Source organism: Panicum virgatum, chromosome 1K, assembly GCF_016808335.1.
Source record: "Panicum virgatum strain AP13 chromosome 1K, P.virgatum_v5, whole genome shotgun sequence".
Lineage (NCBI taxonomy): Eukaryota > Viridiplantae > Streptophyta > Magnoliopsida > Poales > Poaceae > Panicum > Panicum virgatum.
This window is the reverse complement of record NC_053136.1, coordinates 47,922,063-47,990,258: the sequence shown is the minus strand read 5'-3', so window position 1 is coordinate 47,990,258 and position 68,196 is coordinate 47,922,063. Positions and strand designations below refer to the sequence as shown.

Here is a 68,196-nt window from a genome sequence, read left to right as displayed (position 1 = left end):
ATAGTAACATGTGCATCTTGCATCATACCACCTAATTAATAAACAAAGTTGAGCAAGAATGTAGTCTTGGTGCCCTCTCTTTCTGATTTCCATTAGTCCCTCGAAGCTTTCAATGTGTAGGTAATGATTCATGTTCCAACCAAGCGAGAATTCACTCCCTTTAAGAATCGACTTGATCTATGGTTATTAAGAATAACGTCATTATTCTTAAAGTATAGAAGGATGAAAATATGCCGAGGGTTTAACCGTGGTAAGTTTGAAGTTCATAGTAGGTCCCCCATTAGCGAATCCACCATGAGAAATGTACACCGGTTTTGTTGAAAAGAGACGGCAAGTAGAAGAAGTCAACTTGACCTAGCTTAGAACCTCTCTTCTCTACAGGATCCTATTAGACAACCAGCCCCTTTTCAGCTGACTTTGATAGTGATTGAGACCACACATATCAGCGGCACGGTTAGTCTCCAGTTAGGTAATGACAATCTAGTTGCTATAAAATTTGTGTCTTCCAAAACCATGTCGAGGGAATTAGTAAATCAGCTGGCAATGTTTATACCATTAAAACCAGCTACATTGATTAATCTTGAAACTAGCACCCTCTGGAACTAGGTCCTTAATATCGCAAAGTTAAAAAAAAGGTATTTAAGAATTCGAATAAATGTCTTAACTACGAATATCAATCTCTTAAAAATCTATCTATGGAACCTGTTAGCAATCTGATCCTCGCCATTCCTTTCGCAGATTAAATCTCAGGACGGTCCGCTCTGGAGCGGCGGACGGTCCGCCCAGGTATGAAGCATCCCCTCATGAGAGAATACTTAAAAGTGATACAATATCAGTCCCAGGAGGCTGATAACACTTTTATTACATCATATGGTACATCATCGTACAACTCTACGCGGAAGTGGGCAGTGAAGCGCCACTATCGCGAGGATAACAACTAACACCCACACAATGATATTAACTATGAAGAGGGGGTCATCAGAGTCTTGCGCCATATGGAACTTCCTACGGGTGACCCTATCCACAGGCAAGGTTGGGTGCAGGACGGAACCTCTACTCAACGTCTTCAGGAAAAAAGTCTGGATCTTCCTCTGTAAAAATTAAGAATGGGGTGAGTACAAACGTACTCAGCAAGTCCAACCACACCCACGGAGGGGGTATAAACAGAATATAATGCACAGCGTAAATCAAGGATGAGGCTAGGGTTTTATTTGCGGAAAGCAAATTTTGATGCAGGGGTTGATTTAAAAGAAATGATTTTCAAAGCAAGTTTTCTTGTACCAAGTAACACGTAGTGTTGATCCACACAGGATCCAAGTTTTAAGTTGCTACCGGACTCCTCATCCGCCGTAGCACACGGCACAACTGCCGGACACTTTTCCCAAAACAACTCACGCCAACCCGTCCATTCCCAGAAGAAACACTAGTTATGTGACCACACCGTAACTCGCCCAATTCCGTGGGCACGACTATTCGAATAGATTTTAACTCTGCAGAGGTGTGCAACTTTACCCACAAGCGGGGTACCACAGCTCGATCACCGTAGTGTCGGTGCAGATCCCAACAAAGCCATTACCCACCTTAGCTAGACCTGACTAGCCATCACGGGATCCACCAAGGGGTCATTGACCTATCACAGAGGTTTTAACTGGGGCATAAGTCATACAGAGCTAATCCCTTCTCCTTGATCACCCGTTGCTCTCAGCTCTCCTGATGGCTATCAGACTAACTAGTGGGGTTTATACTAAGTCGTTGCCCAGTCAACGGTCGAGTGGTTTGCACGATAATAGAGTTAGGTGAGATGACACACCAACTCAGTCCTTAGTTGTGACAAGATGGATATCTCCCTTCCTTGCTTAACCACACAGGTACAAGCACACCAATCGGCAAATCACACAGAAATGCCATCCATCCTGTCTAAACTCATCTTTCGAAATTCCACATTTCTCCCTTCCCACACACGCACACATTTTCTTTACAAAACAAGTTGTATTGTGTATAAGGTCCTAAGCGTTCTAGCAGCGATTAACGTCCAAACAAAACACATTCAGACGTTAATCTAGGTGGTCAAGGAATGGTTATAACAAATCAAGGGGTGGCTATCCAACCATGTTTTCAGCAGGCAAAATATATGCAATTTTATAAAATAGGCCAATAGGTTGTGTTTATAAAAACTAGGATAAAATACGCATCAAAGGATGGGATTGAACTTACCGTCTTCGAACCCTTCCGGGAGGTCCTGGTCGAAGTACTGTCCTTCGGGCTCGGAGTCGCGGAACTGATCCTCGTTCGCTTGATCGCAGTAATGCTCATCGACGGGTTCTCCCTCGTTCACACAGTGGTCGACGACGCATACAAACAAACACACAATCAAGAAAAAGAAATAAAAGTTTTATCATTGAGCTCGAATCGGAAACAATTGAGATATGGGGGTAGAAGTAATATTTTTGGGCGGTTTCCTAATGGCATGGCCAAAACTATGTTAGAATTGGCGTGGTAGAGTTTCGGGTCGATCGGAGATTGTTTGGCACATGAAATGATAGGTTCTATAAAGGTTTAGGGGTTACACCGGAGTTCAGGGACTTGTTTGTAATTATTTGGGGAAGGCAAAGGACTTGATTATAATTTTTTGAAACATCTGGACTACTCTGGAAAGGGGGGGACGGGGCATGTAAGCAAACCGCGCGCAGTTGCACCCAGGGTTTACAAAACCGGTTCCGGTTTGGGCTGGTACCAAACCGTCCCAAATTCAAATTTGAATTCACAAAAAAAATGAAAAATTCCCAAAAAATTCCTAAAAATATTTCAAGTTGCGACGAATCTAATGGTGTCAAATTTTCTCAAAAATTCATTTGTTTAACATACTTTTCGTGCATTTAAAGTTAAACCAAAAAAAAAAAGAAAAAAATGAGACGGCCCATTAAGGCCCACTTGGTAAACCGGCCGGTATACCGTTCAAAACCGGTGACACATGCGATTTTAAATTTGAATTTGAATTCAAACCGGTCAAACCGGTCGTTAAACCGGTCTAACCGGCCGGTATACCGGTACGAACCGGTTGAACTGAGTTTTTTGAATTCAAATTTGAATTCGACCGATACCGACCGGTTTCCGGCCAAACCGGATCGGTATACCGGTACCGGACCCCGGCGGTTTGGCCGGCCCGGTCGGTAAATGAAACACTGGTTGCACCCGACGGACTTGGCCCGGATCGGACGGTGAAACAAATCACGCCCCAAAGGTCTTAGGCCCTATTTAGATTTTTACCCGTAAACTCCGTAAACACAAAAAAACAATCATATCGAATGTTTCGACACATGCATGGATTACTAAATGAAATATATTTATAAATTTTTTTGCATAGATGGGCTGTAAATCGCGAGACGAATCTAATGACCCTATTTAATCTATGATTTGCAACAGTGATGCTACAGTAACTATCCATTAATTATTGATTAATCATAGATTAATTAGTATCATTAGATTCGTCTTGTGATTTACAATCTATCTGTGCAAAAAAATTTATAAATAGACTTCATTTAGTACTTTAAATTAGAAAAATTCCAACGTAAAAATTTTTGCGCTAGAACTAAACATGGCCTTAATTGGATCAGTTGATTATAACGAAAGTGCAACGTCCTGCGTCCTTGTGGATGCTGCCTGGTGGGCCGGGGTAGGCCAGTAGGGTAGCACCAATAGGACTGACAGGTCGTTGTCTTGTCACTGAGTGGGCAAGTGGCCCCACCTATCCGGTGGCTCACCCAGCTGGCTAGCTGGATGTCAAGTGCACCAAACCCCTTCTCTTTCCTCTGGAAAAGTAGTAAAGTCTCGTTAGTGCCCTGTGACTCCCCTCCATTGGACGGTCTACCGCCAATCTTTGGGTTGGTCGCAGCTCGCGAGTCGCGTCGCGAAACACACTTCGCCACTCGCCATCCTAATCCCTGTGCTGCTCGTACACCTTGTTTGTCGTCGCACTCACCGCGCCGCATTTTTACGAGTAGTAGTAGGGCATCCCGTGGAGCAGTAAAAACCTGAGTCCCTGGCCGCAGCGGGTAAAAGACAGGGCAGCGGAGGACAGAATGGCCTCCACTGTTGGCCATGTTTTACCTGTAGCCATGGATGTCCACATGCACGTAGACCTGCGTGCAGCAGCCGCACTACTCCGAAGGCCAAAGCCCCCCAAACATTACTGCGATACCGTTCCCCCGGCGCGACACTGCTCGCTCAGGCAGGCTACTCATCATCTACGTACTTGGCCGCTCGCCCGCTCAGATCTTTTTTACTCCCTGGGCGCCCAACAGGCGCCCCCAGTCTTTCCTCGTAAGCAGGAGCGGCTGGCTGCAGCTGCACCACCAGGCGCCAATCCTCGTCACTGCTTCACTGTTCCTCTTCAAACCTGCAAACAAGAGATCCACGTCTTTCTCTCTGCCGACTTTTACGGTATGCATCCAAAGTCCCAACCGTCTGCTGGAGTCAAAGCGACTCTACACTCTACAGTGCACACTGCAGAAGCCGATCGATCATTACCGCCAATAATGGCGCAGGAGAGAGAGAGACGACGGGGCCACCTGCCAGCGGAACAGTACGCGGATGTGGAAACGAGCACCGGGAGAGGCGCGGGGGCGCGACGGAGGGGACTGACTGGAGGGGGGAGTGCCTCCCCCGTGCCGTCACGTGCATGTGGTGTCCGGTAAAGGCACGGCCGAGCAGGCCGCCGGGCGGAGCCAGCTAGGGCCTCCCCGGTGGCCCGGAACGGAGCGGCCCGGGGTCTACTTGTTCTTGCCACCCTGTCCCGACTCCTGAGGGCCATCCCGCGAACACGTAGCCGCTTCTTGGTTGCGCTGCCGGGTTTCATGACTTTGTTGACGGTGCCGAGGCTGCACAGTTCTATTGCACAGGATGCACAAAAGAAGAAGAAGAAAAGTTCACGTCAGGATGCATATTATACCGGATCGACCCAGTGATCCAATACCCAAAATATTAACTTTGGTGTAAATATTCACCGGGCCGACCCACTAAATTGTAGTGTCAATTAGTCTTAGGCACTATGGGTCATTGGGTAACCCAGTCCTATACCTCCTCCCAATGCGACAGTGGAATATCTCACCTATCTCCCCTATCGCCGGGCCGGTCGATCGCCCCAGCCCACCATTGATTTCCAATCCACACCAGAGGAGGAGGAGAAGAGGAGCAGTCACCTCGGGTCCTGGCTGCTCGATTCGCAGCAGCAGAGAGAGCGAGCATATGTCTCCTCCGGCGAGCCCAGCCCAGCAGCTCCCGCGCGGCCATGGCGCCCCTCCCCCTCGTCCTCCTCTGCCTCATCCTCCCCGTCGCGCCTCTCGCCGCCGCGCCTCTCGCCATCGACGCGGCGGGCCGGCTGTGCTGGTTCGACGCCGGGAACGGCACGGTCTGGTCGCCCGCCCCCAACGCCTTCGCGAGCGCGGCGGCGCTGCTGCTCAACGACACGGGGAGCCTGGTCTACGGCGCGGCCTGGTTGAGCTTCAACGAGCCCACCGACACGCTCATGCCGGGGCAGGCCATCCGGGGCGGCAACGGCACCACCACGCTCCATCAACGGCCGCTACACGCTGGTCAACTCCGCCACGCTGCAGCTCGAGGTCGGCGGCGGCCATCAGTACGCCAACATCAGCAGCGGCAGCGCTCTGCTCGACCACACCGACAACGGCAGGCTCGTCCTCAACGACGGGACCCCCGCAGCTCATCGCCTCCGACTAGGGCGCCACCAAGCGGGTGCGGCGGCTCAAGCTCGACGACGACGGCAACCTGCTCCTCTGCTCCCTGGTGCCCAGGACCAGCGGTGGAGCATGGTGTGGCAGCTCGTTGTGACACGTTTAGAAGCAGCAGAGCCCGTTTTGATTCATTTCAGAAGCAGCAGAGCTCGTTTTGCAGCAATAATCACCTAGTGTTTTTTGGGTAACCCAACAATTTTTGGGTAACCTTATACTAATATTTTTGGGTCAACCCAGTACCCAAATTTTTTCCATTGGGTCTAGTGGGTTGGACACTGGTTAACTCAAAAATGACCCACTTGCATCCTGAATTGCACGGATTGGGTCGGCAAACGGCTTGGGTAAAACGTATTATTACTAGTCAATGGTTGCTAAAGTTACCCATTTACTCTGCGGTCAACATTTTTGTATCTTAGTCTTGGTTACTTCTATATCGACGTCAGTTGATGCATTTCGTTGACCGTGGTAGCTGGAACCGTGCTGACTTTGCTGACCAGCCAACCCCGGGGGTACGGCGCAAGCTGCCGAGTGAATCGCAGACGCCAGCCTCTCCCCATGCACGGTCGCAAAGCGTATCGTTCTGTCACACGCAGCAGGAGCCAAAATGCGTATCGATCGCTCGTGAACGATGGATCAGGGGTCAGCAGAAAAACCCAGCGAGCTCGGACGGCACAGCCTTTTCAGTTCCGTCGCATGCGGTGTCCCACGGGCAAAGCTTAAAGCGGAAAGGTCTTGGTTCTCCTCTGAATTGTTATCGTAACACGACACGCGAGAGGCGCGGTGTGGTACCAAGACCTAGCCGCGTGCGCGCTCGTGTGCCTGCGCTCCTGCCCGGCAGTTCGGCAACCTGGACCACGCAGGGAGCCGGTCCGGTCGCGCGCCCGGCGTTCCGACGTGCGCGCACGAGACGACGGCCTGCGCCCAGCAGGCTGACGGCGACGCCGTCCTCTTGTGCGGCCGCGCCGCTGCCTGCTGCTCTTTCCTGGGTGTAAAAAATCTTCAGCTAACTTGCAGCAGGTAGGCACCACGTCAACCAGGTCTTGTTTAGGGTGAGTTTAGTTCCCTTGAAATTCACTGTAGCGCCATGGAAAAAACACTGCAGCGCACTGTAGTACTTTTCGTTTGTTTGTGGTAGATATTATCCTACCATGACCTAACTAGGCTCAAAATATTCGTCTCGCAACGTACATCAAAACTATGTAATTAGTTTTTTTATTTACCTACATTTAGTACTCCATGCATGTGTCATTTGCTACATTTAATGTTTCGATGTGATGGAGATGTGATGGAAAGTGATGTTTTTGTGGGGGTTTTTGGTGTATCTAAACACAGCCTTAGTTGCGTTCAAATTTCCAAAACTTTATAAAATTTCCCATCACGTTGAATGTTTCAACGCATACATGAAGTATTAAATATAGCTAAACAAAATAACTAATTACACAGTTTGTCTATAATTTACGAGACGAATCTTTTGAGTCTAATTAACCCATAACAGGATAATAATTACCAAATACAAACGAAAGTGATACAGTACTTTACACCCAAAAGTTTACGCATCTAAATAAGGCTCAGGTGGGCAAAACTCAGCAGGGCTGTGTTTAGATCTGTAAAATGGTGGTAAAAAAGATCACATCGGACACTGTAGTACACTGTAGTACTTTTCGTTTGTTTGTGGTAATTGTTGTCCTATCATGACCTAACTAGGCTCAAAAGATTCGTCTCGTCGTGTACATCAAAACTATGCAATTAGTTTTTTTATTTACCCACATTTAATACTCCATGCATAAGACAAAAAATTTGATATGATAGGTGAATAGTGAAGTTTGGAGAGAAAAAATTTGGAACTAAACACAGCCCAGGTCTCGCTTTGCAGTTACAGACGGCATTGTCACTTCGGTCGCTTTTGCAGTAAAGCCTTTTTTTTCCTCCTTACAAGATCGCTTTTCTGGACCACTCTGCAATAGTTAAACGGATTGAAGTTACGGCTCTTTGCTCTACTAGTAGCAGGCCGGAGCTATTCAAGAGAGCAATGGCTTCCTGGCCTTGTTTGGATAATTGGATCATTCTTGATCCTAGAACGCACGTTTTTGGAGAAAAGAATTTCGCACGTATAGAGTACTAAATGATGTCTATTTGCGAAATCTCTTTAGCAATGATAATTAATTCATAATTAGCTACATCAATACTACAGTAATCATCCTCTAATCGTGCGTCAAAGGCCTTATTAGATTTCTCATGTAAAGTTTGCAAACTGCCTCCATTTGATACCAGCAATTAATAGTCAAAGTTTCCTAGCACAACTTGTGCTAGGGAAACTGTGCAGAGCTTGCATAGTTGGTCAGTTGCCCTGCAAAGAGTGCTAGGCTTGTGTCAAGTGGTCTTATCACCATGATACGAGCAGCCAGATCAATGGGTGATCGCGCGCAACCAGTGGCGGAGGCAGGATTGAGTTGAGAAGAGGCTCTCCTTCTTTTCTTTCTCCTGCGACCTCTCCTTCCCTCACCTTCTTTCTCAAAATTTACAGGAAGAGACTTAGGAAGAGTTTCGTGGGATTTCCAGCAGTAGGAGGGGCTCGAGCCCCTCCAGACCCTCCAGACTCCCCGCTGATCCGCCACTACGCGCAACTCCGAACCAAATCGAGCCCGGAAGCCATACGAAGCTTCTGCGCTAAGCAACGCACCGCGTCCCAGCAGCATCACACGAGGCCAGCTAGCGAACAACTCGCTTTATTATCCAATCGATGCTCTTTGGAAGCAACATTAGCCGATCCCGATTAACAGCTGTAGGGATGAAAGCAGGAACAGGAAAATCCCGTACCGATCGACAACGTATTCCGATCGAATACCGCATTTTCGGGGAAAAGTGAATTCGGGAAAAAATTCAGAAAAATTCGACGAAATCGGGAGGAGGTTTTTCCTGACCGAATTAGCGGATCCCGTTTTTTTCACGGGATTTTCTCGCGGTATTCCCGAATTTCAGCCCACCTACACCCAGTTCATGCCACCACCGGCCCACCCGGCCACCCGGCCACCCCCCTCATCCCTCTCCCCCAAACCCTAAGCGAGAGCCGAGAGCCTGGATCGAATCAATCCCTCCCCACCGCGCCGCACAACCGCGCACTAGCTGCCTGCGGGCGCACACGCCAATCGCCCCCTCGGCCGCTCCCCTCCACACCGCACAAGCACAGCAGCAGTGCAGCACGCCCGCAGGCAGTCCGGCTCCGTGGCCGCGCACACGCCGGCGCCGTCCACTCCCACCGATCCGTACCCTCGCCGTCGTTCACTCTCCCCTGCGCCGAGTCGCCGTCGACGCAGGCCCGCCACTGTCTCCTCCTCCCCATCCACTGCACCGCCGGCTCCTGCCCCCCACGCGCCATGGGTCGTCGCCGTGGATAAGGCGCGGCCCCTGAAGCTGTGCCCTTGCGCCCATGCGGCCTGCGCCCCTGCCCCTGGCACTTGAGATGTCAAGAGGCATGAAGCCGTCATGTTCTTGTGTGTGTCGGTGTGATTGTTTGTGGACAGTGCACCTGTTATTTTATTTGCTTGAGTGTGGATTTCTGTTGTCGTTTATGGCATATTATTGGTTATGACAATATGAGACTATGTTATATTATCGGTTATATTAATGACTTAATGTTATGTTGTGATGCTATTTACCTATCTATGGATTATAGTTTTACTTCTCTTTTTATTATGTATGTATGGTTGAATCTATTGCATTGAGTTCAACATTTGAAGTGGTTACATGTGTTGATGTTTCCGCTTTTAAATACCGTTTTCTGACTGTTACCGACATGGTTCCGATCGAATTGTTTCGATTTCGATTTCCCGTGTAACTGATTTCATTTTTCCGACCGAGCACTCCTGTTTCCGTACCTGCTCCCGCATAAAAATATGAAAACAAAAATAATTAGGGTATTTTCCCGATCATTTCAGACCGCTTTGATCCCTAAACAGCTGTACTAGGGCACGATGCCATGGCACGCCATGCATCCATGCCCCCCCCCCCCCCCCCCCCTAAAGTGACGGTGCCTGACGACGCGAAAGGCCCCGGGAGCCTGCGGCCAGGTACGCGGCAGCGGCAGGTACGTGATGTGACAATGGCATCCACGCCCCATCCGGCCGGCCCTTGCTAGGTGCGCGGGGGCTACGGCGGTAGCTGTGGCTAATATAGGGAGGCATGCGCCCTCCCGCCCCGTCACATGCACCAGCTGTCCTGCAAAGCCCAACCGGGCCAACGGAAAGCTATGCTAGGGTTGCCAGCCGAGCTGAACAGTAGATGCTGCCTGGAACCGGGGACGGAGCCCGCTTCCGCTAGGCCCTCCCGCCACCTCCCGCCACCGGCCCTGCCGCCTGCCTGCCATGCATGCATGCAGGGGCCGATGCTGCAGGTGTCATGGCGACCGAGGCGGCCGGACGGGCCGTGCCCCTACCGGCCATTTACTCCCCGCTCCTGTCGCTCCGCCAACCGAATCGCCACCGGTCGCACTGTTCCCCCCATCCGGCGGCCTCCGGGAGATTCTCACGTCTCGATTCGTACCGATCCCTTGCCTGCCGCCCACGCGCGCGCCGGGGGCCTTTTCCTCGGTTCCTTCCTTCCACGCGGCCGTCGCGTCTCGTCTTTTTCGCCCGCCGTTTGCACGGAAGACATATGCCGGGCGCCGCCGGGCGCAGCCGTGCTCCGTCGATCTGCCATGCCATGCCATGCCACGCACGTCCCATGCGTGCTTGCTGCTTCGTGTCCGCTCCTTTTTTTTTTTCCTTTTATACTTCTCTGCAAAGCTGAAAATTGGACGCGACCGACCGACCAGGGTCTCTGAGGATATCTCTTTTACTCCTACTCCGGTTCCGCTGCTCGGCTCGTCGCCGCTGACGTATGGTCAGCGCGGCTGCGCCTCTGCGGAGCAAGCGTAGACTGTACTGTACACCACAGTTCTGCTTCTGAGTTCTGACAGAGATGGTGGCAGCGAGCGCAGCAATGGCCAGCTATTTACGGAGTAGTTAGCAAGATGTGATGTGACAATGAAAAAGTAGAAGAGAGAGTAGTCACTAGCGACGAACAAATAGTATATCTATTTCACATAGTCCAAAGATATAAGAGAGAAGCATGTGGGTCCAATAGTATAAAATAATTTTTTTTTTCTCACCACCACATCACATACTACATAGTTAGTACTACCTATTACTATTTTGAACGCCCTTATGGATCGAGACATCGAGTCGACGACGTGCCACACGCCGCGGCTAGGAATGTCGACACGGATGTTGACACGTGGACGACACGACACGACTCGCCGGGAGTTGTCTCGCGGCAGCTTCCAGAGATGCGCTCGACCAGTCGTGATGGACGCAAGGCAGGGTTTTAATTTCCGACCGGTCTCCGGTAACCGCCGGGCTTCGGTACCGGTATACTGGTCCGGTTTGGCTGGTTACCGGTCGGAACCGGTGGAATTCAAATTTGAATTCAAATGGCGCAGTTCAACCGGTTCTTACCGGTATACCGGCCGGTTACACCGATATACCGGCCAGTTTGACCGGTGTACCGGCCGGTTTGACCGGATTATCGGTAGGTTTGACTGGTAACCGATCAAATTCAATTTTTTTTTGTTTAAATTCAAATGCCCGCAAAGTATACTAAATAAATGTTTATATAATATATTTTAGTCTAAATGAACCCTACAACCCTCTTTTGTACTACTTTTATATTGTATTTGTATACTTTTGTATGCACGTTTTTTTTGTTTAACTTCAATTCCCCGCAAACTATACTAAATGAACGAATTTTTGAGAAAATTTGACACCATTAGATTCGTCACACCTTGAAGTATTTTTAGAATTTTTTCATTATTTTGAATTTGGGCCGGACCGGTTCCACCGGTTAGGTGAACCCTGGATGGACGCCGCAGCGCGCAGGGCGGCAAGGCTCTCGCCGCGCGATCACGTCGCACGCAGGCGCCGCTGCGGAGCCTGGCGCTGCCGGCCGGCCGGTTCATCGTTCACTTCAGTGTGACGTTGTCCCCGTTTCGATCTGCTCAGGATTGCTTGGGAACTCTTTTCTTTTTCATCCTTGGCATGTGACTTGGCGTCTACACCTACATGCCTAGACATGACTATATAGTAGTATTTTACAGTAAATGTTTTTTAAACTGTAACGTTGATATAGGAGACGTATTACGCAGGGAGGGCAAAAAAAAATTTGCTGTCAGAGGATAGCGGAGGAACAGCCGAACAGATACTCCCGTTTGACCGAGTGGACAGTGTACTGCCCACTTTTGTGCAAGCATTAACTGTCTATATAGAGACTTGAGAGCAGGTATTACTGCTCTCGTCTTTTCACCCATTAATGAGAGCACCAGACTCGACACTTCAGGAGGAGTACGCCGGGTGCACCTGCAACCCTCATGGCCATGGGCAGATCCTTGCAGCTGTGCTCATCTGCTCCAACGGCCTTTGGACGATCCAGGAGAGGTCATACCGATTTGGTTAACGTTGCTTGATTGGAAAACCAAATAACTTTTTCGGCAGCAAATTATTTTGTGCCAAGTACTGCAGTTCTAATTAGCTTAGGACAAAGGTAGATTGAATTATATGTTGAAACGGAGGGGTAATAACATGTATAACATTGAGCCACCCACCCTCAATTTTTCATTTATATGACATCAACCACTCGTGCAGTTCTTTGTATACAGGAAAAGAAAATTCTGGTTTTCAGACAACTGAAGTACGTATTAGCGACAGTAGGACGGCACAAGCCACTAACACGCGATGATGAAACTCATACGTATGTAGAACTGAATGAAAACTTGGACTACACATGTTCTATTTGGCTAACCATTTAAAAACTGTAAAAAGTTTTGAAACAAGCAGAAAATGAGTTAAAAAGTGTCGTGTACATTCATCACTCTGTTCGCTTCAATCAGCCAACATTGTTTTTCTCTCACACCAAATCAGCACCAGCCATCAGCTACCAGCCAGCCAGCAGTACTTTTCTCTTACAACAAATCAGCACCAGCCACTAGCCACAACCAGCCGAACAGAGTACGTGTCATCTTTTCCCACATGGATTCTGTTACGGTTGAAGAGCGCCGTACTTGACGGGACCCAAGATCGCATTCTGCAACGGGAAGAAAAGTTCCGTGCCATGCATGTTTGGCTTTGATTCGGTAAGCTGGGCAATTGCTAATGCTGATGTATCTTTCTCAGCTCTCACTACGTACAGTCGCGGTTTGATGCAACAGATTCAGCAGTGCCACCAGCGGCAGAATGCAGTACGTGGTCCTTTTTACAAAGTTTTGATCCGAACAGTAGAAGTAGTAGTCCAAAAACAAAAAGGAAGCCCGGCCAAGCTGCATGCATACGAGTAGTAGCTAGCTAGGCACTAGGGGCCGATCAAAGACGTCGCGTGAGGCAAGACAGGAAGCACGTCAAGAAAGGTCGAGAGAGAAAGGAGGCGCGACGGCAACGGCAGCGGCGCCCCCTACCCTACCCTCATGTGCCCTTTAAGGCTGTTTCCAGCAAAACCCAATGCGAATGCGGAAAACACCGTGTATCTGCACCCTGGCCCACCATAGGCGCTGCGTAGAGAAGACGCCCGTTCCAGCAGCGCACGGATGCGGACGCGTAAAGGGCACGGATAAGATGTTTGCATCCGCAAGCCGTGATCCAATAGGCATGCGCAAAGTATTGTGGGTCACGGCACTGTCAATCTTTTTCACTGCACAGAGAAGAAATATGGAGCTGCGGGACGGAGAGAGAAACTGTAGGAATCTCCAGTTTTGCGCATCCGTATTGGAGAACTACTGGATTGGTAAACAGTAGCAGCTGCGGGACGGAGAGAGAAACTATAGGAATCCCCAGTTTTGGGCATCTGTATTGGAGAACTACTGGATTGGTAAACATTAGCACTCTGCTACCTATTTTATGCATACGCAGTGGGATAGGAGAGCTGATCGAAACAGCCTAACACGCAGCGGCCTCTCGCCTCGGTAACCGCGACGCAGACCCAGCCCAAATCCACAGTCACCTCGCCTCGTCTCTCTCCTCCCCACGACGCTTGTCACCACCCTCGCTACAGTGCCCGCATCCATATCCACTCCGCTCGCGCAAAGCCAAGCCGCATAGGAAACACAAGAAAGCTGAGAGAGAGACAAGGTCGCCACGCCTGCTACGGACTACCACAACGCTAGAGCGAGGGACAGAGATGGAGGCAGGCGTGGCTTGTCATCTAGCAGCCGGGTCGTCGGACGGAGCCCCCGAGCCCAGCCACGCCGCCGCGCTCGAGCCCTCGTCGTGTCCAGCTCGCTTCCACCACCAGAGGCTAGGCTCGCCGCTCGCGCGGCGCCGCAGACGACACGCACAGCGCGCGGGGGCAGACAGCGACGCAGAGGGAGACAAAGCGGGCAATAAAGGCACGCGCGCGCGACCGAGCGAGCGGAGCTGAGTCTCAGCGAGCCAAGGAAGCAAAGCACATCACGAGCCAGCCCAGCCACCCCCCCCCCCCAGGGGAGCTCATTAAAGAGGGGCGCGGCCGGCCGCGGGGAGCAAGCAGCGCGCGGGAGGGACAGCGAGAGATGGCGATGCCGTATGCCTCTCTTTCCCCGGCAGGCGCCGACCACCGCTCCTCCCCCGCCACCGCCTCCCTCCTCCCCTTCTGCCGCGCCACCCCGCTCTCGGTCGCGCCGTGAGTGCCCCGGCCGTCTCCTCTTCGCTCTCCGTGTCGCCTCTCACCTCGCCGTCATTCCGTCCGGCCCTTGATGGCGTGGTGCTGCTCGCTCTTCTGCTGGTTCTTCGTCGGCGCTGACGTGGTGGCATGTTTTTTTGCTGCTCGGTGCAGGGCCAGCGGCGACGGCGGGCCGGCGGAGGACGCGCCGGTGGGCGCGAGGTGGGCGGCGAGGCCGGTGCCGTTCACGCCGGCGCAGTACGAGGAGCTGGAGCAGCAGGCGCTCATATACAAGTACCTGGTCGCCGGCGTCGCCGTCCCGCCGGATCTCGTGGTTCCCATCCGCCGCGGCCTCGACGCCTTCGCCACCCGCTTCTACGGCCACCCCACACGTATGCCGCCCTCTTCCTCCCGAATCCTTGCCGTATTGCTTTCCTAGCGCTTGCTTCCGGCCCGGACTCTTTGTTTATTCCGATCAGGTGTACTTTGCCTGGATTAGTTAATCTGCTCAGGTCATTTGTTAATCCCTGATGCGCAGTTCAAGAACCCAGCGTCAGTTTTATACTGAGACCCGGATTTGTGCCCGGAAAGCTTCTAGCTTCGTTTTTTAATCCGACCTTGCGCTCTCTTCAAGATCCAGCATACGATTTTGTGCTATTTGATTGGATACTGCACCTGAAGGTGGATGAAATAGAGGTTAATGTCGCCAGCCACCATTGTGGCTGAAGAGTACTGATGCTTTAGAAACCAGCTCCGTCTTTTGCCATTTCTCTGTTCTTCTGCATGATCAATAATGGTGAGGTCGCGAGCAAGCGAATCCATTGAATGCAGCGGCAGCTGCTCCACTGTTCGCCATTTCTGTCCATTCCTAATAATGGGAAGCTTTGCCTTGCAGCTGCCTCGGTACTGTCCTGTACCAAATGCCAGTCCATTTGGATACTGCTCAACCCAGATGATGGATGCTTAAATATACTCCTAACAGCGTCTGATTTGTTCGGTTTGCTGTGTGCAGTTGGGTACGGATCGTACTTCGGCAAGAAGCTGGATCCGGAGCCCGGCCGGTGCCGGCGTACGGACGGCAAGAAGTGGCGGTGCTCCAAGGAGGCCGCCCCGGACTCCAAGTACTGCGAGCGCCACATGCACCGCGGCCGCAACCGTTCAAGAAAGCCTGTGGAAACGCAGCTCGTGCCCCCGTCCCAACCGCCGGCCACCGCGGCCGCCTCCCCCGCGGCGCCCCTGGCTGCCGCCGCCGCCAACGGCAGCAGCTTCCAGAACCACTCCCTTTACCCCGCCATCGCTGGCAGCACCGGTGGGGGCGGCGGCGGAGCCAGCAACATGTCCAGCCCCTTCTCCTCGCCGTTGGGGTCGTCTCCGCTGCACATGGACAATGCTGCCAGCTACGCAGCTCTTGGCGGAACGGCCAAGGATCTCAGGTGACTGTTCATTACTTTCTTTTCTTTCATCTCTAATGCCATCCTTTTAACTGATTGGCGTCAGGTGGTCACGCAGATAACTGTTTACCTGTGATCATTCAATCACTGGCTTGCATTTCGATTTGCATCACTGGCAATCAAAACCAGTAGTGCGTGCTCAGTACTTTATTGCTGCCACGCGCAATAAGCATGACCTACTGGGACTTTTACTCACTGCAAGAAATTACGTTAGTGTTCAGGCTCTGGTAGTCTGGTTCGTTGCCTGGCCATGCTTTCTGGGTTCAATTCGAAGACCCAGGGCAGTGTCCATTTCTCTACGAGATATTTGTGCTCAGGTCAGGTGGAAGTGCAGTGCCCAGCCTTCTTGGCTAGGGCCGTGTTTAGTTGCGTCTGTAAAGTTTTTGAAATGATCTTTCTACATTTGAAGTACTAAACGTAGATTAATCACAAAATAAATTACAGAACTCGTCTATAAATCGTGAGACGAATCTAATGAGCCTAATTAGCCCGTCATTAGAGATTGTTTACTGTAGCATTACTGTAGCAATTTAGCATCTAATTACGGCCTAATTATGTCCATTAGATTCGTCTCGCGATTTACAGGCAAACTGTGTAATGCGTTTTTTATTTCGTCTAGATTTAAGTCTCCATGTAGGTGCCGGAATTTTTTTTTGAAATTTTGATTTTTGTAACTAAACACGGCGTAGAACACGTCCTGCGCCCATAAAGATGAAGCTTGTTTGTGTTCAGTGGTCGCAGTGCTAGTGCCTGTTGCTTGCTGATGCTGGCCTCTCCTGACCATTACTACAACTCTTTTAGGGCGCAGGATATAATAAATTTTGTCCTTGTAACTACTGGAAGGGCAGTGTCTCTTTTTGCCCATATAAATGCTTTCTTTCCAACAATACAAATTGTGGGTTTAACTGAACCCATGTTCTATGTATATGATCATCTGCTCCTTCACTTTTCTGCTACTTGTGTACTATTGAGCTGTTGGTAATAAGCTTTATTTCCTGATAGCGTTACTTACTGAAATTTACGGCTTTTCATCAGTAAATGATACTTTTGTGATGAATTTTACTACAAACCAATCATGATAGCTTCGTTTTAGGTACTGTTTGATCGTTATACAAACAGTTAGTTGACAGACAAATTCAATTTGATTATGGATGCTTTCGTTATGTTTGTAATTCGATGTACTGCTTTGATATGAAAACCTTGCATTTTTGGAAGAATAGCCAGTACAAATGTAATTTGTGTCAGGCATTGGATATCTGCACTTTCTGGAAAACTTTATTTGTTTGTTCTTAGCAGCAAAATTCAGGTAATTTTATTTGTGTCACTAATCACCCTAATTTTTTTAATGTAAAATCACCGTACTTTTTTAATTCAGGTATAATGCTTATGGGATAAGGTCATTGGCTGGTGAGCACAATCAGCTCATTGCCGATGCCATTGACTCATCCATGGAGAACCAGTGGCGCCTCCCACCGTCCCAGAACTCATCGTTCCCACTCTCGAGCTACCCCCAGCTCGGGGCGCTGAGCGACCTGGGCCCGAACACTGTCAGCTCGCTCTCGAAGATGGACAGGCAGCCCCTGTCCTTCCTAGGCCACGACTTCGACTCCGTGAAGCAGGGAAACCAGACGCTGCGGCCCTTCTTCGACGACTGGCCCAAGGCGAGGGACTCCTGGCCGGGCCGCTCCGACGACAACACTAACCTCGCGTCGTTCCCGGCGACCCACCTGTCGATCTCCATACCCATGGCGTCCTCGGACTTCTCCGTGGCCAGCTCCCAGTCGCCAAACGGTAAGCTCTGCCGCTCCAGAGAAACTAACCGCTGTTCTAAGGTCATTTCCTTGTCACAGTAGTTCAGCTCGATCACTGACTGATTCGAATACGTTCTTCTGACTGATTCGAGTACCACCATACCTGATCTCTGCAGATGACTAATGGTGGTCGTGGGTTGGGCTGATCATATCGGTGTCCGTGAGCCAAGCATTGGATTTGTTGCGTTCAGATTTTCTCCAGACTCCAGGCCCCCTTTGTCTCCGCCCCACCGGCCACCACGCAGTAGCTGCAAAAACAATCTATGCTTCTGTATAATTCATGGGTCTTTTTCCGTGTCAGATTTGTACCAAACCAAGCGACCAGGCACCGTCCGCCGGCGCCTCATGTGACTGAACATGAGACCGTTTTCCTTAGGCTCAAAGCTTTTATGTGCCCTACCACACTAATGGGATCCATTTCCTCCAGTATCTGAAGAAATGCTTTGCATAAACCAACCCAACTGCCGGATCAGGAAGTGACAGTCAGAGCACCAACGTAACGCTCACACCCTCTTGGGCTGTTCCCCGATCTGCATCCCTTTGTATCATGCGTGCCCCTACCCAACCGCTAGTGCTAACCAACAGGCTCCTTTTGTAAGTGGAGTGGAGGGAGGGTGCAGGCTTGCTTGCAGCTGCAGGTAGTAGTCATTCGTCAGGGAGAGGCCGGAATCGGCCAGCTCGCAGCGCACAACGGGGGCGCCCCCGTGGCTCCCTTTTCCCCCGGAACATGATCTCGGGCAGCAGGATCCGTCGCTTTGTCACCCTGGAGCTGGAGCCCGTGACAAGCGATGGCCGTCGCCCCCAGTTCCCCGCGACATCACAAGATCCACCCCCAATAATCCGGCGCCTTTCACAGCCCACCACCCCGGCGCCCCCGCATGTTACCGGGGCTCCACCACACCGCCGCCCCTCCTCCTCTATGATTACCTTCCCAGCCGCCAGAGGTTGCTCCAAAGCTGGGACTCGGGACGGTTCTTTCCCCGGCCGTCGGCGTGGGCTGCCGAGCGCGACGCCGAGTTCTTCCCGTGCTCGGCGGCGCGAGGTGGATGAAGGAATCCAAGGATGGTGAACAGGCGTGTGCCGGACCCAAAGTATGCATGAGGTGCGGCGACCTCCTCGCTGGGGACGAATGAGGAATGTGGGCGCGTGCGTGCTGGTGCATGTGACCACGGCGAAAGGACGGGACGCCGGGTGGGGTGGGGACGAGTTGCCCGGCCGACCGGATCGGCGGTTTCGGATCCTCCGGCAAGCGCAAATAGCCGTAGCTATTGGCGTGACCACACACCGTGCCACTTGCCAGTAGTTGCGGTGGTACACCTGTTGGGTCCAGTTGGGCACTTGCAAAGCGAACCGCAGATCCAGCCACGCCATGGATTCCGACGCCGAGCTGCGAACTCCCGCTGTCTCCTTTGTCATTTCCGTGCAACAAAGCGCGTCGAGCTCCTGCGGGACGGAGGAAACAAAAAGGCTGATGCGGGGCTAGTACGCTAGTACTGATTCGGTTGCGATCACGCGGATGCGCGCCTTGTACTTCAGTACTTGTGCTTCCACGGCTATCTCGGCTTGTTGTGTGCGACCACCACGACGAAAAAAAAGGGTCAGTACTGCTTTTTTTTTCTGGGAACAACCTGATTCGTAGTTAGGAGGGCAATAAAATCTGGGGGCTCCTATGTGTCTTCCGGAAGATGGATAAACAACTTATCTATAAAGCCCACTAAGACCCAACTGATAGCCCATTTAACAATTTATTGAAAAAAATGTTGAATCAACATCTCAAAAATGTTGAACCAGCATCTTAAAAATATTGAACAAGTATCTCAAAAATGTTAAACCAATTTTAAAAATGTTACACAAATATTTTTCCCTCCGTCTTCTTCTCCGGTGCCGGCGGCGGGTGGCGGCGCGGGTGCCGACGGCGCGCGTGGCCCGCGGCAGCCGGCGGGGGTGCGTGAGGCCCGCGGGCCAGCGGCAGCACGCGTGGCCTGCGGCGGACGGCGGGGGCGCGTGCGACTCGCGAGGCCGCGGCGCGTGGCGCGTGGCCGGCGGAGCACGCGGAGTCACACGGGCCCTGCGGGCACGCAGGGCGCCGGTGCCGCGTGGCGCGCAGGAGGAGGGAGGGAGAGAGAAGAAGCTAAGTTGGATATGAAAATTTTTTTTGAAAGATGTATAGGATTCACGATAAAATCTCAGAGTCGATCATCTTGTGTTAGCCCAGCGGACCTTTAATGGATCGAGCATCCGAGCTCTCTGATTGGCATTTTTGAGCCTTGTACAGACAAGATGGGCCTCTTTTAGGGACCGAGCCAACCCTGCGCGCTCACCAACTTCTTTGGGCCTGCGCGGGAAGAGCCCACACTTTGTTGCAGGCAGCCTGAGCCTATAATTAGAGTAAGATGAGTTGTTAAATTTAGAAAAGTCAAATGGTCTGTAATTAATTTGGAACGGAGTGAGTAGATGTCTAGATCAAATTAACTTATTCATAGGCTATTCTGGAGATTTTTGGTGGTGGTTTACATGCAACTGTTTGGACAATTCTTTTCCCCTTTCAGTTGCTTCGTTGTCCGTCGACTTGGAGATGCGTGTGATGCTAGCGGCAACAACTTCCATGTTCTCCGGTGGTGACATGGCCAGTGGTCATGTTCTATGGCTTGAGCCCGGTGGTGACATGGCCAATGGTCATGTTCTATGGTTTGAGCGTTCAATGGTTCTACAGCATGTTGTTTTTGACATGCTACTCTTTGTGCCACTGAAAAATCTTGATGTTTTTTCGTCGGGAAGAGCATTGGTGTCGTGGTGCTGCAACTACGGCCGGGTGGCGGAAGGCACCCGCCCTAGTCCAGAGGGTGTGTACTCGGGGGTTAGCTAGTCCCAGTTAGATCTCACTCAAGAACACGATGACCACAGCAAGATTTAGAGTGGTTCGGGCCGCCGGAGCGTAATACCCTACGTCCACTGTGTGTTGTATTGCCTTCCCACGAGAGTGAGCAAGCTCACCGGGGCTGGTGTGTGTGGAGAGCTTGAAGTCTGTAGTGCGCAGCGAGCGCCTCCCTTTTATATCTCAAGGGAGGCGCGTACATGGCTGTTGGGTCCCCGACAAGTGGGCTCAACGGTGTACTATAAATTAACGTACTGTTCATACATCATGGCGTCGCAGGCAGCGGGGATCTCTCTTCTGGAATCCCTTGCCTGCTCCTGGTGTACCTCGTTCACCATGTCCAGGCGCCGTCTTGTCGGGACGATGCCAGACGTAGCTAGTGGCGTCGCCTGCCATGTAGCTGAACGGCTGTGTAGGGAGCGGCGTAGGCGGCATGATGGAAAAGTGCCGTGCCGTCGTATCCATTTAATGCTGCAGACGGGCTCTGCGCGGGCGCGGCACAGGCGGCCGCACTGTGCACCTTGGTAATACGCGGTGCACAGTGAGGCCTGACAAAGGCTGTCCCGCGTGCCGCGGCGACAGAGCACGCCTCAACCACCACATTAAATGTGGGGGGTGGGCGAGTCTCCTTGCGGAGGACTCGCGCACGAGCCCGCACCCGCGCCTCCGGGGCACGTGGCGGCTCTGGACCCCCACACGGTAAGGGGGTCCGGATGGCGCAGGAGGTCCCGGACCCCTATGGGGGGGGGTCCGAGGCCTCGGCTGTCAGCTCGGAGGTTCCCTTCCTTAGAGACACGTGGCGTCTCCGGACCCATCCCCAGGCGGGGAACGGGTCCGGGGCCGTTGGCCTGGTGAGGAAAGAGTCTGACCGGTGGGGCCTGGCTACTCCGCCCTTACACGTAGTTACGGATAATTACGCGGGTCCTGCCTTGCTGCAGTAAGAGTGGGTATTCCTGCTTCAGGGTACCGACAATTGGCTTAGAGATGCGACCTCGATGTGTATCTTCTCCTACCTCTGATGCGATGGCTGCCCATCGAGGGGCTCCTCCATTCGCCGATGACGAAGACAAGGGAGACCCTTGTTTGGTTCTAAATGTAATTTTCTTTTTGTTCAAGTGGTGCTTGTGTAAGAGTTGCCACGTAAATCTTGATCCTTACATGTGAAATAGAATCCCGGTATTCTAAAAATAAACATCGTGCCTTCTCGGCATCCTCGGTGGCTCGCTAGTCACCTCATTGGCTAGACAGAGAACGGTTGATGATCGCCATCGTATCCAGTATTCCAGTCATTCCGCATCCAGTCGGACCTTCTCTCAACGTCTCCTATTTCACTTTCACGGTAAGATGAAACACTTTGTAAAATCAATTTAGTTTGAGACTTCGAGTTATCTGTAGCCTGTTCTAGATGCTAATTTGACAATTCACCTGTTCCAAATTATAGATCGTTTAAATTTTTTATTCCAAATTTTACCACTCATCTTATTCAAAAACTTGTGCAAAATATTATTTTTTGTTGTGGTTTGCTTTATCAATACAAGTTCTTCAAGAATAACTTAAATTTGATTATGTTTGCACAAAATTTTTGAATAAGACGAGTGGTCAAATTTGAGATTAAAAAAAGTCTAACAACCTATAACTTAAAAGGAAGACACTTGATTCCTTCTATCAGAAAGATAGTGCGGCTTATTTGCTTGAATCAGGACAAATTGATCCGGTCATTCCTTCCTCCAACTCTGAGATAGATGAAGTTGTTAGTTGGCTTGCAGCACGACAAGAGGATGAACAAGAAGAGAAAGGTCAAGTACAAGTAGGCAGGGGCGGATCTAGCACCGCGTTGTCGGGGCTCAAGCTGCTCCTATCCGTGCAAGAATCATGGAGCCCCCCTAGCTCCCCATATAAATTTGTAGCCATTAAACCTTGAAAGGAGTATTTATAGGTACAAGATGAAGTTAAAAAGTCCCTCCTAACATATTTTTCTAAGTCCGCCACTGCAAGCAACACACCCCGCTCCTCGCCAATCTATCGTCTTCCACCTCAACGAGACGCTGTCCCGCGCCCTGTCGTTGGCTTCCCGCGGTTGCCTCTGCCATGTCCTATTTGATGGATGCTAAGATGGCACTCAAAGTGGTCCTCAAGCTCATCGGTACAAGTGTCGGCTCCCTCATTACTCAGCGTAGCGGACCGTAGGGACGGATCTAGTGTGGGGACAGGGGGGCTCGAGCCCCCCTACCCCTAGAAACTAAGGAAAGAAGAGGAAAGTTGGAGAGAGAGGAAGAGGAAAGAAAGGAGAGAAGAAGAAAAAAGGGGCTGGAGGAAGAAGAAACAAGATGCGCCCACTTAGAAAGTAAATCGTTGATCCTCCACTGGCAGGCGGCACAGGCACGGCCCGTCTTGGCTGCTGCCGATGCTTGACCTGGCGCGTGTCACCGCGGGAGCGTCAGGGCTTGGGTCGGCGTCCAGTCTCCCCCTCTCTCTCTGTGTTGCTGTTGCTGGTTTTTTCTAGTGGATGAATTACTGTTTTCTACATTAAGGTGATTTATTCAGACTTTTTGGTTGCTTTTGTTCAGACTTGTTATTTTTTCTTCAGTTCAGTCTTGCAAGACATGTGCTTTCGGTTGCTTTGTTATGTCTGTGCTTGCAAGGTGAGACGAGTCCGCCAAAATTCTCTCGTTCGGCAGCCTCGTTTCAGACTTCGTACTGCATGACAAATTAATAGTTGCATAGCCCTGTGTTAAATAAGAATGCTGAGTTACAATCTTGCAAAGTCGCTCAGGTGCATCATCACGTGTTGTAATGCATCAGCTTAATGTTCGAAACCTTGCATATGCCCATCTTACATTTGTTTTCCCCTGGTTTTCCCTACGTGACATACTGACATGGGAGTACAACTCTGCCTCCATGTCAATATGTCATGCTTTTCTTGGGATGCACTGTCGCTCCATTTGTACATTTACGCAGTTACAGACGTCAGTTCACATCTGAGGCCTGAGGACGTCTTACAGAAGATCTTGGTGCGCCTGATCGTATTCATCATAAACTGATCTAGGTATGCGCAAATGTTCTCTCCAGACTTCAGTGTACCGTCACAAAAAATATAGTGTATTACTTGTCACATTGCCCATCGCGAAAATTCAAAGCGAGTCAGTACTAGAAAAAAAAAACTCGCTACATTCTGAATTGGCGTTTCTGAATTAGCCGAGCCAGTCGAGAACTGTACGAAGTGGCGATTTTTTTTCTGTCATGTAACACATGCAAGCTACCTGCCGGTTTAGTGTCTGTTCAGCTCGGCTGATAAAATAAATAGTATTTTGTGAGAGAGAATAAATCAGCCGAATATTGTTAATTGGGCCAGCCGAACAGGCTCTTGGTGCACCCAGACCCCTCCTCTCCTCTGACCGAATGCGTTCGCTGCTGGCCGCGGTCCACGCACTGCGCTAGAGTTGAGTAGACGTCTCGTCCTTTGCAGCACGCGTGCGTCCGTGGCCGATCATCGGCTCGGACCGAGAGAAAGCAAGCTGCCGCCCGCTGCTGCCGGTCAGCATTGCAGCAATGCCGATGCATGAGCGGAGCGGAAGTGGATTTCAGCGAAAGCGAGAGGGCGACTCCTACTACTACCACACTGCTTTCCGCTTTCGCAGTGGCCAGCGGGAGGCAGACAATCTCTTTGGGCGATCAGGCCATGGGATTGTTGTCGTGCACTCGTGCTCGTGCACGCGTGTCGAAAACCCTCGAAATGGCGCGGCCGATGCGACGGCCGAGTCAAGCGCTGAGCGAACCGTCTAATCGCCCAAAGAGACGCGCCACAATCGCGTGACCTCTCGCCGCTTTCTGCTCTCCATTTGTTCGTGCTCCGTGTACGCTACGCTCCATCACCTCCCCCATGTTTTTCTGTTCATCCAGCAATCAATTGCCTGCCCGCGTAGTGTTGACTGTGAGGCCGCAGCGCACGGCTCGTTTTCCTTTTGGAGGCATGGTACTAGGACTCTAGGAGGCAGCCGGAAATTTAAAACGTTTGAAGGGAGTGCTGGTCTTTTATTAGGCTCCGCTGTCCGCCGCTCCGTCCGGTGGGCCGAGTTGGGGCCCTGTTTGTTTCTCCCTAGTACTACTAGTACACGATTCTCGAAAAAAGAATCTTCAATGTATGGAGTACTAAACGAAGTTTATTTGCAAAACCTTTTCACGGATGGGTGTAACTTTTCACGACGAATCTAATGATAGTAATCAATTGATGATTGGTTACAGTAATGCTACAGTAACCATCCTCGAATCGTACGGTCAAAGACCTCATTAGGTTCGTCTCGCGAAGTAGAGCAAAATTGTGGAGTTAGTTTTATAAATTGAATTTATTTAGTACCCCTAATTATTGGTCAAAATTTTTGTGCTACTAGTACTAGTGAAAACCAAACAGGGCCTGGGCCAGGCTTTCCCGCCGCACAGAGCGCGCTGTCCCTCACTCGGCCCCGAACCGGCCAGGCAAGCCGGAGCCAGGGAAGGAACAGCAACGGCACAGTGACGCAGCGTCCCGTTGCCATCGCGCTCGCCGCCCAGCAAGCAACGCGGCGACCACACCACACCACCCCGCAACAGCGCGCTGCGTACTTGAACTGGCCCCAATCGATTGGCCTTTTTCCCAAAGGCTGGCACGGCAGGCAGCCTCGCCGCGCGGCCCCGCCGCATCCGCCGGCCACTGTGCGGCCTTTCGTTCGCGCCAGGCGCCCCCCTGTCTTCGGCTCGCTCCGGCCACGGCCGGCCAGCCGCTCTCTTTCCCTGCCCGCCTCCTTTCGTGAAAGATCCTCCCACCCCGCCGCGAAACCTCGATCTGTCCGCTGCGGCGCGGCGGCAGGGCACGCACAGCGTGGCCGGGCGCGCCGTGAGGTCGTTTTCGCCCGGGCCGGCGCCTCTGCGCGCGCGGCGGCGGGCTCGGCTAGCGCTGGCACGGCCAGGCACCGGGGGCCGCCGCGGCGAGATGGGCAGCGAAAGCGGCTACTGTGCTGGCCGCACTAGTGGCGTGGCAGTGGCACAGTGTTCGGTGGCGTTAGGGCCTGACCTGCCCTATCCGAATCTGCTCGGGAAGCCTTCGGTTGCGTGGCAGTGGCACTGATGGCTCGCGATCGTACGCCTCCATTCCCCAAAAGACGTACAGCTAGCCAGTTCTGGTTGGTTCGCCGAACTGAACATTCTTGAACTGGACCAGCGAGATCACGATCATTGGTGGTACGCGGACTTGTGGTAGTGTGGAAATTTGGTAGCTAACCGAGGTTGATCAGAAGGTGTGTCGACGGTCGACCGGATCTGAACTGCGTTCTTCGAGCCGGTCGTCGTCCTCGTTCTTGTGATCGAGAAGTTGCCCGTGGAGGAAACGGAAACCCAACGCACAAAAGGCTGCGTGATCCGTACAGAAGCGATGCGCTCGATGCGCCCCCCTTTGACCGCGCGCCTTCCCTCCGTGCGGGGATGCGTGTGCACGGAATGGAGCGCGCCCGCGCACACAGAAAAATAAACAAACAGCATCACGTAGTACCTGCTGTTGCCTCCCTCCCCTGCAGCAAAATTCGCGCCCGGAGAAAGAAGGCGCCCGGCATCTTGCAGCTCTCTTGGCTGTGGGAATCTCATTTGCGAGAGATGCGATGCGCCTTGGGATCAGGAAACCGACGCAGCATTAGAGCAAGAATTATAAGGTCGCCTGCTTGCCGGCGAAATGAGCTCCACCGTGGCTAGCAGTTAATGCAGAAGCAGCCTCTGACAACTTTACAGCAGCATCCGCATCCAATGAGGAGGGAACCTGCAGCTGAGCAACCAATAGAAGTGCAGCGCCCGTGTATGCGCCCGCTTCAAGCCGCCGTCTGGCGAAACGCTCGCTACACTCTCTCTCTTCTTTTCTCTCTCTGCGCCAACGAGGATTCAGCCAGCTCTTCGCCGGCCATAATACTTGCTCTTATTGTTGGCCGGCCCGGGAAGCCTCCCAGAACAGAGCCAATCTGCTGCTGCTACCTCTCTACTACGGAGTACTAGTTCTAGGCCATGTTTAGATGGGGAAAAAATTAGTTGTAAAATACTGTAGCACTTTCGTTTGTATTCGGTAATTATTGTTCTGCCATGGATTAACTAAGCTCAAAAAATTCATCTCATAAATTATAGATAAACTGTGTAATTAGTTATTTTATTTAGCTACATTTAATATTTCATGCATGCGTTAAAAAATTTGATGTGATGGAAAATTTTATAAAGTTTTGGAATTTTGAAAGGAATAAACAAGACCCTAGTCTACGAGTAGATGTTTTGAATAGATTCTTGCCTGATTGCCTCCCTGCCGTAGCCGTTTGCATCAGCAACACACCAGGTCCCTTTTGCTTCTTTTGATCCGCGAGAATAACCCAGCGACGACAGCGCGGGGTTGTCGCCTAATGATTGCCTTTTACACCGGTGATTACCGCAGTGCCGGCAAAACATGTGGAGATGGAACGGAAAAAAGGCATCAAGGGCAACAAGACGGTGCTATAACAATGGCGTGTCGCGTGCAGCAGGCACAAACCGACCGCCCTTGTACCAGCAATCTTTGTTGGCAGCCAGCTTACTACCGGTGGCCAAGCTATCCATGCCAATGCCATCCCAAACTCTGCATGGGATTTTTTTTTTAGGGGGGGGGGGGTCAATGTCTGTGTTGGCAAACTTACTAGCAGTGGTAGTGTTTTGATCTCATGGTGTCTCAGCACGGAGCGGATAATCTAAAATTCTGAACCAGAAAACGCCGCCCTGTTCAGGTGATCATGCGATTTGTGTCCATGCTCTGTCTGTCCCCATGGCCATTCGCGGATGCAGCGCCAGCAGCCGGCAGGGGCTAGTGACGATGCCCGTCCCTCGATGCCATGGCAGCCTCTGCCTCTTTTTTTTTGGTGTTCTCAAGAAACTATCATGCAGCCACCGCAAACTCAACCGCTTTGTTTTTTTCCTCTTTAGCTTTTGCGCGCTCGGGGCTAGACCGTCCACAGTGGAGGGAGCAAATGAAGGAGCAAATACACTGTTTGACACTGTAAATGCACTGTTTGGCACTGTAGACAGAGAGGGCGTGGGAAACGAGAAGAAAGCAAATTTACTCTTGCTCCCTCCGCTGTGCACGGTCGCCAACGCTTCTTTCCGCAAAGCCTCTTGAGGGACTATGCAGATCGGACTCAATCGAGTGCGCCATGCCGTATTGCCAAAGGCAGCTGGCGTATTCCCTATGCGAAACCTTCAGTGAGAAGGGAACGCTTCGTTGTCCATACCATTTCCAGACCTTGACGTTCTCTAACAGTAATGCAGTCAGATTTCCAATTTCAAGCATTCAAACTTACTGAAGTTGAAGTATTTGATGCAATAATAAAATTCTGGTTCATCGTACTTGCAGTTTAGTTTTGCGTATAGGGTGTCCCCCAACTGCAGTGAGCATGAACGATCGAGCATAGCCTTGCTCGTATTTGCAGTCCCATTTTGCCATTTTCGAGCTCGAGATTCCAAAGCCCAGTTTCCGTTTGTGGCCATTTTCGAGCTCGAGATTCCAAAGCCCAGTTTCCGTTTGTGGCAACTGTACTGCTCGTCACATCCAGGGTTTACAAAACCGACCGTCCGGTCAAACCGCTGTCCTCCGGTAGCAGTTTACCGGACCGGTTTGACCGGAAATCGGTGGACCCGAAAACCAGTTGAATCCAAATCCAAATTCAAAAACACATGTGTAACCGGTTTCGACCGGTATAACGACCGGTTTGACCGGTATAACGATCGGTTTGACCGGTTTACCGGCTGGTTTGACAATTTTTTTTTTAATTTAACTTCATATGCCCGTAAACTATACTAAATGGACGAATTTTTTAGAAAATTTGACACCATTAGATTCATCTCACCTTGAAATATTTTTAGGATTTTTTTGAGAATTTTACTTTTTTTGGATTTAAATTTGAATTTTGAATTTAGGCCGGTTTGGTACCGGCTCAAACCGAAACCGGGCCGAACCGGTTTGACCGGACCGGTTCCCACCAGTTTGGTTAACCCTGGTCACATCACCAACTATTCCCCTTTGACACCCGGGTCACTGTACCTCGAAACCAACTGACGGGTGACTGACGATCGATGCTTCCACGCGAACCGTGCGTGGGTTCCTCATCATATGGTGGTCAGCGGAGTGGCGGCTGCGGAGCAGACAGTGGCCATCGATGCGCTAACGAGTCGTCACCAAACGGACGTCGACCTGACCGGTCTTAAGTGCACCGTGCACGCTGCATCGACCGGTGATCACCGATCTCCCCCCTCCCTCCGGTACGCTGAAAGATAGCGGGCGCATCATGCCGCGGCGGCGCGGCGCGATCGGAGATGGGCACGGGAACAATAGGGGACGGCCGCGGCGTGCTTTGCCATCGGGCACCCCACACGGCGCGCCCCCATGATGGAACGCCGAGAGCGCCACCGCGCGCGCCCCCTCATGATGCTCGCCCAAAATGATGCGGCCCCTACGGCGCCTAGCGTCGTGGCACGCCGGGCCACTGCGGCCACGAGCTTGCCGTCCGGCTCCGGCACGTCGACGGCAGCCGCCGCCGGAGAGCCCTCGACGGCACGGCGCATCATCGCCGGCCTACCAGGCTACGACGCACCCAGTACTGGACGCACCGCTGCGTCTGGGCCCTGGGGTGCAGCAGAGCCGCTCGCAGTGGCGCAGCCGCAGCTGGCCCCGGAAGGGGACCGCTCCGGTGGGTCCGGCGGGCGCCACGCAAGCATCGAGGCCAGGCCGCCAGCCCAGTGATCCAGCAGCGGCGGTCCCCACGGGGGGGGGGGGGGGGCGATACGGACGGCCCCGATCGCGTGGGGCCCGGCGGCTCTCGCGTATAAATACGCGGGGGGCAGGGCTCGGCCCGCGCGTGCTGTCGCTCGATTTCGGGGGCGCGGATCAGACGGCGGGGAGCAAATCCGGGGCCCCGCCCGTCCGGCACGGCGGCACCTGCCTGGCTGCCTCCTCTTCCCTCCACCTCCCACCACCACCACCACCACCACGCGCTGCTCCCCTGCGGAGTTCGGTCTCGGAGGAAAAAAACAAGGGGAAGAAATCTCCTCCTCGTGCTCTTCCCGTTTGGCGTCGCCCGCCGCTACCATCCAAAAGGCGGCAGCGCGTTCGCTTGCTCCGCCTCTCCGCTTCGTCGCCCCCCGGCCGGGGGGATCTTGCTGGGCTCCGCCGCCGGCTACAGGGATCCGCCGCCACCTGCTGCGGTGCTGCCCCAGACATTTCGCCCGTGAGTGAGACGGCGGAGGCCAGGGAGGGAGAGGACTCGCAGAGTCAGAGAAGCAACAAGGTAATGGAGACTCTCCTTAGTCCTTACTTCAACAAGAAGATCTTGTTCTATCAAACCTCGCATTCGGACTCCGTTCACTCTGCTTCTCGCTTTTCTTTCTCGTCGATGCATTTCTTTCTTTAAAAAAAAATCGGCAGTGGCTTATCTCTGCGTTGGCTGTGACATGATGTGGATCATCAAGATCCCCGACCCTTTCCCGGGTCCATCCGCGGGGTCCGTGGCAATCACCATTGTTTCCCGCTGTTGCCTTTTGCTCTGGCGCGGGGCGCGGGCACCCTTGCGCCGGCAATGAGTGCTCGCCCGCCCGCTCCTTTACCGCGACCCGATTGCTTGTTAATTCGCGCATCAGGCCTTCGCGAAATGATCCTCCTCCACGACGCCAGTTGCGGCTGCCCCTTTGCTTACATAGCCGTTCCCTCCCCTTCCTCTTCGCAGGTGTTCCTCGGCTCGTCTCGGCGTCAGAGGCTGCAGTGAGCAGCAGGCGCCACGCCACCACTGTTTCTGCGGCGCAGGGAGCATTCGATTGCCGTGGCTGGCGATGGTCGCTCGCTGACCAGTAAGTTAACTGTGCCTCGCTTTGGCATCATCCACTGCCATTATTGATTGCTCACTGTACGTAGCTTCTTCCTTCCCGGCAAAAGTGCTTAGCGGTAGCTAATCTCCGAGTGGCATGTTTCTCGGTGGACATTTGGCTGATACCGAGAGCTTGCGTTTGCCAAATCCTCCCTGTAGTGGACACCTCTCCCTGTCACTGAAAAAAAAAACAAGTGCCGTGGCCCCTGCCCCCCCCCCCCCCCCCCCCGGGGCCTGCCTGAAAGTGCCTATTTATCCAGGCAGCATGTACATCCTTGTTGCTTCTGCTCTTCCCGTGGTATAGGCTTAGGCCGTGTTTAGTTTCCCATTTGAAGGTGGAAGGTCAGGAAGGACACTCCCCCGTGCTCTAGCTCAAGAGCCTACCCGGCGCAGCGGCCAGCTTTGCTGCAAAACTGTCACCGCATGTCCGCATGCCTGTGCGCCACGCTTCAATCAATCCGTCTATCCTTCTGCTTTGCCGTAGCCTCTACATTGAGAGTTAGGCCCTGTTTTCTTTACATGTATAGTTCTAAACATTCTTTACATGTAAACGCAAAAAAGCTAATTTGAAGTACTAAATGAAGTCTATTTACAAAACTTTTTGCATGGATGGGCTGTAAATCGCGAGACGATTCTAATGAGTCTACTTAATTCATGATTTGCAACAGTGATGCTACAGTAACCATCCGCTAATTATTAATTAATCATGGATTAATTAGCATCATTAGATTCGTCTCGCGATTTACAACCCACCTATGTAAAAAGTTTTGCAAATAGATTTCATTTAGTACTTCAAATGACCAAGATTCAAATGACCAAGATTCCTTTGCAAAATTATTTTGCAAAATGAACTAAACACCTTACATTTTTGGACGGTTACTCGGCAATCACCTTGCTGGCTCGCTGCATGCTATTACTCCTAGTATAGTGCCCCTACTCCCTAGCTCCTGGCTCCAGCTAGGGCGAGCTCAGCGTGGGACAAGCTCCCAGGCATGCGTCGCATACTCGCATCGCATGTCGTAGGCGTAGCTAGGTAGAGACAGTGGCCGTGGCCGACTTGGCCTGCGACATGCATGGAGCTCTGAACTCTACGGCCCGGCGCCGGGCCGGGGACGGTCGGGTCGGGGCCCCCTTGCGCACGCGTGGGCTCTAGCGGCGCTGTTCCCGGCCGGCCGGCCGGCCGTGCAGCTCCTCTTGATGGTGAATGGTTGAGTGCCGGTGGCCGTGGCGTGGCCTGCGTTGGAACGGAACGGACGGCGTCACTGGCTTGGTAATTGGAATTGATAGCCTCTGCCGCCTCTCCGGCCTACACTCTGCCTAGTAGTACTCCACTTGCCCGCAAGGCCGCGTGCTGATGGATGCATGTCAGCATGTGCTTCCTTCGTTGTGCAAGCCGTCTTACCTGATCTGGAAACGTTCGACTGCAGTTCTTGCACGTTCTGGTCTGTGGTCTCTATGCCTCACTGCGTCACTCAAGTTTCTGTTAGTTTTGGTCCTGACTTCTAAAAACTTGCTTGCTTTGCTGAAGAGTTTGCTCTTGCGTACGTGCAGCAGCACTGTTCCATTCCACCGTGACCTGAGCGCGAGGATCCATCGGCCATCGGCAGAGGGGGCGCTTCAAGATGCTGGCGTGCATCGCGTGCTCGACCAAGGACGGCGGGGATCAGGACGGCCCCCGCGCCGCCACGCCCCACGGCAGGGACGCCGGCAAGTCCCTCACCTCCCAGGTAAACCAAACCAATCCCCAACCCGACCCACGACGCCCACCGCGCTGCACGCTCCCCGATACGTGGATCATGGACGCGACGCCGCCGGATACGGCCGCTGGCGGCTGGCCGAGGGAGCAAACCAGGAGTGGACAGGTGGATTTGTGGTTGCGCCGCGCCGCGTTGCTTCCCCGGGCGGGCGGCTGGAACGGAGCGAGATTGGAATGGTGTTCGAGAAAAATACTATTGATTAGCTGGAGCTGAAGTTAATAGTTAGAATAGTGTGAGAGGAAAATATTATTAGCCTGGAGCTGGAGCTGCCTTCCGTAACGGAGTGATTTTCTACGCGACGCGTACGTCGACCCGGCGCGGATTGAGTGCGCTGCCGGACTGGCTGCGCCGCTCGTCGCCGTCGGCTCGTCGGCTCTCCCCATAATTTTTTCGCACGGCCTGCGCGCGCAGCAGCAGCAGCTGCTGCTGGCTCGCTTGTCCGGCGCGGTTGTCTCCACGCTGTTGACGCGCCAACAGAGGCCGGACACAGGGCTCGGAGCACAGCGGCAGCTTTTCTCCCTGTCGCAAAATAATTGACACGCTGGTACGCGTAGCATTTTCCTTGACGTAAACAAAAAATCAGTTTTTTCTCTCCGTTGGAGCAGTACAGTGTTGGTACTCGGTACGTGTACGGCGAGTTTTGTAGCGTAGCAGGGGTAAACAGAGGGGCGGTGGTGGGATCACGTTTTCAAAAACGTCCGGCCCGTTGGTAAAGCTGGTCAAGCATAGCAAGGCCCGGGCGGAATGTGACCGAGTGGGTACATGAGTAGATGTGGCGAAGGCTGCTTTTTTCCGTGCAACGCATGGATCCCCACCCCACACCGCCCTCACCCCCAGGCTTTGGAGGTTGGACTCTGTGCGGATTGTGATGTTCTGATTTGATCTCGGCCACTTTTGATCCCCACATTCCCCTATCTTTTCTTTTTTGTTTTGTTTTTTTCACTCGCTGGCTGGATCCTGACTTTGCTGCCGTTCATCTGTCCTCTTCTTTTTTAACTCCAAAGATAAAACAATCCTGGTTGCTAGTACTACCCCTAGGTGATAATCTATTCACCATCCTCTTTTCTGATCTGCGAAGATGCGATCTTCGGAAGGTGGAAACCGGAAAGACATTCTTTGGTTGATTTAACCTGACCTTTACTCCAGGAATGTTTTGCTCTTGTTCCCTCGCGAGCAAAACGAAAAAAAAAGAAGGAAAGGGCGTTTCTGGCCACGCAAAGAATAAAATGGCACGTTGTTGTGTGTGGTCCAGTCCATGGGCCCTAGGCCCAGGCTGGGCCTCATGTAGCTGCACTGCACCCTCCTCTCTGCACGCCACCACACCACCAGAGTCCGCCTCTTGCATCACTGGGACTCGAGTGTCCCTCCTTTGTCTCCGCCGCGTGCTTTTGCCTTTGCTGTGCTTTAAGGCAAGGTACGAACGTGTCCGCACACGGCACATCAACACATGCACTTGCGGACCGGTGGTCGTCCCCTCCGGGCGTTATTATGGCCAGCACCCAGCTGCTTTGTTCCTTGCTTCAGACAAAAGATGTTCCGGGTTAGGAGTGAGCTTTTGTGCTCACTCTCTCGGGAGCCATCTACTGTTACGGAATTTTTGTTTCAAAGAAAACCTAAGGCCTCAAGTGCCTTGATTGTGTGCCTTGCTAAGCTTATAGGCCCTAATCCGGGCTGCGTCTGTCGTTAATCAACTTCTGTTATCATTGGCACTTTACTTAAAAAGTCTGAATTCTCGCTTACGCTTGCTTGCCTGTCGAGGCGTGATGCTGCTTTCGTGCTGTTCGGAAATGAATGTGCGCGTATTGTACAAAGGAATCCTTTTTTTTTTGTTCCAAGGACTGTCACTGGATGCTAAAAAGCACCCGTACGGAGCATTAAGCAAGAATGCATTACGTGCCGTATGATAATTCTGCGCGGCGGTGGCCATCTGATTCTGACGAAGGAATTAAGCTTCCCGCGAATGTGCTTTCAGCTCAAGGACATGGTGCTCAAGTTCTCCGGCTCCGGCAGGCAGTACAAGGCCGCGGGGAGCCCCTCGTTCAGGGGCAACTGCGGCAGCAGCCTCGCCGCGTACCCGGGCTTCATCGACGACTCGGGCTTCGCGTCGGACTCGGGATACAATTACACGAGGACGGCGGCGGCGGCCCGGCCGCCGCCGCCGTGGGAGGCGGCCAAGGTCGTCCGAGGCTTCTCGCAGCACGGCAGGAGCCCGAGCGCGAGCTGGATACCGAGCATCGGGGAGGAGGATGACGACGACGATGAGGCGGTCGTGCTCGAGGAGGACCGCGTGCCGCGGGAGTGGACGGCGCAGGTGGAGCCCGGCGTGCAGATCACCTTCGTCTCCATCCCCGGCGGCGCTGGCAACGACCTCAAGCGCATCCGCTTCAGGTGCGCCGGCCGCGATCGGCGTCGTGCGCGCTGAATTCTGTTGACGATCAAGCGCGTGATCAACTAACCAGAACTTGTGCGTGTGGATGTGCAGCCGCGAGATATTCAACAAGTGGGAGGCGCAGCGGTGGTGGGGGGAGAACTACGACCGCGTGGTGGAGCTCTACAACGTGCAGACGTTCAGCCGGCAGCAGGGCGTCTCGACGCCGTCGTCCTCCGTCGACGACGCCACCACGCAGGTCCGTGTGCACGCAGCACGTCTTCTGTTTTCGTCTCCGACGACGAGATCACCGTCTGAAACTGTGGGGTCTACTGTACGTGCAGAGGGATTCGTCGTTCTACTCCCGCGCCGGCTCGACGAGGGAGAGCCCGGTGGTGATCCTGCCGACGGCGGCGGCCGGCCGGGAGCAGCCGATCGCCCGCGCCACGCCGTGCAGGGCGGCGGCGGCGCCGACGGCCCGAGCCGCGTGCAACCCGTCATCCACGGCCGTGCCGGACCCTTCGGACCACGTGTGGGCGCACCACTTCAACCTGCTCAACTCCGCCCCGCCGCCCGCGCCGGCCCCGCCGCACTTCGACCCGTCGCGCGCCACCACGTCGTCGCTGGACGAGGCGTCCGTGTCCGTGAGCAACGCGAGCGACCTGGAGGCCGCCGAGTGGGTGGAGCAGGACGAGCCCGGCGTGTGCATCACCATCCGCGAGTTCGCCGACGGCACCCGCGAGCTCCGCCGCGTCCGCTTCAGGCAAGTCGATTACTCTGGTCGATCTGCCGATGCAAAAGAAAAAAAAAAATCATCATCAAACATATCAGCACCACAGGTCCACAGCTTGACTGCTTATGCTAACTGAATTCGTGTTCTTGTGCTGTTGCTGTTGCAGCCGGGAGAGGTTCGGCGAGGAGAGGGCCAAGGTGTGGTGGGAGCAGAACAGGGACCGAATACACGCGCAGTACCTGTGACTGAGGAGCGAGCGTTAACCGATGGATGGAAGCCACATCACGCCATGGCCAAAGTTAGAGTAGGGTTCTGTGATACTACGGCGGCGAGTACCTGTTAGCTTTAGTTTTTTTTTACAGGGTGAACAGAGAGGTGAAAGAGGTTGGGGTGGAGCTTGTGTAAAACATGTTTCCTGCTACCAATCAGGGTTTGTGTGCTGATGACCAATGTAATTTTTTTTAGTTTGATGTACGTACTAATATGGTATTGTGTTGAGCTCTGAAGTTTTTTTTTTGAGAATTCTCTTGCTCACATTTTCTGAGTGCGGGCACAAGCACATAAAAGAGATTCTGTAATCTGTTCCAGCTTTCAGTCCTTGCAAGTTGCAACATACAAACATCATTCAGCAACGACAAAGGAGGCGATATACAGACGCTCAGAGATTCCAGGGTTTTTGGCAGGTCATGCTAACTAGTAATTGCCATCATAAAGCACGGCAAAATGATACTACACTGCGTGCTCACCAAAAACTTGTGCACTGTACATTCAAACCAAATGTTCTCTCCCCTGTAGGGCTCATGGTTTTACAGACTGTTAATGTGCATATAAACAAACAGTTTGTGACAGGATTGGCGCAAGAAACACAGCATGAACAAACCAAATCAAATTAGTAGCACAATCATGCTTATTAAACATGGGGGCAAGCTTGAGGCAGGCAAAAAGCAGATCAACGGCCCAGAAGAGGGTAACGTCAGCAGACTCCAGCACTCTACAACGGAATTTGCAACCCAACCTACCATGCATGTCGCCTGACTGCAGAGAAATTAGGGAGATGGCACATTCGAGGAACCATCAGCCTGCTGTGCTATGCTCTTCGGCACACTGGTATTGCGCAGTATACTCTATACCCCTCCCGCAGCTGAACAAATTTTCGATCACTCTATGTCCTCGTTTAGCTGACCAACTTTCGTGTCAGCCTCTTTGCTGGAGGGATATCATCAGACTTCCCAAGGAAGTCTGACTTGCCATGCCCGGCTTTCAACATCGGGACAGCAGGCTTCACGGTGCTCCGCGTTCTGGATGTCACAGACATTTGGGATAGTTTCTCTGTGATTGATGAGACCTTTTGCATTGCTCCGCGGCCAGTTTCAGGCAAACTGCGTGAATGCCTTAGTACAGGGTTCCCTGTAATTTCAAGAAAAGAAAGGATATTTCCAATAATCAAAACCCAGTGCCATGCAAGGAATTGGGCAACACAACTCTTTATAGGAGACTCGCCTGGGCTATTCCGAGCTGGAACCCGATTTGTAGTTAGTTTATTGCTGTTCTCAGTTGATCTTGTACTCTTCTGCGGCGCCTGACGATCCATGTGAAGTTTTCTTTGTACACCTGTAGGGTTGGAAACAAATTAGTCAATCAAAATACACTCTGCAAGGCGGTAATGCTGGCATACTTCGCCCGATTTTTTTTAAAAAAAGATAAGGAATATTACCAGTCTTAGATAAACTACCAGTCTTAGATAAACTATTTAATTTTGTGGGTGCACTGCTATGAGATTTCATCGTAGATAGAGTTCCAGTTGAGAATCTTCGAGCAACATTGTTCTCTGAAACTCCTTTTGTTCCAACTAAAACAAATGAAGCAAGCACAGATAAAACAAGAGTATCCTAAATAAATTAGCTAAGAGCAATAGTTTGTTAACTAACCACATGGAGGTGTTTTAGGGAGTACTTTTGGCCGGACAGGAGGTGGAACGTAAGTACAACCCTAAAAAAGTTGGCAAGCAGAAAAGTGATTATGATGCTGGGGAGACAAGAACAGCACCTTTTCAATAAAGATGGTGGAAGAATAATATTACCTGAAAGAAGGTGTGCTGGAGAACTTCTGTGGCCTTTGGTCTCTTGCAAGGATCCCATGAGCATAGTGACTGCAAGATGTGGAAAATAAAACAAAATAATCAAATAAAGTAATGTTTGAATGTAGACCATCAAATATAATATAAATGAACTCACTGATATGAGGTCAATCGCCTCGCTACTAGCGGATTTCATCACCTCCGACAGTCGATTGCCTTTGATCTGCATGGTTAGAAAACACACTCAACCTTAGATTAAACACCAAGCTGTCATTCAATATGTAGTCACAATGAGGGGACAAAGATAGCGCAATCCATCCTTTGGGGATAACTAGCAATCATGAAAGAGAAAAACATGTACAGCATATCACTCCTAGTATCGGATGGGCATGTTGGTATTTGGTAACAGTCGAATGGCAACAGAATAAAATCGATTTGGAATCAGGAAAAAACTTAGCACAAGATAACATATTCTAACAATTTAGGCTGATTCAAATGATATGTATAGTATATTTGTAGCAAAAAAAAAAGTTCCCAAAAGTATTGCCACAAGAATAAGTGTTGTTTTGGACAGTGACACAATCTCTTAAAAAATAATCTTGTCAATAACTTAGTGTAAAATAATTTTTGAATCTAACAAAATTAATTTTCCAGAAAACATATTCTTTTGGAAATCCTACTTTTACTATAAGATTCATGTACACCTGCTGCTACATCATTCTAGGTCGACACATGTTTTTGACTTGAGGCAGTACCAACGAGGGAAAAATCTAGTGAATTTGACCTGTGGGAACTGATACTTCATGGCTTCTGCAAGAGACAATCCTTGGGGCCAAGATTGCTCATCCGGACTACCGATAACATTGCATATCTTGTGAATCTCATCCGCTTCACTGAATTGTGAAATAAGAAGGTGTAAAACAACCATGAAAAGAAAAGACAATAAAACAGACAATTTTAATTATTTTAAATGAAATAAGGGGTCACCAAAACCATCAACTAGAGAGATAATAAAACCAAAAGAAGCTAAATTTTGAAACCAAAATGTTCAAGGCTGGGCACTTCAAGTAGGTCAACCGACAGACAGACAACCTTTAGTGGGCATTCAGTCATTGAGGTGCTGACAACTGGAACACAGCAAACAAAACGAGAAAACAGATTTGAAACTGACAAGTTTAGCAGCATACATAGTCAATCATATTACCTGGTGCCAGGGAAAAGAGGATGGAGTGTCAACAGCTCAGCCATTATGGCACCCATGGCCCACATATCTATGAGTTGGCAAAGTGAAGAAATGTAAAATTATGAGTTGAGTTGGCTCCATGGATAGCCTATCGCTACGCAAACAGTAAGTGATTCTCATACCAACTGCAGAATCATAAGCAGATGACTGGAGTAAAACTTCCGGCGCTCGATACCTAAGACATTCAAACATATGGATCAACAAAATAAGACAGGACTGTTTTCATTTTCAATGTATGCTTGTGTGTCTAGTTTGAAGAGTGCACGGCTCTAACCAACGAGTTGAGACGTATTCCGTGTAGGGTGGCAGTGATGAGACTTCCCTTGCAAGACCAAAGTCTGCTAGCTTTATGACATCTTTGCTAACCAACAAATTCTCTGCATAATCAAGCCATGCAGTTATCAGTACAGTATGATGCACGCACAAGTAAGACCAGGCTGCGGATTTATATGCAACTGAGCAACAGACTCCTTCAGTACATGAAGGTATTGTTTAAGTGTTTTGATCTTAACTTCAGCCATAAACAACATTGTTCTATGAGGTGATATTGAACATTTGAAAATGGTATGGCATATGTTTTCTTCAAAAGTAGTTTTATGAATATATTGCAAGTTTGCAACGCATGCCTTTCAACTCTTGTTTATTGTCCATGCAACGTGTGTATGTCACAATATGGGGAGCATCTCGACTGACAGAGGATGTGCACATGGAGTATGTGAGTTTACTAGACCATCCCACAAATTGCAATATGATTTAGACTAGTACAGTCAAAGTAGTGTTTTGGTAACCGTTTGATGTCCAAAAAATGTCACCAAAGGGAGAAGCTTCTGACAGGCTACAGAAACATCTCAACTGAATAACACCACCACACGAGAACGAACCAGGTTTGAGGTCACGATGAAAGTAGCCCCTTTGATGCATGTAAGCAAGAGCCTGGAAAATCTGAAAGCACCAGTTGCGGACTTCAGACTCTGGGAAAGGTCTGACCCTATCTTTCATAAGTTGGTAGAGATTACACTCCTGAAAAAACAAGGATTCAGATTCAAGAAGAGCGCAATAATAGGGCAGTTGAATATTTGCTATACATAACATCTTAATTACCATGTATTCCATTATGAAGTATAATATATCATTTTCCCTGATAACCTCCTTGAGCTTCACAATGTTAGGATGATTCATGCGCCGCAAAGACTTTTAAAAAAAAGGAAATGTCAGTTGAAAGAACATAGCATGAAAGGGGCGACAGAAAGTACATCACTGGTCTAAAATACCTTGACTTCACGCAGACTCATACATTCCTCAAAAGAATAATACTTTTTCTTCATTTTCTTAACAGCAACCTACATTAGTGTCAATAAATTCACGAATTATTGATATTTTCATTCAGAGTTCATGGTTAAAATGTTTCCAAAAGATACATACAACTTCGCCATTCTGTTTATTTATACCACGCCATACACTCCCGAAAGTCCCGTCGCCAACTTCCTTGATCAACTTGAATCTGAAGAAAACATGTTATAAGGTAAAAGCAACATAAACCAGAGAATTTGTCGAACTAAGACATGTTACAAGACAAAAGCAACATAAATAGCTAGTCAATACAAAAGTTACCTATCCATTGTTATGGTATCTCAGCTGCCTTTGCAAGTTTTTCCCTTCAGAATAACCAAGTCCAGAGAAATATGAACAGCCAACACAGTCAAGTGTTTGCCCAGTTCTAGCTGAGCAATCTCTTATCTGAAATCAGCAAATAAGGAGCACAATTCAGTAAAATCGGCAGTTTTAGCGCAGAGGAAAAAGAAATGAAATCAGCAAGGTTGATATGGTCTGAAAGATAAAGAAATACCTCAGGATGTGGGATTCTGTTCCACTAGAAGCCCACTGCAACCATAATATGAAGTTGCAAAATGTAGCAAGGATTGAGCCCTGACCTCAAATGGTTCACAAAAATCAAAACAACTAACTAGGGCAGCAACAGGTGTCCGCTGAATGCAGCAAGATATTAACCCTGCACAAATAGAGAAAAGGAAATGATAGAATATGTGAAACAAGTCACTAGAAATGATAGAATATGGAGAAGGTGAAATTGCACAATAAAAAAACTCAAAAGAAATAATGAATAAGGTGGTGGAGTTACATGTAGATGTCGAGCATAGACTGAAATATAACTTCAGGAAAAGATCGCATCAGCCTGCTTGTTGTTGAGCATAGAGGAGCATATAGTCACTATGTGTAGTTCACCAGAGAGGAGAGATGGGTGTTCCCAGGAGCCCAATCAAGAGTTTCTTCTGAAAAGAACTGCTTGCATTGAAGGAGATATGCCCGGCAGACCACTTTTTCCATGTCTCGGATGAACTTCAAGCTCCCAAATTCACCACTGGTCTGGTGCAATCTAGTCAAGTGAACAGTTTAAATTAGAAAAGTTTACAGTATCTAAAGGCATTATTCTTGCACATACGACAGACAAGAAATACGCAAACAGAACTAAAAGACCGATATCTAGATTTCCAGTATGTACAACTAACAACCAATTCAAACAGTGTACACACACATCGACCTTGATAATCACAACTACCAGAGCACGTCAAAATCCACCTTATAATGCCCAAAAATATCAGACACTCAGAAATGAAAGGAACTCTCGAAATTTGCAATAAAAGGCTACATTTTCTCCTCATGAAAATAATGAAATTATTACCCATCAATCTTGCTAGCAAGTCTATCGCTGACATGGTGACATTCATATGCACATACTGAAGATCGTGCCCGTGGGAAAACCAATATAATTACATTTACAGCTAAATTTAAGATGAACTAAAGTAATACAATGTAGAACATGAGAAATCTAAATAGGCACATTAGCGTGGCTATACCAAGGCTGCTATTCTATAAGTTGAAATAACAATTCAGCGTATCTATCAATGATGATATACTCCGAAAAAGAACATAGAAAATGATTCTATCAGGCAATTAGCATGGAGAACAATCCATCAAGCAAAGACAGAGAAGCACATACAACCACCCGGAAACAGGGAAGTGATAGCATTAGGCTAGAACATGGGGGCAAACAACCTGCATTGACCCTTAATCGCAATTTAAACCTTCTTCGAACCAAAAGCAGCATTTTATCGTCCTTGCGGTGATTAAGAAGAAAAAGGACGCTTTTTACCATCCGGGATGAAGCTAGAAAAGAGGACCTTTCCCGACAAAATACAAATCCACCCAATGAAACAGATCCAAAACACCGTACCACAATCACAGCATCACGCAAGAGCCTGTCGCCCGCCCGCCTCCCAGATCCGTCGCCCGGTGCGCAGATCCGGGGCCAAATCCCGCCGAGCAAGCAAAGCAACGCGGCGCGACGAAGCAAGCGCGGAGGCAGGGGGCGCGCGCGGACGACAAAAAAGCGCGAGGGTGCGTGCCGTGGAGGCGGAACAGGAATCGATTCCATACCTTACCCTGCGGGCGAGGACAGAAGCATAGGGTGGTGGTGTTCGCGCCCCCCACGTGGTTGCCGCGTGCCCCGCCTGTCTGCCTGCCTGCCTCCCTGCTCGCGCAGGCAGCCCGCGCGGCCCGGGGGCGAGGAAGGAAGGAAGGAAGCTCGCCGCGCCGGCGGCGGCGCCGTGGGGTGTGTGGGACGGGGAGGAAGTTGGGGATGCCGCGGGCCTGCCGGTTTCTACCCGCGTCGCGCCCCGTTACTTTTTATAACCATGGCAGGCCACCGCCAGCGCCCCCGCCCGCCAGCCTCCCCTTCCTCTCCTCGCGTCGCGTCGCCTCTCACGCTCCGCCCTCGCCTTGGCCTCCACCTGCCTGCCTGTCTGTCTGCCGCTCTCGGCGTCCGCGTCCTACCCCTTTTTCGCCCGCCTTTTAACCGCTCCCAGCTCGTTATCGGGGACGCGAAAGCGCTCGCCTTTCGCCCTCTTCTCCTTTTTTTTCCCTTTTCCCCTACGGAGACGCGCGGGATTGGCAAGTTGTCGTCAGGGCGATTGCTGGGGGGAAAGGATCAAAGGAGTTGGCATCAATGGCAGCCGGCTGGCTGGGTGGCTTGCGATCGCGGCGTAATCCATTGTTAATGACGATTTGGAGCGAGATGATGGGCCACTTATCGTCTATCGCCCGGTGTGGACTTTCCCTGCGCGATCGCGACGCCTGTGTTGTCAGCTAGCGATGATTCCCTACCAACTGCGACGATGCGTTCGAAGCAAAACTGTAGTATATCCTATTCCCCTCCGTTGTTTAAGTTTCAGTTTCAACTGGAGATCAGACGGGACGTTTGGATAATCGTTTCACAGTTCATTCCAAAAACCTCTCGCCCCGGAATGATCACGGGCCCTGCTACTTTCTTACCGGTATCTCCACTTGGATCATTCCACCGGGTCCAGCGTGGGATGGTGACGGAGCTCGATGGTCCTTGCCGACCAACCTAGCCACCACCTGCCGCCGATAGGTTTGGCGCTCGCACCTGCTAGCCACAGCGCGGAGGGGCCGGTGCTCACGAGCCACCAGCCCACCACATTCCGTGCCATCGACAGCACGGCCGCCGGTCCCCGCCGCTGCGCGGGGGTGTGTAATGGCGGTGGATTGGTCCCGACGCAAGCGAGCAAAGCAAGCGGACACACATCTCTGCCTGCTCCCGGTTGGTGCGCCGTCGCCGTTGCGAGCTCGGTGACGCTGATCCATCCGGCTATATAAGCTGCTCTGTTCCAACGGACAACTCGGTCCGATTTTTCTTTTTTAAAAAAAACTCGGTCCGATTACTAGTGGGGGAATGTTCAATTATAAACTTGTTTTCTGCTATTATTGGGGAGTCAGTAATCTATTCTCTTCAGATTTTGTACCCTATCTGGAGAAATCGGGTACAATGATTTCTTCGGCGTTCGATCATGTGAGCACCAGAACTGGCGAGGAGACAAAATTGTTCGGATTTATGAGCGACGGGTAGCAAGTCTGAATCTGAAATGACAACTGGAACTTTTAATCCCAGCTCCCCAATCGTAATTCAAGCTTCGTACAGCCTACATGTCCTCTCGTCATCCACTGCGTTCGGCAGGTCCTCTCCACTCCAGCTATACAGTAATTTTCTCTTATACCGCTCTAGCCACCAGCTCCAGCTCCAGTCAGCCTAATAGTATTTTTCTCTCACCCCATTCCAGCTCCAGCCTGCCGAACACGGTGATCGTCCTCCTCCCTCTGATGCGACCGAGCTACGCTTTCGGATTGGACGGGGACGGCGCGGATCAGTACATAGATCCCTCACCCCACTGCCTACTCACGGGCTAGATCTACATCTACAGTGCCAGGATCCCCCAGCCATGCGCGGAAATGAGGTCTCGACTCTCGCCATCCGCCCATCCGCACATGGCAAGCTTCTGCAAGCTTCAGGACTCAGGTCGCGCGCCGCGTCTCGTGCTGTGCGCCGTGGGCCGATGGTGGGTCAGGCCTTGTTTAGTTGGCCAAAATTTTTAGATTTTAGTACTAGAGTATTTTCGTTATTATTTTATAATTAATATAATTAATATTTAATTATATTTTAATAAGATTTAAAAGATTTATCTCATCGCTTACAGTTAAATTGTATAATTAGTTATTTTTTAATTATATTTTATGGTTCATGTATATATCCGAAAATATGGACACTGTTTTGAAAACTGAACATGGCCTCATGCGGTCAGCAGACAGCAGACAGCAGCCCGGCGCTCACCACGAAAACTGACCTGCCCCTGCACTGAACGAAACCAACAAACATTTTCTGTGTGCAGGTGCAGGTGCAGGTGCAGCGCAGCACCCCCGGACCGACAGATTTTTTCGAGCCAATTCCCTCGATGCAATAAAAATTTAGATGAGTTTTTTTGTATGTTATAAAAAATTTTAAATTCTTTCAGTGCCATAAAAGTTTTTTTATCCCTTCCCCGCCATTCCGTCCAAATTTCTATCGATACACTGTTAAATGTGGACGGAAAAAACAATTTTACTCTTCGAACCAATCTATCAGCGGCCCCTCTCTTCTCTTAATTTTTTCTCTCTCGCGTCCTCTCCCTCATCTCCCCCGTCGGTGAGGCGGGGGCTACCAGTGGAGGAGGCCAGGACTATACATGTCCATTTCGGGCCGGCCCGCCGGGCGGCCCGTGGCCCGGCACGGCGAGGCACGGCCCGAGCACGGCCCGGCACGGCAGGCGGCGTGCCTGTGCCGGCATGGCACGAGGTCCGTGCCGTGCTTGGGCCGGTAGGTCGGCCCACGGTGACGACCCGAGCACGGCCCGGTAAATGTGGCCGGCATCGGCCCGGTATATATACCCACCCCTCCCCTCCCCCCGTAACCCTAGTCATTCGGCCATCCCCTCCCCCGCAGGCCGCAGCAGAGCCGCCCGCAATCTCCCTCGCTCGCCTCGCCTCACCCACCGTAACAACCTTAGCCATTCACCGGAGAGTGGAGACGGACGCCGCCGAGCCGCCATCGACGCCTTCTGATCCTCTACCCCTCTCTCTCCCTCCTCGCTCTATCCTCTTCCCTCTCCTCCTCTCTCGCTACCTCCGTAACCCTAACCCTAACCTCGATCTGGTCAAGTTCTGTGCCAAGCTCCGCTCGTCATTTTCCCTCGCCGCCGGTGGATCTGGTGCTCCGGCTGCGCAGGTGAGCCGTCCGCCCGTCCCTCTCTTCCGCACGAGGTCTCGAACCCTAACCCTAAATCAGTAACCCTAACCTCTATGTTCTTCTTCTTTCTCTTGTGTTGCAGGTCGTTGGCTATGGGTCTTCTTCCATAGATCCGGTGCCGCGTGGCCGTGAGGGAGCCGGATACACCGGCTGAGGAGGCGGCCATGTCCATGGAAGATGATGCCATGGACGACGACTACTATGCTGCCGCCGAGGCCGACGAGGCGGAGCGGGAGCTTGAGGCGCAGAACGAGGCCGAGGATGCCCGGCGCTTCATCCTGGGTAGCAGTGCAGATGCTGCCATCGAAGTGGATGGCACCGGCGTGGGGACGGGGACGGGGACGGGGACGGGCACGCGCACCGGATCCACGAGCCCGACGGGCACGGCCGCGGCGAGTGCATCTGGTACCCGCACCAGGAGGAGGGGACCATCCTCCAAAGTCTGGCTAGACTTTGAGGAGGTGATTGAGATCCAGGGAGGTAAGGAAGTTCGTGTATCTGCCATATGCCACCACTGCAAGAATACCTTGTCTGCTAAATCCTCTTCTGGTACTGGGCACTTGTGCGTCACCTAGATCTTTGCCCTGCTAAGAAGGAAAAGGATAGACACGGTAGAACTCAGTCTATGCTTAAGTTTAATGCTGATGGTTCTTTTGTGCACTGGGAGTACTCTCCTTCTGTTGCTAGAACAGAGTTTTGCCATTTGATTGCTAGGCTAGACCTGCCTCTTTGCTTTGGTCAATCTGATGCTTTTCAGGACTACATTACCAATGCTCATAACCCTAGGTTTGTGAAGTCCTCTAGGCAAACTACTGCTAGAGACTTGATTGGCCTTTATAATAACCGTGTTGAACAGCTTATTGATATCCTGAAAAACTCTGTTTCATCTGTTACTCTTACATCTGACATTTGGTCTGGTAAAGCTAAAGAGGACTACATCTCTGTTGTTGCTCACTTTGTTAACCCTGATTGTTGTTTAGAAAAGAGGTTACTTGGTCTAAAACCTATAGAAGTGGCTCATACAGGTGTTAACATTGCTGAGTGTGTTGAAATGGTTGCAAGTGACTATGGTATTACTGATAAAATCTTTGCTATTGTGCTTGACAATGCTTCATCTAACAAAATTGCTATAGATGTTCTAAAACCTGTATTCTCTGGTTACATTGGTAGTTTGATGCCTAAACCTGCTAGGATTGAAGATGATCTAGCTGCTGTATTCTTGCATCAGCGCTGTGCTTGCCATATCATCAATTTGATTGTTAAGAGTTGCCTGAAACGTTTTAAACCATATCTTGAAGATTTTAGGACTGCTATTACATTCTTGAATTCTTCCAATCAACGTATTGCTTCTTATAAACAGTATTGCTTGAGTGTTGGTGTCCGCCCTCGTAAGTTTGGAGTTGACATGGATGTGAGATGGAACTCTACTTATCTGATGCTTAAGCATTTAGTTCCTTATCAAAGTACCTTCTCTGTGTGGATTCAAACAAACCATCCTCGCAAAGAGGATGGCTCTTTTTTACTGACTCCTAATCACTGGACTATTGTAGAGAAGTTATTGTCTTTTCTTCAATTATTCTATGACTCAACTGTTGCACTATCTGGTGTTTATTACCCTACATCACCCTTAATGCTGCATCATATTTTGAAAATTGCTAGGCATCTACATGCATATGAGAACCATGAACTGCTAAGAACTGCTGTTGTTCCTATGAAAACTAAGTTCCTCAAATACTGGAGGGAGATACCCCTCCTGTATTCATTTGCTTTCATTCTTGATCCTAGAGCTAAGATGAGGGGGTTTCATAAAGTATTGCAGAAGTTAAGTGTTCTTAATTGTCAAGATTATACTAGATACCCATCATCTATTCGTTGCAAGTTAACTAAGATGTTTCAAGTTTATGAGTCCAAGTTTGGTGCTGCTTGCTTGAGGACTTCAACACTGCCAGCTGTTTCTGGTATGGGAACTGAGGCCTGGGATGATATATATGGCGATGAGGAAGCTTTTGCAGGTAATCCTGGTAATGGTGCAGGTACATCAGCTAGTTCAGGTCTATCTGAGCTCTCTTCTTACCTTGATAGTGACACTGAGGTTAAGTTTGGACCTGATTTCAACATTCTAAACTGGTGGCAGCGCCATAATCAGACTTATCCTATCTTATCTATACTTGCTAAGGATGTTTTGATTGTCCCAGTGTCTACTATTTCTTGAGAATCCACTTTCAGCTTAGCTAGCAGGGTCCTCGAGGAGCGGCGGCGGCAGCTAACACCGGACATGGTGGAGGTCCTCTCATGCATCAAGGACTGGGAGTTGGCGGACTTGCACAAGCAGCACACTGTAGAGAAGGAAACAAAGGACCTTGAAGCAGCCTTTGAAGCTATGTACCTGGACAATGAGGAAGAAACATCACCTGGTACCAAGCGAAAGGAGCAAGAAGGAGGCAGTGGACCTGATGCTGCTGCTAGGAAGAAAGACAAGGGCCCAGCAACTGAACCATCCAGTTCAAGAGGCAAAAGAGTTTGAACTTCAATCTATTCATGTATCTGTAACTGTAATGAACTATGACATGGACTATGAACAATGAACTATGAACTAAGGAGCTGGCTGTACTCTTTTCCTTCTTAGGGTTTTCTCACGAGGTGTGAGTTTTTACCTAGGAAGGTTTTTAATGAGGCAGCATTGCACTAAGACTCCATTTACATTTTGAGATGCACTGTTCTGTGTTCTGTGATGGTTTGAATGCCTGGATGATCTAGTTTAGTAGATTGAATGATTACGCCTGGTATTTTGGAGTTTGGTCATGAATTATTGAATGCTTGAGTTTATATTGCATTATTTGGAGTTGATTGAGTTCTTGTGTGTCCTGGGCACGGGCACGGCACGGCACTGCCGGGCTGACCGTGCCCCAGGCACGGCACGGCCCGTCTAAGCTTAACCGTGCCGTGCCTGGGCAGGAAAGCCGGCACGGCGTGCTGGCCCGGCACGGCACGAGGTCTCGTCGTGCCGTGCCTGGGCACGGTGGAACCGTGCCGTGCCCAGGCGTGCCCGTGCCGGGCCGGCACGGCACGCCCAAATGGACATGTATAGCCAGGACGAGCTCCCACGTTGGTGGCGGGGCACGGGCTGAGGACGTGCTGGAACTGAGGCCGGCCATCGCGTCAGCGGCGGCGGAGGCACGCGAGCCCGACGAAGAGAAACGCATCCGGGAGAGTGAGTCGTGGGGCAACGACGAGCTGCCCCGGCTGCAGCGCGTGGTCGAGACGGCCGCCGCGATGCGCAAGTCCGTTTCAGCGGTCACCAAGGCTTCGACGGCCCCGCAACCTACGTCGGCGCTCCGGCAGCTGGGGTGGCGCACGCGGGATGTGTTCGAGGCGGTCGCACCAGACGAGTTGTTGCGGCGCGCGGAAAGCTTCATCCGACTGCAGCACGAGCACATGCGCCTGCAGCGGTAGGAGTCCGAGCAGCGCCAGCTCCAGCGTCGCCTCCAGTAGGCACCTGCCTCACCGGCGGGGGTAGCCCTCGCCTCATCAACAGTCGGATGCGAGAGGAAAAAAAAGGGAAGAGAGAGAGGGCGCCGACATGTGGGTTTGAAGGGCAAAATTGTCTTTTCCATCCAAACTTAACATTACATGGATGGTAAGGATTGGCTCAATCTATCTAAATTTTTATGGAATTAAGAGAATTGGCTCAATTTTTTGAATTAAGAGAATTGGCTCAATTTATTTGAAAGCATCCAGGAGTACTGTAAGATTTTGAGCACCCATGCTGACAGCAAATTTTTGTGGCGAAGTAAATCAAGCGATAGCGGGAGGAAATGTTTATTAGAAACGGCACTGCCCAATGTGGCCATGTGCGCCGCATGGCCGGTTGCTCCAGAGAAAGGCAAAGACATTTTCCCCCTTCTTTTTGCCCATTTTCCTATCCATTCCTGACTTCCTGTTCCTGCACTAGTGCAGCCAGAGTGCGAGCCGACGCGTGCTGAAGCTGAACTTTGTTTTTTCTTTTCTCATGTGGAGCACTGCGATGAACCGCACACCTTTTGCGTGTTTTGGGAGAAAAATATATCCTTGGTTTGGTGGGGTCCAATCGTGCAAGCCTTTGGTTTCGGCGGGTCCTTGACTCTGGGATCGCAAAAAGTGACCTCTCCTCGCGGTCTTGCCACGCTCCTTCGCTCTTCTCCGCCCCTAATCTCTGTGTCTGCTCAGTACTTATTACCTCACGTCCACACCGAACTCGCCAGAGGAAGAAGCAGCATCGCGGGGAGGTCAGGACATGGGCGACGCGCCGTCGGAGGTGCAGCTGGCCGTGGTCCAGGACCGCCCGGCCTCGACCACGCCGGCGACGCCGCCGGCGCCGGCGCCGCCACCGCCGCCTGCGGGCCCTGGCTCCGACACCGGTCAGCAAGAGGTGAGCGCTCCCTCGCCCTCCGGTCTCCAGCCTTCACCTATCTCGCCGTTTCCTGCTGTCCTTGGGTTCGCCGCCGCGGATCAGTGGGTAAGCTGGCTAGCACGGTTGAACTGGCTCTGCTTCTCCGATCATGCTTGCCGGCAGCCTGGCGCACGTGGAGCTCTTTGCTTCGATTTGGTAATCCCCGTTCGCCAGCGGCCAGCTTGCCTCGCCGGCGCCGCCGGGCAGTCACATATATCCGTTGACCTCTGACCTTTTTTTTTAGTGCCTCAACCTAGGGTATCTAAACTCACTCCCTATCTAAATAGGCACACTCTCAAACTAATCAGAAACTACGATCTATACACACACCTAACGAGAGAACGAGTGACGGATACGTCATCCCACTGTGGTGCATTTGAGGCTCCTTTCTCGAAAGAAATCCCGGAAAAACAGGCTGGTGCGACACCAGCGGAACCCCCACTGGGGTTCGAACGCTGGCGGGTGGCCTCCCCACCGGAGGACCGAACCACCGAGCTACGAGCTCGTTCGCGTTGACCTCTGACCTTATCGTCTCGGCTAACGATTCTTGACTGCTCAGTCGCCTCATCATCAATGACTTGCCATTTTTAAAACCTACATTGGCCTTTGATTGGGCCCGTAAGGTCAGGCTGCCAAGGCCTATAATATGTTCCAGTTAACACCGGAAATTCTATATATCTTTTAGAAGATGTTTTCTTTTCTATCTTTCAGTGTTTGAGTTCCGTACAAATCATCTCATCCATTGGATCTTCTCAACTCTATCTTCCTCCTCCTACCCCCTTTCTCACCATGCGCCGCCGCCCCGTCGTCGCGCACGCTGGCGGGCCGCACGCCGCTGCCGCGCGTTGCTGCTACTAAGGATGGAAACGAATCGGATTCACACGGATACAGATTCGGATATCTCGGATAACCATATTTGTGTTTTCTTTCAATTTTCATCTCTTAGGATGGAAACAGATCATATTCGCACAGATAAAGATTCGAATATCCATTTTCCTTTTTCCTTACCGTTTCCATCTCTAGCTGCTGCTCCCGCGTGCTGCTGCTCCTGCTGCTCTCCCACGCATGCTGCTGCTGCTTGCTGCTTTGCTGCGATGCGCTGCTGGTGCTCCGCGGCGGTGTGCCGCCGCCTCCGCTCCCCGCTCCCCGCTCCCCGCCGGCGCCGGAGAAGATGGATTGAAAAAAAATATTAATCTAGATTTTAATTTGTTGAATCTATTTTTTAAGATGTTGAAATGGTTTGTAAAAAATGTTGAATCTACTATTTTCAAATATTGAACTATTTTTTTTAAATATTGAAACTAATTTAGATCTAATGGACTTCATAGATAGATACCTTATATATCTTTCAAAAAGTTATATAGGAGCCTGCCCTGCTCCGGCGGGACCAACTTTTTTTTTTAACCCGTCGGCATTAGTGCTGCCCGGCGGGACCAAAAAATGACTGGGCCGATCCGGCCGCCGCGATTTCGTTACAGGTGTAGCCGGAGCAGGCTGCATGGCCGTCTCTGCCGCGACAGGTGTCACCGGCCGCCCTCAAGTCTGAACACCGCCGCTACTTCACCCAACGAATTCGTTTCAGACAGAGGCAAGCAATCGAAGCAGAGTCCTGGTCACGGACTCACGGGATGCTTGTATGCTCGTGTAGCCTCCCGCTTGATTACGACTTCGATAGTCCGAGGCACAGGATACATACATCTCCAATTGCAATGTTTCGATGAGAACAGGGGAGGATGCATTGCACTATTGCAGGCCCCAACAGCTGCTGTTTCTGTTGGTGGCGGTGAATCTCTGCCCCCGTTTCCAATCTGTTTCATGCGTCGTGATCATACTCATACGTGGTATGATTGGGTTCGAAATCTGAATTTCCCCCCCGTTCAATTCCTCTCATGTTCTACGTATCTCCATGTTTGTTGAACTCGATTCCTACTGCAATTCATGCGAGCAATCATCTGACCGATCAATCTGTTGTGCCCAACATGCAGAAGCTCGCCCAGAACACCGGATCGACAGCAAGTAGTGCTCCAATGGGCGAATGCAGCACGGAGTACAGGGGCCTCCCCGGCGGCAATGCCGATACTAACGGCGCGGCGGCGTCGCTCCGCAAGGTCTCCATCGTCCCGCTGGTCTTCCTCATCTTCTACGAGGTCTCCGGCGGGCCGTTCGGCATCGAGGACAGCGTGGGCGCGGCGGGGCCGCTCCTCGCCATCGCCGGCTTCCTGGCCCTCCCCGTCATCTGGAGCATCCCGGAGGCGCTGATCACGGCGGAGCCCGGCACCATGTTCCCGGAGAACGGCGGGTACGTCGTGTGGGTCGCGTCGGCGCTCGGCCCCTACTGGGGGTTCCAGCAGGGGTGGATGAAGTGGCTGAGCGGCGTCATCGACAACGCGCTCTACCCTGTCCTCTTCCTCGACTACCTCAAGTCCGCCGTGCCCGCGCTGGGCGGCGGCCCGCCGAGGGCGTTCGCGGTCCTGGGCCTCACGGCGGTGCTGACGCTGCTCAACTACCGCGGGCTCACCGTCGTCGGTTGGGTCGCCATCTGCCTCGGGGTGTTCTCCGTCCTGCCGTTCTTCGTGATGGGCCTCATCTCGCTCCCCAAGCTCCGGCCGGCGAGGTGGCTGGCGGTGGACCTCCACGACGTGGACTGGAACCTGTACCTGAACACGCTGTTCTGGAACCTCAACTACTGGGACTCGATCAGCACGCTGTCCGGCGAGGTGGACAACCCCGGCAAGACGCTGCCCAAGGCTCTCTTCTACGCGGTCATCTTCGTGGTCGTGGGCTACCTGTACCCGCTGCTCGCCGGCACCGGCGCGGTGCCGCTGGACCGGTCGCAGTGGAGCGACGGTTACTTCTCGGACCTCGCCAAGCTCCTCGGCGGTGCGTGGGTGATGTGGTGGGTGCAGGCGGCGGCGGCGATGTCGAACATGGGCATGTTCGTGGCCGAGATGAGCAGCGACTCGTACCAGCTGCTGGGCATGGCGGAGCGGGGCATGCTGCCGGCCTTCTTCGCGCGGCGGTCGCGGCACGGGACGCCGCTGGTGGGCATCCTATTCTCGGCGTCGGGCGTGCTGCTGCTCTCCTCCATGAGCTTCCAGGAGATCGTGGCCGCCGAGAACTTCCTCTACTGCTTCGGCATGCTGCTGGAGTTCGTCGCCTTCGTGCTGCTGCGCGTGCGGCGGCCCGACGCGCCCCGGCCGTACCGCGTCCCGCTCGGCACCGCCGGGTGCGTGGCGATGCTGGTGCCGCCCACGGCGCTCATCGTGGTGGTGCTCGCGCTGTCGACGCTCAAGGTGGCGCTCGTGAGCCTCGGCGCCGTGGCCGTCGGGCTCGTGCTGCAGCCGCTGCTGAGGCTCGTGGAGAAGAAGGGGTGGCTCAGGTTCGCCGTGAACTCGGACCTCCCGGACATCGGCGTCGGGCACGCACCCGCCGCCTCCGCCGCGGATGAGCCGCTCGCGCCGTAGCCCACTAGCCCGTGGGGTGGGCTGGGCTTGGCTGTACTAACCGATATAGATTTGTGCTTCGCTTCACAGCCCGTGGGTTTGCAGGGAGAGGAGGGGAGGAGCGTGGTGGGCTCAGATCTCAAACGATAGCCCAGCCCATGGATCAGGTCCGCGTCCCCTGGTTTTGTCGCACTATTGCTGGTCGTGGTCACCGCTCACATTGCAGCGCCAAATTGTACACCACGCTGGAGAGTGGAGACCTTTTTTTGAAGAAATGGACAGTGGAGACCTTCCTTGTTGACTTGATGACTTTGGTCGTGTAGGATGACACAGCAGCGTGTTCTGGCAGTTTTTGAAAAGCATTGTTTGTCTGTAGTCATTTCAGCTCATGACCTAGTTGAGGGAACTTCGATGGCAAGTGGAATCAAACGGATTTCGATCCGAATGTTTTTGCAGCGTATCCAGTACTCCCTTGTATCTGCTAGTGCGTATCCCTAGACTCTAGTGCGCGCTCCAAATTTTCAGGCCCCCCAAAAAAAAAACACACGCGAGACATCCAACACAAAGTAGGCAACCAACGCCAGACACCAGCACGCTAAGCTTGCGCGTGCTAAAAGATCCGCAACCATATGATGCACAAGTTGTGCCTGAAAACACCCCTAAATCGTGGAGCCACAGCCGCCTTTGGATCTCCTTATCTTTTTCAGCTTAGCAGGCACATTGATTCGACATCCATGGCTCCACTCTGCTTGTTGCTGCCTGCTCAACAGTGACTTCGGTTTATTCTCGAGAATCAGCCTCCGGCTAGCATGACAGGTGGGCCCAGCCTGGAGCTGCCCTTGCACCCACCAGCCAGTGTGAGCCGTCCACCGCGTGAAGAAGCGGAAGCCCCTCCCAAAACAAAATCGGGGACGCCTGCCGCGACCGCCATCGCCCACGTATCGGCTATCGCTCAGTCGCCGCGCCCGAGCACAGGAGCAGCGAGGCAAAGCGCATTCCAGAGAGATCCTCCGTCCGCTCACCGCGCCGCTCGCCGCCGACGATGAGCTCCCGCGCAGCCGGATCCGTCCTCCTGCACCACCTGGGCCCGCGCGTCTTCGGCCCCGCTTCCTCCGCGGCGGCCGCGGCGCCGAGGCCCCTGCTCGCCCTGGCCGGCGGAGGGGAACGGGGAGCCGCCGCCGTGTGGGTGCGGCTTCAGTCCACCGCCGCCGCCGAGGCGAAGGAGGAGGCGGCCGCGCCCAGGGGGGAGGAGGGGGAGGCGGCCGCGTCCAAGGGGAACGCTGGCGGCGCCGTGGCCCCCAAGGTGGAGGCGGCCGCGTCCAAGGGGAACGCTGGCAGCACCGCGGCCGCCAAGGCGGAGGCCGTGGAGGCCGCGAAGGAGGGGGGCGGGGAGAAGAGCCCCGCGGTCAACAGCTACTGGGGCATCGAGCCGTCCAAGCTGGTGAGCAAGGACGGCGTCGAGTGGAGGTGGTCTTGCTTCAGGGTAAGTCGTAGCTCACCCGCCTCACCGTTCCCTGCTTCTGCTGATGCCTGATGGTGGTCAATTGGCGTGTACCCACCCTGTGCTAACTCTTTTTGCAGCCATGGGAGACGTACAAGCCCAACACCTCGATCGATCTCACCAGGCACCACGAGCCCAAGGTGCTGCTCGACAAGCTCGCCTACTGGACCGTCAAATCGTTGCGCGCGCCCACCGACATCTTCTTCCAGGTCCCTCCCGAGTTCCTTCCTTTATCTCGCATCGCATCTCCCTCCAATCTTCTTGGTCTCTTGGAGCAGAGCAGTAGAGCACCCTGCACCCATGTCGATGCGATCCCCCGATAAAACAGGGCGACTGATTGTGTGCAGAGGAGGTACGGCTGCCGCGCGATGATGCTGGAGACGGTGGCGGCGGTGCCGGGGATGGTGGGCGGCATGCTGCTGCACCTGCGCTCGCTCCGGCGCTTCGAGCACAGCGGGGGGTGGATCCGGGTGCTGCTGGAGGAGGCCGAGAACGAGCGCATGCACCTCATGACCTTCATGGAGGTGGCCAAGCCCAGGTGGTACGAGCGCGCGCTCGTCCTCGCCGTGCAGGGCGTCTTCTTCAACGCCTACTTCCTCGGCTACCTCATCTCCCCCAAGTTCGCGCACCGCGTCGTCGGCTACCTCGAGGAGGAGGCCATCCACTCCTACACCGAGTACCTCAGGGACATCGAGGACGGCAAGATCGAGAATGTCCCCGCGCCGGCCATCGCCATCGACTACTGGCAGCTCCCAGCCGATGCCACGCTCAAGGACGTCGTCACCATGGTGCGGGCCGACGAGGCACACCACCGCGATGTCAACCATTTCGCCTCGGTATGTCCATTGGCACTTGGCAGGATTACCTCGGTCAGATCTTATACGGTGGTTCACACGAATTTGTGATAGTCTGAATATGGTTAAATCTTATATGGTTCATGCGCCATACAGATTGTGATTTCTGAATTCCTTTGCTTCTGGTGTGCAGGACATCCATTTCCAGGGGATGGAGCTCAAGGAGACACCAGCGCCGCTTGAATATCATTGAAGAAACCGGTTTTGTGATAGTTCTTCATTTTACTAGATGTAGGTAGTTCCACTTCACACACACACTCTTTCTCTGTATGTATGAACTCCTATATTTCCGTTGGTTAATGGAAATGGGGCAGGGCCTCGCGTCGATAAAAGGTAGTTCCAATTAAAAAAATTAGTGTAGGTTGCTAGTAACACTTGACAAATATGGAATCTCCTGGGTTGTTCTTAGGTCTTGTACGCTTACGTTTGTGAGGAGAGGCTCATTCCTTGATACGTGCTATGACTTTCAGCTTACTGAATCTTCTCTTGAAATATACCATCACCTTGAAGCCTGGTGTAAGCTGTCCTTACCTCTCGTCATGTCCAGCAAAAGGCTAACAGGGTAATAGTACAAGTGTAGAACCCAATTTAACATGAATAATGCACAGCAAAATGGTCAGGTGGCCAGCATTATTCTGATTGAGCCATATAATTGAGAAATTGTGCAAAACCAAATATTAGCTCTTTCAACGCGAGATGAACTTCGGTGATGAAAGAACTAATAATGTCCCTCTTTCTAACCATAGATGAATCCTGCAGATTGACAAGTGTATAGTTCTTATTAATCCTCTGTTGTCAGAAGAAAAAAAAACAGAACAATGTGTTTAGTTTTACCAACCTTCAAAATGTAAACATAGTTAAGCTGCTGGATGATTTCAAAGGAATAGCTTAAGTCTTAGTGTTGGATGGTACTTCAGTCCTTTTTTTTGTCAAGCTACTTGTAATGATCAAGTACCCAAATAATCTTACTCTGAGCTCTATTCCTTTGCCAAGAACATCAATATCACGTTCAAGGAAGCTACTCTCCTGGCTTCGTTGAGTTCGTTCTCCCAAAACTTCCACCAACTCTTATCAATTCAGGCCTATCAACAACATCAGGATTTTATCAACTCTGATAAATGGGTGGCAACATCATGAGGAAACTGATCAATGGACCTACATCTGGGGCAACACTCTCTTCTCAACCTCAAAAGTGTACCAGGCTCTAATTGGACGCAGAAGGACCCACCCTAATTTTGGATGGCTATGGAAAGCCAAATGTCAAATGAAACATAAGTTTTGTTTTTCCTGGTTACTACTTAAAGAGATCTGCTCAGAAGGAAATTAAAGAATAATCCTAGATTCGTCCACTAATGATCTCTGCATTTTTATAGAGAGTTGAAACTGCTGCTCATTTATTTGTACGATGTAATCTTGCAAAAGCTGGCTGGACTTCCATCGGAGTGAATCACAACCGCGAGGACAGTGTTATAGATGTTCAAAAGGATCGAGGAACAATTAGGGTCCCTTTCTTCACGGAAATCATTATTCTCATGACTTGGAGCATTTGGACAACTAGGAACGATTGGATCTTGAATGAAATTGACCCCTCGGTGGCCTCTTGTCAAAGAAAGTTTATCTCTGAATTCAAGCTTGCTCCGCTGAAAGATAAACCCGCCGTGTGGCTGCCATGGAATCTTGGATTTCTTCCCTTTAATCCGTTTTCTTATTTAGTTATTTTCTTCTGGCCTCCTTAAGGGAGCACCTTTCTGCACTGTTTTGCTGGACCTGTTTGGCTTTTCTTTCAGTAGGGACTCGCCCCTCCTGTTCTCCTACAAAATGGTGATAGAGGCATTCAAGCCTGTAGCGTTTGGAGGGAAATTGACAGGGCATCGATGAAATCATCAATTCCAACAGGACACCCAAATTCTTCTCAACAAGTTTAGCATCCGGCAGTTTCTCTTCTCGCTTTCCTTGGAGGATCAGCATCCGGCAGTTCCCCTGAATCCTGAATCTCCAATCAGTATGAACTTAAGCGCCCGTGATGAACTTTGATGAACCTGCGCGTCTGCACCCGAGGAGCAAGCACACACTGGTCGCGCCTGTCAGGATGTCCCGGGGAGCCGATTTACAGCTCCTACGATCGCAATAATTCGAGGATTCGAACGAGGTGCTGCACTTGATTTGCCGTCCGTTAGTTGTGTTTGATCGTTGATGACGCGACGACTCGATCGCGGCCGTCGCCATGATGTTCCTGACACTGGCCGGGGGCGGCCACGTCGATGCGGGAAGGCAGCAGACGAGGGTTCGCCCGGCCCGGCGACTCGAGCCGCCGAAGTCCAGACCGTGTCTGAGGGCCTACGGCGCGGTCGGGGAAGGGTGCCCCCCTTAGCTAACCAGGTTTTGTTATCCTGCTTAGAATATTTGATATTTCAGTAACGAAGTTAAAGAGAGCCCAATGCCGTATCACCCGCAAACTTGAGGTTCCCAAGACAAGCCTTCTGTTTTAAGGCCGATTAGTTTGATACACAGCTTTGCTAAATTGCTTGTCAAGGTACTTGCACGCTGGCTAGCCCCCCACATGAATGATCTCGTCAGGCACAACCAAAATGCATTTATTCAATCCCAGCTTATACATGAAAATTATAAAGCGGTTCATCTCTCCGCCAAACTGCTACATCACAGCAAGGTTCCATCCGCTCTCCTCAAGGTAGATATTGCAAAAGCTTTCGACACGGTCAACCGGAGTTTCTTACTGAGTCTGCTACAACATCTTGGCTTCTCGAGGAGGTGGCTTGTCTGGATATCCCTCATCTTATCCTCGGCCAGCACTAGAGTCATACTAAATGGATCCCCTGGAAGAAGAATTTGTCATGCAAGAGGGCTATGGCAGGGTGACCCTCTATCGCCCCTGCTGTTCGTGCTCGTCATGGAGTGTTTAAACGCCCTTTTGAAACTGGCCAAAGAAAGAGGTCTTTTTCGGGCTTTGCACCCTAAGATCAAGGAAAGAGCATTCATGTATGCGGATGACGTCGTTATTTTCCTCTCTCCACAACAGCAAGACCTGGTGCTCACTAGAGGAATATTGGAGATTTTTTTCTGGTGCTTCGGGCCTTAGAACAAACATGTCGAAATGCTTAATCTCGCCGATCCAGTGCGATTTGGAGGCAACAGTTATGCTCCTCACCCATTTCCCTTGCAGAATTGACCATTTTCCTATCCATTATCTTGGCATTCCTCTGGGTCTAAAGAAACTAAGCAAAACCGCTCTACAGCCGTTGGTCGACAAGGTTGCCAAACGGCTGCCATCCTGGAAGGCAGGACTCTTGAACCGTGCAGGGAGAACGGTACTTGTTAAGAGCACTTTATCAGCTATACCCACGCACACGGTTCTTGCAATTAGTATTTCTCCTTGAGTGATAAAATGCGTTGACAGTCTGAGGCGGGGTTTTCTTTGGAGTGGCGCTCAATCGGCCAAGAGCAGACACTGCCTGCTCGCCTGGCCAAGGGTGTGTCGTCCCCCTGAGTTGGGAGGTCTGGGAATCATTGACTTGCAGCGCTTTGGCTATGCTCTACGAATGAGATGGCTATGGTTAAAACGTACTAAGGACGCCCGCCCCTGGCACAAGCTGCCTGATGAAAGGAACCAGATTGTGGAAGCCATGTTTCAAGCATCAATATATGTAGAATTGGGCAATGGCTGCAAAGCAATGTTCTGGACAGATCGGTGGCTACAAGGAAAATCACTGGCCGACATTGCTCCCTGTCTTTGTGCTACTGTGGGTCGTCAAGCCCAAAATCGAAGAACGGTTGCTCTGGCGCTGCAAGGAGACAGCTGGATTACAGACATTTCCGGGGCGTTAACAGTACAAGTGATTCTTGATTATCTACTTGTTTGGGACTTGACGAGAGATATTCAGCTGGAGGTAGATCGGCCCTGTTGGGATCTTTGCTTCTTAGATGCTCAGACAGAGAGCATGAACAGTAAGAAAGATGACAATGAAAGTAGGTGTCGAACTCTCTAATAATGATTAGAAAATTCAACCCTTTACACTGTGGAGAGAGGAGCTATTTATACCCCTAGCCCTCGGCCAGGTTTTCCTAAATTGCCCCCTCCCAACTCATTTACAGCTCACTCTTAGCCGGCTCCGGGGTAAAATTACAAGGTGAGAGGTTTATAAATCCGACCTTCTCACGTATTCGGGAGATGTACAAATCCGACCTTCTCACATATTCACATTTTACTCACATGTCTACAACCGACGAAGGTTACAACAACCTTCGGGTACCTCCGGGAGTTTGGGCCATGAAGGTTCCATCAACGAGCAATCAGCCGCCACCTTCGTTCCCGAGTTTGATCACCTGACCCAAAGGTCCTGGTCTTCGGGCTTGTGCTTCTGTGCAACCCTTCGTCTCCTTCGGCACGACGGAAGCGGTATCCTTCGTTACGAGGGTTTTGGTGTTTGCGCTTGCGCTTCTGGGCAGCCATCCGTTACCTTCGGCCTACCGAAGGTGATATCCTTCAGTCCGAAGGTCATCGTTTTCCAACTTGCGCTTCTTAGTGTTCACCTGATGCCTTCGGGTATGCTTGGCTCCATCTCGTAGTGGCCCTGCAGACAGGTTAGGGAGCATTTCTGAGGGCGTGGGCTTGACCCGAAGGTCCAATCCCCAACAGTAGCCCCTCGAGGGCGAGGTCCGAAGCCGACGGTCCGAACCCTTGTTAATGAAGAAGATTGCGCGTGACCTTCGGTAAGCTCCCGAGGAAAAATGTCTCCCGAACCGTCGGCTGCAACAGTTGATTTTTGTTGTGTACGTGTCGGGCTCTGATTGCGCCACTTGGTTGGCCGTCTCCTCGGTTTTACCATTGGTACTATTGCTTTTCACCACCTATAAAAGCGGAGGTGGTGGGGGGGTAAAGCCTGTGCCATCTCGAGCTTGGCTTACCTTCGACGCTTTCGGCTATAAAGCGCTTTTTCCGAAGGTTTTTCTTTCGTGTGAATCAGGCTGTTTGTTTTCTTTGGTGTAAGTAGCTTTGCGGCTCATGGCTCGCACTAAACAAACAGCGAGGTTGATCGAAGGTTCGTTTGAGCCTTTGTTTCTAATTTGACTTTGTTTTTTTTGTAGATATGGCATTCATTAAGAGGGCGGTTCTTCGTGCAGACTCATGTCCAGCTCCCGAAGGAGAGGTTGGTGGTACGCAACCGTCTCAGCAGCAGCAGCAATCCAGCGAGAGTCTTTCGGCGGTGTCCGCGGATGTGTCGGAACTGATGGCTCCGGAGAAACGTAAGACTTTGCTCTTCGAGCCATCTGACGTATCTCAGAGCATGATAGACTTCTACGTTATGAAGGGCTATTTCGCCGAGGGGGTTTGTCGACCTCCGGGGGCAGAATTGATTCATGTACCGGAGACCGGCGAGGTTGTGGTCTTTAAGGATTTTTTTACAACGGGGCTTAGACTTCCTATGGATCCAATTGTGCCGAAGCTTTTGGAGCCATTCAACGTGAAGCTACACCACTTTACCCTGAACGGGATTGTTGCATTGGCCAAATTTCTGTGGGTGGTGCGGAGCTTTGGAGGGGAAGTGTCTGTGGATGCCTTTTGTAGGCTTTTCCAGCTGCACTGCTAGCCTCGTAAGGTCTATGTAGATGATGATTCGGAGCTTAGCAAGGTTCAGAATGGCTGCTGCACCTTCGTTCCTCGTAAGCCGAACAAAAGGACCGGTCTGTTAAAGGTTATGCTCTCGACAGCTTACAAGAACAAATGGGAGGGGAACTGGTTAGGATATTGGTTTTACGCCAAGATTGGCTTCCCTAATCCCGAAGGTTCTGGTGAGGAGAAGTTTCTGCTGGCTTCGGACATTGAAATGTTCGATCACGTCTATCAGCCTGCCTTCAGCAAGCGCGGGCCAGGTTTCAAGTCGTGTCTGGAGGCCTTCATGACGGCTTGTCAAGTTTGTGGTGGTAGGGATGTTGTCGAGGAATTCCTGGCTGCAAAGGTGTGGCCGCTTGCTGCTGGCTAGTCTCTGTTGATGTTCGAGCATAAGCGCTTTGTTGGTTTGAAGTATGATGTGACTTCTCCAGTTTTTGGGCTTCGGAGGCCCAAGGGTTCCAGTGACGAAGTTATTGTGGATGAGCTGGAGCGGCAGGCTGCGGAGATACTGGGCCCTTGGAACAAAAAGGAGTATATTTATTTGGTGGAGGTGTGCGGAGGGAACCTTCGGTTGACCCGGTGCTTGGCTGAGATGGGTGTCGCTTACGAGCCTCGGCCGGTTTCGGCGAACGCCATTCCAAGAATGACTCCGCCGGGGAATGTTGGTTCGGAGGTTCCTGAGTCGAAGTCTAGGGGCAAGGCTAAGGTGGAGGAAGCGGGGAGCTCCGGGGCTGCTGGCGCGCGGGGACGCGGGCGTGGTCGGAAACCTTCAAGCACGAAGGTTTCTGTTGCGAGGGCTGAGAGTGCCAAGAGGAAGGCGCTAGATGAGGAGGTTTCTTCGGGCGACAGCGGTACGCCCTCATTCATGGAAGAGCTCATGGGGACGGTGGGCGGGGAGATCGTAGTTCCCGAGGGGAGGCTTTTTAGATCCCGTTTTGATCTCAGCGATGAGTACGGGACCATGCTTTTCGGTTCCGGCCGTCGGGTTGAGGTGGCGAAAGCGCTGATTAATCTTCATTGTTCCTCCGAAGGTATGACGAAGAGGAAGAGGATTCAAAGCCTCGTTAAGACTGGGTCCAGGCATGCGGACCTTCCGAAGCCACCCGTGACAAAGGGGACTGCCTCGACGGCTGATGTCCTGAAGGATTCGGCTCCGACGCCGAAGGATGCGCAGCCTGTTCTTGCGGTGAACATCGAGGAGGGGGAGATCTTGGTAGGTGAGACGCTGATGGCGCTTAGAGGTGGAGAGGCTCCTGGTGGTTCCTCTGCTCCACCTTCAGACAAAGAAGTGGAGGCTTTGGAGGGGATGGCCTTCGACAAGTCTGGTAAGTTTCACCTAGGCTTTTCCTGATTACCTAACTTGTTCGCCGCTCTCGAAGGGGTTTTTACTTGTGTTACTTTTTGCAGCTGTGTCGGTGTCGATGCAGCAGCTCTTGGCTGTGATGCACGGGTCTGGCGCGACTGGGATTCTCCCTCCCGAGAAAGGTGTGGGGCCTTGTTTTATTTTTAGCTTTTGAGCAATCTTTAGTGTTCCCGAAGGTGATTTTGTTTTTGTTTCAGAGTTTAATGTTGCCGTGGCAGAGACGTCTACCTCCGACGCTACCTTTATCATTGTCGAGTTGAGCAAGAAGCTTGCCCATGCCAGCCGAATGTTAATGCAAAAGGCTAAGGCAGATGCGGACCTTCGGGTGAAGGGCGCCGCCGAGCGATTAGGTCTGGCTGACAAACTGCGGCGAGCTGAGGCGGAGGTTCTCGCTCTGAGAGAGGAGAACCAGCAACTGAAGGTTAAGTGCTCGAAGCTGGAGTCGACTGCTTCGGATAACGAGAAGGTTCTAGAGAGCCTTCGGAGGACCGTTGAGGGGGATGCGAATGAGAAGGCTGCCCTCAAGAGTAGGATCATCGAGCTGGAGTAGGTTCAGGCTAAAATTATTGAACTCGAGCGGATCTTACCCGAAGTCGCCAGACGAGCCGATGGAGTGTACCAGGAGTACAAGAAGGCTCTTGCTGCCCTTGGAGCGGAGCCTTTGCCCTTGCCTGAGCCGGTCGAAGGTCCCCAAGTTTTCTTTCTGCTTTTGGACTAGTTGCTGTCAGAATTCGAGGGCCTCGGTGAGGTGATGAGAGTTGCAAATGACAACGCGGCATCTGTCTCCTTCGAGGGGCTTGTTGGAAATCTTCTTCGTGCCGGCGCAGTTGATCTTGCCCGACTCGATGGTTTTCAATATGTACCCTACGAAGGCTTGGCAGCGGAGGTGGGAAGAATTCAAGAGGTGAAGGCTGCATTTTTGAGCGGTTCTGGGAAACTTCTGGCAAAGTTGCCGTTCGGACTCTGGCGGCCACAGCTGCTGAGGTAGGGTTGGTTTCAGCAACCTTTCGTTTTTTCTTTTGTTTGTTTTAAACTGATTTCATCTATTTGGTGCAGGAGGCGACTCCTGATCGGCCTTCGGAGGACAATCGGATGTCCAAGGATCGGAGGTCTCCTTCGGGAAATGATGCTGCTGGTTCTTCGGGGGATCAGGTGTAGAGATTGGTTTGTAGTTTACTTTGGTAGTTTTCTGGCACTTTGGTCTGTAAATATTGCCATGGTGCAGGATGTGAACAACGCTATGGTATTGATGAGCTGGGAGGCTTTTAGCCTTGCTCGTCCTGGATGCAGCGTTACAGAATATTTAAGCTAGTCCGGTAGAAATTCATTGTAACATGTTTTGCCCCTTTGTCTGAATGTGACCTTCGCGATTGCCTTTGTAATGGCTTCTTATTGCGTATCCTTCGAGTTTCCTTTATGTGTGCATCCTTCGAGGTGCTGTGATGTGCATCCTTCGAGGTGCCTTGTTGTGTGCATCGTTCGAGATGCCTTGCGTTGTGTAATGTGTTAGGCATATTTGCACCCGAGGTTTGCAGAGTACTGTCGTGGGGCTCTTGCAGAAAAACGTCTCCCCCAGCCTTCGTTTTTTCTTCCCGAAGGACCTTTTTGGATGTATTTTGTTGTTATCCGGGGCGACGCTCGTTGGGGTGGTTTTTGAAAAAACGTCTCCCCCCCTTCCTAACGAGTCGTTGCCCGGAGGTATTTTTTGAAGAAGTGTTTGTTGTTTCGATTTAAGATTTGTTTGCCAACGAGGCAATGTGCAGAAACTTTGTTTTTTGTGAAAAAATGTCTCCCCCCTTTCTTGCGCGCTGTTGTCCTCGAAGGTCTTAGTTCTTTTTGTTTTGGGTAAATCGAATGATGGGTGCCAAAGGTTCTTGTGGGAAAAACGTCCCCCCCTTTCTGGCATCCATCTTTCGATTTTTCCGAGGTAGCCTGTTGGCCTTCGCTTTGCACTTATTGTGCCCTTTTTGTTGTTGGTTTTTGGTTCGTGCCCTTTGAAAGGCCCATTGGAGTTTTTGCTTTTGTTGAGCATTTGTGCCGAAGGTTTTTTAGTTCGGACCTTTTGAAAGGTCGAAGCCCCTTTGCGTTTTTGCACTTGTTGTGCTTTTGTGCCGAATGTTTTTTCGTTCGGACCTTTGTAAAGGTCGAAGCCCCTTGGCGTTTTTGCACTTGTTGTGCGTTTTTGCCGAAGGTTTTTTTGGTTCGGACCTTTGTAAAGGTCGAAGCCCCTTGGCGTTTTTGCACTTGTTTTGCGTTTTTACCGAAGGCTTTTTTGGTTCCGACCTTTTGAAGGGTCGTAGCCCCTTGGCGTTTTTGCACTTGTTGTGCGTTTTGCCGAAGGTTTTTTGGTTCGGACCTTTTTAGAGGTCGAAGCCCCTTGGCATTTTTGCACTTGTTGTGCGTTTGTGCCGAAGGTTTTTTTGGTTCGGTCCTTTTTAAAGGTCGAAGCCCCTTGGCATTTTTGCACTTGTTGTGCGTTTGTGCCGAAGGTTTTTTGGTTCGGTCCTTTTTAAAGGTCGAAGCCCCTTGTCATTTTTGCACTTGTTGTGCGTTTGTGCCGATGAATTTTTGGTTCGGACCTTTTTTAAAGGTCGAAGCCCCTTGGCGTTTTTGCACTTGTTGTGCGTTTGTGCCGATGGTTTTTTGGTTCGGACCTTTTTAAAGGTCGAAGCCCCTTGGCGTTTTTGCACTTGTTGTGCATTTGTTTTGATAAGTGTGCAAAGTTTGCGGATTCTGCATACTTTGCTAACTTACTGTTTTGTTTAGCATGCAGATGCTTGCCGAAGCTTGCCATTTTGGCTGCTTAGGCGAGAGTGACACTGTTTGGTGAAAATTCATTGTATTGAGATTGTTTACACTGGGTCCGCCTCGTCAAAAACCTCACCTCCTGTGCGGAGTTTCCCCTTGTGAGGAAAAGAGTACGGTCCGTTTACAATGTAGAAAATAACTGAAAGTAGTTGCGAAGGTCCGCGATCGCTTATAGCTTCGCGATGCGTCCTTTTTACTAGCTTAAATGTAGTACTTTTTGAGGCTGTCGGCATTCCAAGGATGCTGCAGCTCATTGCCTTCGGCGTCGGACAAGCGATATGACCCTGGGCTGTTGCTTTTGATTACTAGGAATGGTCCTTCCCACTTGGATTGAAGTTTGCCGGAGGTTTCGGCATTTGGCTTCCTTTTTAGGACCCAGTCTCCGACTGCGATGTCCTTTTTTCACGATTTTCTTGTCTCTCCACTTCGTGGTTTCTTGTTGATACTTTTCTAGATTTTCCGAAGCTTGTAGGATATCTAGCTCTATGAGGTCTTTCTCCTCCGAGGGTGTGCCCTCGACTTGATGGGTCACCCTTAGGCTTCGATTTTTAAGCTCCTCTGGTGTCATTGCTTCGGCACCATATAGTAGCCTGAATGGGGTGAACTTGGTGGTTCTTAATTCTGAGGTGTTGTGGGACCAGATGACCTTCGGGAGTTCATCTGCCCATTTGCCCTTTTCTGATCAAACATGCACTTCTTGATGCTGCCGAAGACGATGCCATTGGCCCTTTCGACAGCCCCGTTGGTTTGTGGGTGATACACCGAGGCAAAGATTACCTTCGTGCCCAGACAGTAACAGAATTCTCTGAATAGCTGTGAATCAAACTGTTTTCCGTTATCGACGGTGATATCCATTGGGACCCCGAACCTGCAGACGATATTCTGACAAAAGAATTTTCTGATTGTTTCTGATGTGATGTTGATGAGTGGCTTGGCTTCGATCCACTTTGTAAAGTACTCAACAGCAACTGCTACGTACAGGAGCGCTCTCTCGAGCACGAGCGTTGCACTGACGGCAGAGTAGGATGATGCGATGTACAGGAGCAACACGTCCTTCGGGTCAGGTGAGGTCATTTTGACCATGTTCTGTAGGTGGTTTTTTGAGCGCCTGGAGGGCTTTGCTTTGCTCGGGGCCCCACTCAAATTTGTTTGCGTTGTGAAAGACCTTGAAGAATGGTAAGCTTCGGTCTGCAGAGCAGGGGATGAATCTGTTTAAGGCTGCAATTCTTCCTGTGAGTTTCTGTACGTCCCTGATGGACTTTGGCTCCTCCATGTTCCAAAGAGCTTTTACTTTGTTGGGGTTTGCTTCGATGTCTTTGGTGGACACTAGGCATCCTAGCACCTTTCCTTTGTGAACTCCGAAGATGCACTTATTGGGATTCAAGGATAGTCCTGCTTTTCTTAAGCTTGCGAATGTTTCGGCCAGATCTGCCACATGGTTGCTTCTTATTGAACTGGTTACAACAATGTCATCAACATAAGCCAGGACATTCCTTCTAAGTTGGTGTTCTAAGACCACAGAGGACATTCTGGAAAAAGATTGTCCTGCATTCTTTAACCCTTCGGGCATCCTCACAAAGCAGTAGGTGCCGAATGGTGTTATGAAGCTTGTTTTCTCTTCATCTTCCTTTCTCATCCATATCTGATGGTATCCGGAGAAACAATCCAGCAGAGACATGAGTTGACTGTTTGCTGCGTCATCAACGACTCTGTCGATTCTTGGCAGCGGGAAGTCATCCTTCGGGCAGGCTTTATTGAGGTCAGTGAAATCGATGCACATGTGCCATTTGCCATTCTTCTTTTTGACCGGCACGGTGTTTACCAGCCATGTTGGGTACTTGACTTCTCTAATGACATTTGCATCTAGCAGTCTCTGGACTTCGGCCTTGACTGCTGCGACTTTTTCATCTGCCATTTTGCGAAGCTTCTGCTTCTTCAGCTTGATGTTTGGGTTGATGTCCAGGCGATGCTCGATGATGTCTCTGCTGACTCCCCGAAGGTCGCTGGCGGACCATGCAAAAACATCTTGATTCTTGCGGAGGAACTCGAGAAGTTCTTTCTCCTCTTCGGGCTCTAGGGTTGCATTGATAGTCACCATTTTGTCGGGGAGGTGTACATCGAGGGGGACCTTCTTGACTTCACAGTCTTCTTCGAAGGTTGCTTTCTCGCTGTCCCTTTGGTGCTCTTCGAAGGTAACGAGCTTGGATTCAGTCCGAAGATTGTGCACATTTTTCTGTCCTGGGGTGTATCCCCGCTCAATGTCCCGCGCAAGTTGCTGGTCCCCGCGAACGATGATGACCCCTGCGGGGGCTGGTATTTTCATGCACAAATATAGTTGATGGACGATAGCTTCGAACTTGTTGATTGTTCCTCTTCCTAAGATTGCGCGGTATGGGTACGGCATTTCTACCACATCGAAGGTGATGTGCTCTGTTCTTGCGTTGGCCGTGTCTCCGAAGGACACGGGGAGTGACAGTTTGCCGATTGCGTTCACTCTCTTTCCTCCGAATCCCATTAAAGGGATTTCCGAAGGCTGAAGCAGGCTTCGGTCGATACCCATCTTATCGAATGTATCGGAAAAGATGATGTCTGCAGAACTGCCAGTGTCAACTAGTATCTTGCCAATCCTCCAGCCCTGAATGTTTGCCTCGATGACAAGAGCATATGTGTGTGGGTAGCTGATGAGGTTGACATATTCTTTAGAGAAGGTGATCGGAGAGTGTGACCACTGGGTTCTCTTGGTTGGACCTTCGGAGATGATGCAATGGACTTGTCTGAAGTAGTCCCTGCGCTGCCTCTTGTTTTCGAAGTCCAGGGTGGAACCTCCGGAGATGGGCATGATCATGCCGAAGGATGGTAGTGCCACGGGTTGGCTATTTGTGGTTTGGTTTTCTTGTTTTGGTGGGT

At 51.4% G+C, this 68,196-nt stretch overlaps 5 protein-coding genes across 8 annotated transcripts; 4 read left to right on the top strand and 1 right to left on the bottom strand.

Annotated features, from left to right (window-relative positions):
• The first annotated feature begins 14,226 nt into the window (after positions 1–14,226).
• On the top strand, positions 14,227–18,096 carry LOC120639782 (growth-regulating factor 1-like). Its single transcript, XM_039915671.1, has 5 exons — positions 14,227–14,429; positions 14,583–14,800; positions 15,421–15,841; positions 17,235–17,650; positions 17,787–18,096. The coding sequence occupies exons 1-5, from the start codon at positions 14,320–14,322 to the stop codon at positions 17,792–17,794; spliced, it is 1,173 nt and encodes a 390-aa protein (XP_039771605.1). The 5' UTR covers positions 14,227–14,319; the 3' UTR covers positions 17,795–18,096.
• Positions 18,097–29,444: 11,348 nt separating this feature from the next.
• On the top strand, positions 29,445–35,807 carry LOC120639769 (protein Brevis radix-like 2). Of its 2 annotated transcripts, XM_039915654.1 has the most exons (7): positions 29,445–29,859; positions 30,295–30,415; positions 31,984–32,159; positions 34,162–34,577; positions 34,672–34,816; positions 34,902–35,320; positions 35,457–35,807. In XM_039915654.1, the coding sequence occupies exons 3-7, from the start codon at positions 32,055–32,057 to the stop codon at positions 35,533–35,535; spliced, it is 1,164 nt and encodes a 387-aa protein (XP_039771588.1). In that variant the 5' UTR covers positions 29,445–29,859; positions 30,295–30,415; positions 31,984–32,054; the 3' UTR covers positions 35,536–35,807. The 2 variants fall into 2 exon arrangements, with proteins under 2 accessions (XP_039771588.1, XP_039771595.1); XM_039915661.1 differs by lacking the exon at positions 30,295–30,415.
• A 221-nt stretch (positions 35,808–36,028) lies between these two features.
• Positions 36,029–42,640, bottom strand: LOC120639753 (cyclin-dependent kinase F-4-like). Of its 2 annotated transcripts, none has more exons than XM_039915645.1 (18): positions 42,064–42,640; positions 40,748–41,002; positions 40,457–40,618; positions 40,222–40,347; positions 40,033–40,111; positions 39,882–39,950; positions 39,712–39,801; positions 39,492–39,630; positions 38,885–38,987; positions 38,733–38,785; positions 38,572–38,638; positions 38,152–38,260; positions 37,525–37,590; positions 37,371–37,439; positions 37,219–37,279; positions 37,023–37,139; positions 36,791–36,901; positions 36,029–36,697 (listed from the first exon to the last, which is right to left on the bottom strand). In XM_039915645.1, the coding sequence occupies exons 4-18, from the start codon at positions 40,227–40,229 to the stop codon at positions 36,465–36,467; spliced, it is 1,374 nt and encodes a 457-aa protein (XP_039771579.1). In that variant the 5' UTR covers positions 40,230–40,347; positions 40,457–40,618; positions 40,748–41,002; positions 42,064–42,640; the 3' UTR covers positions 36,029–36,464. The 2 variants fall into 2 exon arrangements, with proteins under 2 accessions (XP_039771579.1, XP_039771574.1); XM_039915640.1 differs by having other exon boundaries at positions 37,005–37,139; positions 42,064–42,445.
• Positions 42,641–49,445: 6,805 nt separating this feature from the next.
• On the top strand, positions 49,446–53,509 carry LOC120639727 (polyamine transporter PUT1-like). Of its 2 annotated transcripts, none has more exons than XM_039915617.1 (2): positions 49,446–49,670; positions 51,677–53,509. In XM_039915617.1, exons 1-2 carry the CDS (start codon positions 49,536–49,538, stop codon positions 53,153–53,155), a joined length of 1,614 nt encoding a protein of 537 aa, XP_039771551.1. In that variant the 5' UTR covers positions 49,446–49,535; the 3' UTR covers positions 53,156–53,509. The 2 variants fall into 2 exon arrangements, with proteins under 2 accessions (XP_039771551.1, XP_039771557.1); XM_039915623.1 differs by lacking the exon at positions 49,446–49,670 and adding an exon at positions 51,129–51,532.
• Positions 53,510–54,058: 549 nt separating this feature from the next.
• LOC120639743 (ubiquinol oxidase 1c, mitochondrial-like) lies at positions 54,059–55,998 on the top strand. The gene is made up of 4 exons (XM_039915629.1): positions 54,059–54,617; positions 54,716–54,844; positions 54,983–55,471; positions 55,623–55,998. The coding sequence occupies exons 1-4, from the start codon at positions 54,177–54,179 to the stop codon at positions 55,680–55,682; spliced, it is 1,119 nt and encodes a 372-aa protein (XP_039771563.1). The 5' UTR covers positions 54,059–54,176; the 3' UTR covers positions 55,683–55,998.
• The last annotated feature ends 12,198 nt before the right edge of the window (positions 55,999–68,196 follow it).

What these genes read in the sequence shown, in the direction of transcription:
- LOC120639782 (XM_039915671.1), top strand. Translation starts at nt 14,320, where the DNA reads ATGGCGATGCCGTATGCCTCTCTTTCCCCGGCAGGCGCCGACCACCGC. An exon ending in CTTCTACGGCCACCCCACAC is followed by an intron (nt 14,801 to 15,420) that starts GTATGCCGCCCT and finishes TGCTGTGTGCAG; the next exon opens with TTGGGTACGGATCGTACTTC. An exon ending in GGAACGGCCAAGGATCTCAG is followed by an intron (nt 15,842 to 17,234) that starts GTGACTGTTCAT and finishes TTTTTAATTCAG; the next exon opens with GTATAATGCTTATGGGATAA.
- LOC120639769 (XM_039915661.1), top strand. Translation starts at nt 32,055, where the DNA reads ATGCTGGCGTGCATCGCGTGCTCGACCAAGGACGGCGGGGATCAGGAC. An exon ending in CTCAAGCGCATCCGCTTCAG is followed by an intron (nt 34,578 to 34,671) that starts GTGCGCCGGCCG and finishes GTGGATGTGCAG; the next exon opens with CCGCGAGATATTCAACAAGT. An exon ending in TCGACGACGCCACCACGCAG is followed by an intron (nt 34,817 to 34,901) that starts GTCCGTGTGCAC and finishes CTGTACGTGCAG; the next exon opens with AGGGATTCGTCGTTCTACTC.
- LOC120639753 (XM_039915640.1), bottom strand. An exon ending in ATAAACAGAATGGCGAAGTT is followed by an intron (nt 39,951 to 40,032) that starts GTATGTATCTTT and finishes ACACTAATGTAG; the next exon opens with GTTGCTGTTAAGAAAATGAA. An exon ending in AGGCGATTGACCTCATATCA is followed by an intron (nt 37,440 to 37,524) that starts GTGAGTTCATTT and finishes CACATCTTGCAG; the next exon opens with TCACTATGCTCATGGGATCC.
- LOC120639727 (XM_039915617.1), top strand. Translation starts at nt 49,536, where the DNA reads ATGGGCGACGCGCCGTCGGAGGTGCAGCTGGCCGTGGTCCAGGACCGC. An exon ending in CCGACACCGGTCAGCAAGAG is followed by an intron (nt 49,671 to 51,676) that starts GTGAGCGCTCCC and finishes CCCAACATGCAG; the next exon opens with AAGCTCGCCCAGAACACCGG.
- LOC120639743 (XM_039915629.1), top strand. Translation starts at nt 54,177, where the DNA reads ATGAGCTCCCGCGCAGCCGGATCCGTCCTCCTGCACCACCTGGGCCCG. An exon ending in GGAGGTGGTCTTGCTTCAGG is followed by an intron (nt 54,618 to 54,715) that starts GTAAGTCGTAGC and finishes CTCTTTTTGCAG; the next exon opens with CCATGGGAGACGTACAAGCC. An exon ending in ATGTCAACCATTTCGCCTCG is followed by an intron (nt 55,472 to 55,622) that starts GTATGTCCATTG and finishes TCTGGTGTGCAG; the next exon opens with GACATCCATTTCCAGGGGAT.